The 72,089-nt window shown below is 35.6% G+C and overlaps 2 protein-coding genes across 2 annotated transcripts; one reads left to right on the top strand and one right to left on the bottom strand.

Annotated features, from left to right (window-relative positions):
• The first annotated feature begins 37,261 nt into the window (after positions 1-37,261).
• On the top strand, positions 37,262-38,234 carry LOC115725263 (ferredoxin). The gene has a single exon (XM_030654718.2). It carries the CDS (start codon positions 37,393-37,395, stop codon positions 37,951-37,953), a length of 561 nt encoding a protein of 186 aa, XP_030510578.2. The 5' UTR covers positions 37,262-37,392; the 3' UTR covers positions 37,954-38,234.
• A 264-nt stretch (positions 38,235-38,498) lies between these two features.
• LOC115725262 (MLO-like protein 4) lies at positions 38,499-45,501 on the bottom strand. The gene is made up of 15 exons (XM_030654716.2): positions 45,017-45,501; positions 44,151-44,208; positions 43,839-44,065; positions 43,639-43,755; positions 43,513-43,555; positions 43,121-43,212; positions 42,528-42,602; positions 41,988-42,073; positions 41,379-41,428; positions 41,242-41,282; positions 40,962-41,135; positions 40,830-40,865; positions 39,936-40,003; positions 39,194-39,254; positions 38,499-39,053 (listed from the first exon to the last, which is right to left on the bottom strand). The coding sequence occupies exons 1-15, from the start codon at positions 45,140-45,142 to the stop codon at positions 38,601-38,603; spliced, it is 1,707 nt and encodes a 568-aa protein (XP_030510576.1). The 5' UTR covers positions 45,143-45,501; the 3' UTR covers positions 38,499-38,600.
• Between the last annotated feature and the right edge of the window lie 26,588 nt (positions 45,502-72,089).

Here is a 72,089-nt window from a genome sequence, read left to right as displayed (position 1 = left end):
CTCAAATTAGACTATGTCTATTTGTGAATTTTTCACTAAGTAAGGGCGAAATTGTAAAGAAAGAGTTTATAGGGGCATATTTGTTAATTATGATACTTTGTATGGTTCAATTAATAAATATGATAAATGACAATATTATTTAATAATTATTTATAGTTATTAAATAGTTAGAATTGGCATTTAAATGGTTGAATTAGAAAATTGGTGTTTTTGAGAAAATCAGATGCAGAAAAGGTAAAACTGCAAAATTGCAAAAAGTGAGGCCCAAATCCACTAGTATAGGGCCTGCCACTTTTGTAGGAAATTTAAACTGATATTTTCATTATTTTAATGCCAAATAATTCAAACCTAACCCTAGTGGAATGCTATAAATAGATAGTGAAGGCTTCAGGAAAATTACACTTAAATTTTCTATTTTTCCTTCAGAGAAAAAACTGAGCCTTCTCTCTCCCTATCTTTAGCTGCCACTTCTTCTTTCTCTTCCCTCTTGAATTTCGAAATCCTTAGTGTGAGAGTAGTGCCCACACACAGCAAGTGATACCTCAATCATAGTGAGGAAGATCGTGAAGAAAGACTTCAGCAAAAGGAGTTTCAGCATCAAAGATTCAGAGAAAGAGATCCAGGTTCAGATATTGATAATGCTCTGCTACAGAAAGGAATCAAGGGCTAGATATCTGAACGGAAGGAGTCATATTATTCCGCTGCACCCAATGTAAGGTTTCTTAAACTTTATATGTGTTTATTTCATCGTTTTAGAAAGTTCATATTTAGGGTGTTAATAAACATACTTGTGAGTAGATCTAAGATCCTGGTAAAATAATTTCCAACACTTAGTGGTGCCGGGATGCAGAGAATAAGGGGTAGAATGAGCCTCCTCAAAGATCTCATTTCTGAGTTCCACACTACTCGGAACACAAACCCTAGCTTTATACAGAAGCATCCCGTTGTCTGACACTGAGAAATCCTTGGCTTGACCAGCCAAAACCTCATCTCTGATTTTCACTAACTCTGGATCAGTCATCTGAGCGACTTTAATTCTTTCCAACAGATCAGATTGTAGCGTCAAGTTGTGAAGCTGACCTACCACAACCTCGATGCTGGATCTAATCATGTCTTCAACTAATTGAGATGAGATCTAAATCATGCTAGCTACCTGCCCGGGACCCTTCCTGCTCAGAGCATCGACCACTACATTGGCCTTTCCAGGGTGATAGAGATTCTCACGGTCGTAATCTTTCACTAATTCCAACCAACGCCTCTGTCTCATATTCAAATCTTTCTGAGTAAAGAAATACTTGAGACTTTTATGGTCGATATTAATTTCACACCTTTCTCCATAAAGGTAATGCCACCAGATCTTCAATGCAAAAATCACCGCAGACAACTCTACATCATGAGTCGGGTATCGCTGTTCATAATCCTTTAACTGACGGGAGGCATAAGCGATAACCCGATCGGCTTGCATCAGCACACACCCCAGACCCTGTCTGGATGCATCGCAATAAACTACAAATTTCTCTTTGTCTGAAGGCAAAGCTAGCACTGGAGCGGTAATCAATCTCAGTTTCAGCTCCTGGAAACTAGCTTCGCACTTATCTGACCAGACAAACCGCTGATTCTTCTTTGTAAGTTCGCTTAAGGGTGTTGAAATCTTAGAAAGCCCTTCCACGAACCTACAATAATACACGGCTAAACCCAAGAAGCTTCTAATTTCTGTCACTGTCTTTGGTCTCGGCCAATCCCTAACGGATTCTATTTTCCCGGGATCCACCTTGATCCCATCTTTGCTGACAATGTGCCCTAAGAAGGACACCTGAGATAGCTAGAATTCACATTTCTTGAATTTGGCGTAAAGCTTATGTTCCCGAAGCCGCTGCAAAACCATCTGAAGATGTAACTCATGCTCCTCTTCTGACTGAGAGTACACAAGGATGTCGTCGATAAACACAATCACACAGATATCGAGGAAATCCTTGAATACTCTATTCATCAAATCCATAAACGCTGTAGGAGCATTGGTTAGTCCAAATGACATAGCCAGGAATTCATAATGTCCATACTTAGTACGGAAAGCCGTCTTCGGAATGTCCTCCTCTCGGATTTTCAACTGATGATAACCCGATCGGAGATCAATCTTGGAAAAGACTGTCTTCCCCTGAAGTTGATCGAACAGATCATCGATCCTAGGTAGTGGATATTTGTTCTTCACTGTTAGCTTGTTTAATTCTCGATAATCGATACACATCCTCATAGTTCCATCCTTCTTTTTAACGAATAAAACTGGAGCTCCCCAGGGTGACACACTAGGCCGAATAAACCCTATGTCAAGCAACCCCTGAAGCTGAATCTTTAATTCCTTAAGTTCAACTGGAGCCATTCTATACGGAGCCTTGGAAACCGGTTCCACTCCTGGTGCCAGATTTATAACGAAATCAATCTCTCGTTGAGGTCGTAACCCTGGAAGTTCTTCGGGAAAAACATCTAGAAATTTCCGAACCACCTTGGTGTCCTCTGGCCGAATGGTATCTGGCCGAGTGGTGTCCATCACCACGGCCAGAAACCCTAAACATCCGCCATGTAATAACTCCTTAGCTGACATGGCCGAAATCACCGGGATCCGAGATCCCCGAACTGAACCAACAAACACAAATGGTTCTTCACTTTCCGGTTGGAAGATCACCATCTTCCTCTTGCAATCAATACTAGCTGAGTATTTAGATAGGAAATCCATTCCTAAAATAATATCGAAATCTACTAGGCTCATCTCTATCAAGTCAGCGCTTAACTCTCTACCATCTATTCTGATCGACATAGACCTAATCCCTCTTATAGTGTCCGAGCATGCCACACTGAAAGCATCCCTGACCTATGCACTCACCCTGATGGTGCCTCTTGCAACTGGGGCACTTAGGATAAGAAAACCGGGTTTCAGCACCACCCTGACGGCTACCTCTACTCTGGTTCCCTCGGAACCTCTTGTTCTGACTCGAGCCACCGGATGCAATGGATGTTCTCCTCTTTTGATCCATGGCCGAACCACTACCTCCCCTGCTAAAGCCTGATGCAGGAGGGGTAGGAGCCCCGCCACTCACTGGAGTACTAACTGACTCCAACATATATCCAACTGTGCCCTCAGCTCGCAGTGCTTTCTCCACGATCTCAGCATAGGTGGTCTTGACGTCGGTGGTGATCATAAGGTCATACTTGATCTTCACATTAAATCCATTAAGATATTTTTCTTTCTTACTGAAATCGGTGGGCATGATTCCCGAGGCCAACCTCGTCAACCGATCAAACTGAGTTGTGCACTCGGTCACACTCATAAAATTCAATATCCCCGTAATAACTGTTAGCCACTGCTCGGCTTCCATGACGTCCGGACCTCCCAGAAAAACTGGAGGTGTCTGCTCGTGGAACCTTTCATACTGGGGTTCTATTCTGTTTGCCGCTATTACTATCTCGGCCTGAGCAGCAGGGGCCGGTGCCACAGGAACTTCTAACACAGACACTGTAGGAGCACCCTGCTGTCTCAATCTCAGAATCTCATTATCTTGCTCCTCTATTCTGGCTTGCATTTCAGCAAACCTAACTTTCCAATTCTGAACTTCCTAATTGGCTTGGGCAGCCTGTGGCGGGTTAACATCACCCCGACCACGAGCCCTGCCCCTGGGACCTCTACCTCGGCCCATAACACTTGGGGAAAACTGAGCTCCTTGACCCTGATTTGACCCGACTGAGTTGCCCTGACTCCTGGTATTTCGTCTGGTGTCCATCTAGTCTGAACAGCCTCGAAACCCCGAGTTGGCACATCAGGTCATGATCAACGAGAGCTTACTAATGCCGCTTAATTTGGAAATTAGAAACATGCGCCTATTCTACTATCAGGCTACTAACATGCTTTCTATCAGGCTTTTCTTATTTCATAATAATTAAATAAGCTACTAAAGCAATAAAAGCTTACTGAACCGTGGAACGAGCTAACTGCCGATGATGATTGTACATGTCGTGACGATCTTCAGAAGACAACCTGGCGGTTCTGATACCAAATTGTAACACCCTAACTAGCATAGGCGTATTACATGATTTTTAAACATACTGTGCAGCTCGTTGCTAATCAACGAGGTTTATGGAAATCGTGATTAATTAAAATTTTTGCTTTTTAATTAAACTTATAAAATATTTATACAAAAATACTCGGGATCCCGATTACAAAACACTTTACAAAAGTTTACTGACTAATCAAAATACTTGTCGCCTAGCGACTAATTACAAAAATAGCCTTGCTGTCCCGAGGATCGTACGCTCCAGGCCTAACCGCCCCGACATGTACAATCTTCACTGGCTCGCTCCCACGGTCCTTTAGCCTTAGCCTTGCCCTTACCTACACATAAACATAGCACTGTGAGTCGACAGACTCAGTAAGAAAAGCATAATCAAATATCATACATAAATCCCGAGTTATGATCAGACGCCCATACCCGTGACCATAACCCTAACTGTCGTATCCCACACGATACTGAGTTATGAACGTTCATAAGACGGTACTATTGACAAGTAACAGCCTATACTCGGTACACTGGTCATACTCCAGCTGCTAGTCATACTCTAGCCTATACCGATGTGTTACAATATCAGCCTATACTCAGTACACTGGTCATACTCCAACTGCGAGTCATACTCTATCATGTACTGATGTGATACGTCAAATAGTACAGAACCACCAACCCTAGTATCAGCCTATACTCGGTACACTGGTCATACTCCAGCTGCTAGTCATACTCTAGCCTGTACCGATGTGACATAGTCGGATGGTTCGAAGCCAACATACATATCTAATGTAATCTAACAGGCTTCCTACATGCATGCTAAACATGTAATATATATGCATACTGTTATACTAATCTTACTTGGCTTCCGAATTCAAGTGTGCCGGTCAACCTGACTGGAACGAACTGCACGGCGGTTTACAGGCTCCTAAACCATAACAATCACAACACTAATAAGCGATACGCTAAATCACTTCCCGGGGACTTAAACTAGAAACTAAAAGTTTCCCTATCGATAAAAAGCATGGCAATACCTCAAATAACATAAAAACGAGCAAATCTAGGGTTTCTGAAAATCACCCAACTGGCAGACCGGTTGCCCAACCAGAATTCCGGTTCTGGGAATTTCAGAACCCCATCCGGGATTCCGGATGCACAACCAGGATTCCGGTTCTTCGCAGACAAAACTCAAAAATTCATAACTTCATCAATTCGAACCCAAAGCATATCAAACCTTCCAGACCAGTTCTAAATACCCCTAAGAACAAATCCAAAGCATTAAAACCGAGCTTCAACCACAGAAACTCAATTCACCATTGGAGGTTCAAGATTGATTTCAAAAACTCAAAACTTGACTAATCTTCCAAACAGCCACAAAATCATGCATAACTCAACATATTTCAACATCATTTAACACCAGAAAACACTACTCAACCCTAGCAGCAACCACTGCAACGAAAATCAAGAATTTGCTTTGAAAACCATAGCTTTTGTACTAAAAATTCACAAACTTAAACAAGGATAACAGGAATGCATTGCAACCCCTCTAATCCATTCAATTCAAGCATAAAAATCACAGAAACAACCTAGAACTACAACAGCAACAACAACTTCAAAATTAAACATGCAACCAATTCTTTTTCCTTAAAACCAAGAAAACTAAAGAGCAAGGGACTTACCAAGAGTTGAGATCACAAAACTTTGATAAATTTAGCTTGAAACACACAAAGAATCCCCCCCCCCCCAAACCCAGCTGCTCAAAACCGAAAGAGAGAGGAAGAAAGAGGGAAAGAGAGGTTTGATAAAATTTTGGTTTTTCCTTGATTTTTCCCTAACTTAGAAAATAAAAGATAAATGAACATACCAACACTATATTCAGCAAAAAATAAATCAAATATCATTTAATCTCTAATTTCTAAGTCCACTAAAGGACAAAACATAAATGGGGCAAAAAGACCATTTTTCCCCTTCCCACCAAAATAGCATAAAGAGCACTAAAGGGGTATTTTGGGAAATTCTAAATTCCCGGCCAATCCCAACATTCCCAATGTCTACTAAATCGTTCCATAATACTAACATACTAAGTTGTGATTTTACTCAGCCAAACACCGAGTTCCATGTTACCGGGCACCGGAAATGCAAAATTATGAAAATCACTAAATGACATAAAATGCATTTCAGAATTCAACAATAACAGTATAAATAATTATTTAAATAGCTATAAATAATTTTCCATAATTAAACATGATTAACTGCTAATTTCTAAATTAAACTAAGTGGTCTTTACATGTTGGAAATTATTTTACCAGGATCTAGATTTACTAACAAGTATGTTGGATTAACAACCTAATATGAATTCTAAAACAATGAAAATAAACACATATAAAGTTAGAAAACCTTACAGTGGGTGCAGCGGAATAATATGACTCCTTCCGTTCAGATCTCTAGCCCTTGTTTCCTTTCTATAGCAGAGCATCACCAAGATCTGAACCTGGATCTTCTTTTCTCCTTCTTTGATGCAGAATTTCCATAGTCTTACATACTATGATTGAGATACCACTTGATGTGTGTGGGCACTACTCATCTCACAAGGATTTCGAAATTTTCTCTCTTTTTCTCTCTTCAATTTCGTGGGTTTAAGCTTACAAAGATGTGCAAGAGAAGAGAACAAAGGTTGCTTTATATAGGGAAAAGGGAGAGCACAACTTTCCAAATAAACAGTTTCCTCTTTTACTGTGTAATTGATTAACTGCCTTATTTAGTGTGATCCACCACTTTTCTATTATTGCTAGGCTTTGATTAGCAATTACATGGAAATTAAAATTGAAAATAATAATTGGGAAACACACAAAGAGGTGGCCGGCCATAGGGTGAAATGGGCCTCACTTGGATTTTGCAGTTTCCTCAATTTTATTTCTATTTCTCTAAAAAAATGTCATTTTTCCAATTCTAATCATTTAAATACCAAAACTAATTATTTAATAACTAAAATAGATTATTAAATAATATTGTCATTTAAAATAATTATTAATTAGACATACAAAGTCTCTTAATTAATAATTAAACCTAGAAACCCTTTTATTTACGATTTCATCCTTACTTAGTGAGAATTCATAAAGTAGACACAATCTAACTTTTAGAATTATAATTGACTAATTAAAATCAATTAACTAAGTCTTACAAGCAGTATGGTCTCAACTAGTATGGGGACCATGGGTCTATATAACCGAGCTTCCAATAAGTCGAACCGAATTTACCAAGTAAATTCCCTAACTTATTAATTCCTCATTGAATCCACACTTAGAACTTGGAATTGCACTCTCAGTCATATAGAACGCTCTATATGTTCCACGATATAGACACGTCATTAGTTATCCATTGTTATAACCCTAATGTGATCAATGATCCTCTATATAGATGATTTACACTGTAAAGGGATTAAATTACCGTAACACCCTACAATGTATTTTATCCTTAAAACACTTAACCCTGTATAAATGATATTTCAACTAAGTGAAATGAGATCTCCACAATTTATCTTCGTTTGGTTAAGCTCGAAGGAAATCATCCTTTACTTCTATTTGCCAAATAGAAGCTATAGATTCCATATTTATGTTAGCGCTCCCACTCAATTGCATTACCGTGTTCCCAAAATGTAAGTATCACCCTAACCCAAAAGTAGGCTTAACTTAACAAATCAAAGAACACGAATAACACTCTTGAGATTGAGCCTAACCATATCAGGATTGAGATCATTTGATCTAGGATCAACAGGTGATATTGAATTGAATAGATATTACGGTAAATTTTAACATATCTAATCAAAGTTCAATATCGGTCCCTTCCGATGTATACTCCATACATCCGATACTGGTAAACTTTGCCAATGTCCTGGAAAGGACATAACACTTTTTCAAGGTGTAAGAATACCTATCGCTGATTATACCATGTCAGTCTAAATCCAGTGTTCTGACAAATCAGGGAATAAACTTTTGAACATATAATAAAGATTATATTCCACTGTGCTGACAACACTATAATCTTTAACAAACTCATATGTTCTGGACTTAAAAAGAATTCATACATTATATACACATAATCATGAAATAAATCATGTGAACCATGCAACATAAAATGTTATTTCTGATCTTTATTAATAAGTAAATCTGATTATATGAAATGAGTTTTATTTAGGGCATAAAACCCAACATTACATAACTACTCATATTTCCTGTTATTATGGTTCATCCTATTTAAATGATAAAGTTCACAGGTGGAAACTTTTAGAAAGGCTCTATGATTCTGCCCCTCTTTTGCCTTGGTTCATTTTTGGAGACTTTAATGATTATCTTTCTATTAGTGATTGTAGTAGTAAATATTTTCCCCCCAATCATGCCATGATTAATTTTCAAAACTTTGTTAATAAATTTTCTTTATTCCTTATTCAATATGTTGGGAAAAAAGTACACTTAGAAACATGGATCTATTTGTGAGCGTTTAGATTGGGGTATAGTCAATAAAGTTTGGCTAGATTCTTACCCTCAAGCAATCCTTCATCATCTTAGTTTTTATGGTTCGGACCATAGAGTGTTAAAACTTCTTTTGAAGGATGATAATATGAATAAGATTACGAATGAAAGATTTCTGTTTGAAAATCACTGGCTAACAGAAAACTTCTTTTTTCATACTGTTCGTGACTCTTAGTATAATAACATTTCTATTTGTAATGATCAGTCTATAAATAGTTTTATTCTTAAGCAAAGTAATTATGTTAAAGCTATTCAAAATTGGAATAAATCTTTCAACAGTATTGCTACTAGGATTTATAAAACTGATAAAGAACTAAATAATATTTTCTCTTCTCTCACTGTCTCAAAAGAGGCTTTAAATGAGGCCTCAAAACTCTAATCTCACTTGGATAGTGTCCTGTATAAGTAGGAAATTTTCTGGAAACAAAGATCCAAAGTGCATTGGTTAAGAGCTAGGGACAAAAATATTAAGTACTTTCATAATAAGACCTCCTCTAGGAAAAGAACCAACTTCATTAGATGTCTCCACCTTGATAATGGTAGAGTTGTCTCTAATGTGGATGATATTGAGAAGGTTGTCTGCCAATATTTCTCTACTTTTTTTAGATATCAAGGTTTTAATAAGGAGGCTACTGACTTCACTCTTTCTGTTGCCAACACCAACCTGAATGATCTGCAGTATAATTTTTTGAATGCCCCTTTCACTGATGAAGAGGTTCGGGATGCTCTGTTTCAGCTTTTTGGGGATAAATCCACTGGTTTGGATGGGTTTAATGCCTATTTTTACCAAAAGAATTGGGACACCCTTAGGGATGATCTTCGAAAAGCTATTCTAGATATTCTTAATAATAATGCTAGTATGTCTTCTATTAATAACACTCTTATTGCCCTTATTCCTAAAAAAGCTAATGATTCCTCTCTCAAAGATTTTAGGCCTATTAGTTTATCCACTACTCTGTATAAGATTGTTGCCAATGCTATTGCTAATAGGCTTAAGGTTGTTTTGGGAGATATTATCTCCCCTACCCAAAGTGCTTTCTTGTTTGTCCGACTTATCTTTGATAACATTTACATTGCCCAAGAAATGGTTCATGCCATTACTCATAGGAAACATGACAAGCTTGGTTGGGTTGGTCTTAAGCTGGACATGGAGAATACTTTTCCGTGTTGAATGGAATTTCATTTTGGCTATTCTTAATAAGCTTAATTTTCTTGATAGAATCATTAACCTTATAAGTAAGTGTTTGTCCTCGGTCTCAATTAATGGTCATGTTTCTAATGAAAATTTTCCCCTCCAGAGGTATAAGGCAGGGGGATCCCTTATCTCCTTAATTATTCATCCTTTTTTCTAAAGGGCTCTCTTCTGCCCTTTAGATCCAAGAAAGGCTTGGTAATCTCAAAGGCATTTCCATTGTTCATTCTGCCCCTGATATTTCTCATTTACTTTTTTGCTGATGATACTCTTTTATTTACTGATGCTTCTTATGCCTGATGTGATGCTCTCAAGGATACTCTTCAGCTTTATAACTTAGCTACTGGGCAACAAGTTAACTATGGGGAATCCTCTATCTTATTCTCCTCCAATACACCCTCTCTTATTTCAGAGTACTTTTGCATCACTCTAGGACTAGATAATAAACCTTTTATGTGTAAATATCTAGGTGTCCCTCAGTGTTTTGGTCGATCAAAGAAGACCAGTTTTAACTTTATCCTTGAGAAGGTTAGTTCACATTTGAATGTGTGGAACAATAGGCTTTTCTCTAAAGCGGGTAAGGAAGTACTTTTGAAAGTTGTAATCCAGGATATTCCCTCTTATGTAATGTCTTGTTTTAAACTTCTTGTGTCCATTTATCATAAAATTGAAAAGCTCATGGCTCAGTTTTGGTGGAGTTCTTTGGGGAAGGCTACAAAAATCCATTGGAAAGCCTGGTTGTAATGACCGCTTTAGTAATTTGGATTAGTAAAGGCAATTAGCACTAATTTATGTTATTTTTATAATTATTTATGAATTTAATTATTTGTGGACCCCAATATTTAGAAATGAGTATTAGAGTTATAATTTCTCAATTTCGGAGATTTTATTAAACTCTAGGGGTATTATTTGATGTATATGTGAAATATGTTATTTTTGTAATTTGCTCGGCGACAACGAAAAATGCGATGGATGGCTAGTTTGATCACATGGGTAAGTTTAGAACCTTATTTCTTAGTGGGAAATATTTTAGAGAAAATAAATTATCGGGATTAAGCGGGGTTATGGAATTTGACCATTTTACCCCTAGCTTTAGAAATATTTAAGTTTTAACCTAAAGGGTAATTTAGTCTTTTGCTAAGTGTAGGTTGAGGTGGCTGCCTAGCTTAGTGACATTTGGCAATTAGTGAAGTTAAGGATTAATTAGAAATCCTTTTCTTTTTGGAAATTAGAGGAATTGAAAGAAAAAAAACAAAAATAGAGAATTTCCTTTCTCCTTCTCTCTTTCAGCTGAAGCAAACCAGAAGGAAACATCCTTCATCTTTGTGTTTTTCTGAGATTCAACTAAGGAATCAAGCACTCTTGAAGCTAAGGTAACCCTAGACCCTCTTTAGCTAAGTTTTTTCAAGGTTTTAATTAGTTTCATGTTGTGATTTTAAGAATTGGTGGCTGTTAGGGTTTGAGGTGTTTAGGATTCGAATTTTAGGGTTCTTTTGAGTTGGTTTCAAGTTCTTACAGCTAGTTTTAGTGTGTTGTGTTGGATTTATGCAAGTTGGAGCTTTGAGTTCAAAGCTTTGATCTCTAATGGCATAATTTGTTTCATTGAGTTTTTATGTGAATTACTGGCTAGATTATGTTGTATATGCATTGTTTAGGTACTCTGGAAAGTTTGGTGGCATTTGGTGAAAAATTGAGCAAGAGGTGAAAGGTTTGGGGAGAACTAGTGCAAACCGGCTAGCCGGTTTTGCTAGACCTGGCAGGATCCCCCAAACACTTCATTTCCTCAATTTTTGTCCATTTCAGTGCCGTGGTTGGGTGTTTCCCTAATTCCAAAGTTTGAGTAACCTCTAGGGAGTATAACAGAACCTAGGGTTGTGGGTTTTGGTTTCTCGGGATTAGGGTTTTGATCATATAACTTACCCGGTTTCATAATGTGATTAGGGCATCCATCTAGCACGAGACTTTCCGTTTAGGTCGGCCAGCACACTTGAATTTGGAAACAAGGTAAGAACTGTGTATAATGTGTAATATGAATATTTGAATGTGTGTATATGTTTAGTGTATATGCATGCTTATATGTTTTGATTCATACATTATCAACACTTGTACGGTTGTGGTACAGAGTGCATTGATAAAGTGTATGATGTCTGAAAGTACATCGTGGTGTTACTAGCACTTGTACGGGGAGGTACAAGGTGTTTGTGGTACAACACTTAACAGTACTCAAGGTGCGGTCCATACCCTACCTACACTAGTACGAAGGTATACAGAGTGCATGTGGTACATGGTACATGGTCGTATCCTTAGTAGAACGTTCTTACTCATCTAGTAAGCCTTGTAAATAGGTGTATGGGTGTTGGAAATATTTTACGAGGATCTAGATTTACTAACAAGTATGTTTCATTAACATCCTAATATGAATTCTAAAACAATGAAATAAACACATATAAAGTTTAGGAAACCTTACATTGGGTGCAGCGGAATATGATGACTCCTTCCGTTCAGATCTCTAGCCCTTGATTCCTTTCTGTAGCAGAATATAATCAAGATCTGAACCTGGATCTCTTTCTCTCCTTCCTTTGATGTTGAATTTCCTTCTTGTTGGTTGGATTCTTCACAATATTCCATACTATGATTGAGATACCACTTGATGTGTGTGGGCACTACCCTATTCACTCAAAGGTTCGAAATTGAAGAGAAGAAGAAGAAGAGAAGGTGGCGGCTTGGTTCAGGTTTTTCTCTGAGAGAAAATAAAATGTAAGTCAAAGTTTCCTGAAGCCATCACTTTCTATTTATAGAAAGCCATCTAGGTTTAGGTTAGAATTGTATGGCATTAAAATAATGAAAAATATAAATGGTAAACCCTATACAAAGTGGCCGGCCATATTAGTGGATAATGGGCCTCACTTTGTAATTTTGCCATTTTGTCATTTCTCAACCCCATTTTCTCAAAAATGCAAATTTTCCAGTTCAACCATTTAAATACCAATTCTAATTATTTAATAACTAAAAATTAATTATTAAATAATATTATCATTTAATATATTTATTAATTTAGACAAATAAAGTCTCTTAATTAATAAATAAACCTAGAATCTCTTTTCTTTACAATTTCGCTCTTGCTTAGTGAAAATTCATAAACTAGATATAGTCTAACTTTAGAATTATAATTGATTAATCAAAATCAATTAACTGATTCTTACAAGCAGTATGGGGACCATGGGCCTATATAACCGAGCTTTCAATAAGTCGAACTGAATTTACCAAGTAAATTCCCTAACTTATGAATTCCTTATTGAATCCACACTTAGAACTTGGAATTGCACTCTCAGTCATATAGAACGCTCTATATGTTCCACGATATAGATACGCTATTAGTTATCAATTGTTATAATCCTAATTTGATCAATGACCCTCTAATAGATGATCTACATTGAATAGGGACTAAATTATCGTTACACATTCAATGTATTTTATCCTTAAAACACTTAGCTCCGTATAAATGATATTTCAGCAAAGTGAAATGAGATCTCAATTATTTATCTCTGTTTAGCCAAGCTCAAAGGATATCATCGTTTCACTTCTAAATTCCTATAGAAGTTATAGACTCCAAATTTATGTTAGCGCTCCCACTCAATTATACTATCATGTTCCCAAAATGTACGTATCATCCTGACCCAAAAGTAGGCTTAACTAACAAATCAAAGAACATGTATAATACTCTTGAGATCGAACCTAACCATATCAGGATTAAGATCATTTGATCTAGGATCAATAGGTGATATTGAATTGAATAGATATTACGGTAAATTTTAACAAATCTAATCAAAGTTCAATATCGGTCCCTTCCGATATATACTCCATACATCCGATACTGGTAAACTTTACCAATGCCCTGGAAAGGACATAAAACTTATCCAAGGTGTAAGAATACCTATCGCTGAGTATATCATGTCAGTCTAAATCCAGTGAACTGACAAATCAGGGAATAAACTTTCGAATATATAATTAAGATTATATTCCACTGTGCTGACAACACTATAATCATTAACAAATTCATATGTTCTGGACTTAAATAGAATTCATACATTATATGTATATAATCATGAAATAAATCATGTGAACCATGCAACATAAAATATTATTTTCGATCTTTATTAATAAGTAAATCTGATTATATTGAAATGGGTTTAATTTAGGGCACAAAACCCAACAATGGGCATCTAAATACAAGTCAGAAATTATATAATATGTTATATGCTTTTCTTACTGAGTCTGTCGACTCACGGTTCTGCTTCCATGTTTAGGTAAAGGAAAGGTGAAAGCTGAACTGGAGTGAACATGAGCTAGGATGAGGTTGTACATGTCGAAGCAGCGCGACCTGGAGTGTTCGGTCTCGGGACATCTGGGGTTTTATTTTGTAGTCGCTGTGCGACCTAAATAATATGTATTTTGGAATATTATGTTTTAAAAGTTTGAAAATGGGATCCCGGCTCTTGTAAATATTTTGATATAACATAAAGTTTAGTATTTAATATAAAGTTTTAATTTGACACGTTTTTCAAGAAAATTCTTTGATTAGCAAAGATTGCACTGTAATTGAAAAAGCACTGTAGTGTGCCTTAGCATTAGGGCGTTACACTGGTCCTACCTTTATAACTCTAAATGTTTTGGAGGACTAGGTTTTTGATCTTTGGTATACCATAATTAAGCCTTGCTGGGTAAGCAAGCATAGAGAATTTTCTCAAATCCTAATTCTCTTTTATCTAAGATTCTTAAAGCTAAATATTCCAAATACAATTCCTTCTTAGAAGCCAAAAAAGGTCATTCTCCCTCCTTTACTTGGACTAGTTTACTTTGGGGTAGAGATCTTCTTAAGGATGGACTTACATGGAAAGTTGGTGATGGTAGTTCCATTCGTACATTAGAGGACTATTGGATTCCTAATGTCAAATATCTTAAATATAAAGGTGACCATATACCTCCTTCTGAAAGAGTCAACTTCTTTATTAATCAAAATGGTCATTGGGACTTGAGTAGGCTCACACAATATTTTGATAGTGATATTGTTTCTAATATTATCTATGTTCCTATTGGGGGTTTTGGCAAAAGTGACAATTTGATTTGGAACGGGGATCCCTCAGGTATGTTTACTGTAAAATTTGCTTACCACCTAGTCAACACAGTCTTTTTTCCTCCTTCCACCTTTGATATCAGTTCTACTAATTACTGGTGGAAGAAGTTTTGGAATTTATGTCTCCCTCCTAAGCTTAAGATCTTTGGTTGGAGAGCATTTTATCACATTCTTCTAACTGCATCTAACTTTTTTTTCTAAAAAAGTCCTTCCTACTCCCTCATGTTTTTCATGTAATTGTCTAACCGAAATAGTAACTCATGCTCTCCTAGATTGTTCCAAAGCGAGAGAAATTTGGAAAACTTCTTCCCTTAATCACTTTTATTTTTAGCATAAGCATAAAGATATTCGTGATTTTATTTTGTCTGGATTTTCTACTTTAAATAAAGATGACTTCATGCTGTTGTTGTGTATATTGTGGGCTATTTGGGAAAACAAAAATAAAAAACTCTTTAGGAAGTCTCACATGTCTGCTATTGATGTAGTGAACTAGATCAATGCTTATATTGTGGAATATAGGAATGCTCAATCCAAGAGGGTGGACTGTAATCAAAAGATTAATTTCCAGGGTTTGGAGCAAGATAAGCAGGTAAATGAGGGGTTTTATCAGTTGTTCAATGATGCTGCTATCAACTCAAATAGTGGAAAACTTTGGCTTGGGGCGGTAATCAAGGATTGGAAAGGGATCATGGTTGTTGGTCTTTCGATACCTATGGCAGCGAGGATAAATTCTAAAATGGTAGAGGCTTTGGCTCTTAGATTAGGGTTACTTTGGTGCCACAATGTTTGGCTGCCTCTTGCAAAGGTTGTAACTGACTCTAAGCTGCTGGTGAACAAAGTGAAGGAAAAAAGAAGGATTTCTCAGTACTTTCAGACATAGTTGATGATATTAATAGCTCCTTGTCTCTCTTCCCTAATGTTGCTTTAAAATTTCAGCCTAGAACTTTTAATGTTCATGCACATTATATGGCTAAAAAAGTATTAGGGCTTGATAGGGAGTTAATCTGGAGAGGTAATTTTCAAGATTTAGAAATTGTAACTTCTGCTGAATGATTACTCATGTAGTTAATTTCGTCAAAAAAAAGAAAAGAAAAGGAGAATTAATTTGATTCATTTTCATTTTAAAATTTATTAATTAATTCAACGCCAAATCGAGTCTAATAATTTAATAGAAAAGGAAGACGAGCCCCTCAAGGACTATATCTAATGGTTCTTAAAGGCAGCCGCTAAGACTAAAAGACTTAGCGAGAATGCAAGGGTAATAACACTTGTAACTGGACTCAAGGAGATGAGTCATCTGTCGCTCGACCTTCGTCTCAAGGAAATATACACCATGAATGACTTCTTCGATAGAACAAATGACTTTATCAAGGTAGAAGAAGCTGTAACCCGAGCCAAGGTGTAACACCCTAACCCTTAGGGACGCCACGTGTGTGTTTATAAACTAGTTTATGATAATAAACAAGTATTTTAGATAAAATGTGATTTAATAAAATTTTACTAAGTAATCTAAATAATAAAACCATGGCATAGTCCCTTTTCTACGATTGGGGATCCCCTATTTAAAATATTACAATACATGTCATTGCAGTTTATCATAAATATACGTTTAAAAGTTCAAAACACTTGAAACACAATTCCTGACAACTCAGCACCACTTGTCGGATAAGCTGATATGTACACTTGCTGGAGAAGATTCCTGACTCATGATTGTTTAAACATTTCTACCTATTACATGCACCACATAGCACTTGTGAGTCACAAGGACTTAGCAAGAAAAGTAATAACAATAATCATATAATTCACCACACAATAACAGCAAGTAAACTCACATCATCAAAATCAAATAATCATACATTACTCATATATTTAAATTTGGGTCAGTATAGATATTCAAGCATGATGAATGTCAATATAACTTTGTGTGTGTTTCTAGTTTCTACTACTTGGAATTTGTTATTTGAGGTTATTATAGGTGTTCTGGAAGATTTGGTAAGGTTTGGGCACGTTTTGAGCAAAATTTGAATTGTTTGGGGAAACTTGGTGCAAATCCATTAACCGATTTAACAGGTAATGTAAAACCGATTAACCGGAACAGGGGCAGGTTTCCCAAATCGTTTGATTCGTCAATTTGTGTTAGTTTCAGAGCCTTGGTTGAGTGATTCCTTGATACTTAGGGTACTGTTGTATTAGTTATTAATAGCAGAACCTTTAGTTGGAGGGTTGAGTTTTCCAGATTAGTGTTTTGGCGTGTTGTTTACCCATTTATGTAATATGATTAGGGCATCCATGCAGCACGAGATTTTTCGTTCAGGTCGGCCAACTCACTTGAATTTGGAAACGAGGTAAGAATGGCATAGAACATATGATATATATATATATATGCGAATGTATGCATGTGTGATATATATGCATGCTTGTTGTGATTCGAACACTACCAACACTAGTATGGTAGTGGTATAGAGTGCATTGGTATATTGTACAATGTTTAAGGAGTACGTTACGGTGTTACCAGTGCCAATACGGAAAGGTACGGGGTGTGTGTCGTACAACACCTAATGGTACTCGGGGTACGAAACAAACCCTACCAACACTCGTGCAGTAGTGGTATGTAGTGTATGTGATACAGTGGTTGTACCCTAGTAAAGAACGTTCTTACTCATTTGTTGTCTTGTAAATAGGTGTATGGGCGCCTAGATACAAGTCGATATTATATGATTTGTTATATGCTTTTCTTACTGAGTCTGTCGACTCACAGTTGCTACTTTCATGTGTAAGTAAAGGAAAGGCGAAAGTTGAACAGGAGTGAACTCTGAGCTAGGATGGTGTTTGTAAGTACATGTCATGGCGACGCGACCTGGAGTGTTCGGTCTCAGGACATCTGAGATTTTATTTTGTAGACGCTGTGCGACCAGATTAAAAATATATTTTGATAATGTTGTAAAAGTTTAAATATGGGATCCTGGCTTTTGTAAATAAATGTATAAAAGTTTATAAAGTTTAGTAATTAAATCTAAAGTTTTAATTTGACATGATTTTCAAGGAAAACCCTTTGAATAGCAAAGGTTGCACTGCAATTGAAAAATCACTATAGTGCACCTAAGTATCAGGGCGTTACACATATAGACCTCCTCATTGAGGTCACAATTTAGGAATATCGTCTTGACATCTATTTGATGAAAAAATAAGTTGTGTATTAAAGACAAAGCAAACAACACTCTTATGGTAGTTGTTCTAGCAACATGAGCATATGTATAGAAATAATCAATACTTTCCATTTGCCTAAACCTTTAGCTACTAGCCTAGCTTTAAAGGTTTGTATAGTGCCATCAGTGTGGTATTTCTTTCTAAATACGCATTTACACCCAATTGCTTTGGATCCTTGTGGAAGATCCACCAAGTCATAGGTGTATTAGAGAGAATTAAGTCCATCTCATCATCGACTGCTTCTCTCCAAAATGCACTATCTCTAGATTGTATGGCTTCTAGAAAAGTCTTAGGATCATCCTCAATAAGAAGTATTAAAGGAATTTTCTTTATTACTTCTTCTCTACTTCTACCATGTGGATAAAAATTCTTTAGAATCTATGTCATCATTATTTAGACTTTTCTCTAATCTAACCCTCTGACCTTTCCTAGGTTTAATGGGTTGTTCTACAACTTTAGGAGTATTCTACTCTTGAGATCTCCTTTTAGAAGTAAAGGCTTGAAATTATTTTCATAGAAAATATTCTTACATAGAGGTGTAGAGCTTTGAGAGTTGTCCTCATACAACTTATTCTCAAAACATTCCACTTCTCTAGATTCATTGACAACATTGGATTCCACATCCAATAGCATATATGCCTTACTATTATTGGCGTAACTAACAAATGAATATTTTGTGGCCCTTGAACCCAACTTGGTTCTATTTGGTTTGGTCTTCTTACATTAAGCAAGACACTCCCACACTTTGAAGTAATCAATGTTTGGTTTCATTCCTCTTCGTAACTCATATGGAGAAATCTCATTCTTCTTCATGGGTATTCTATTAAGAATATGACACATGATTAAGAGTGCCTCCCCCACAAGTTGGAATTTAACTTTGAGTACAAATCATATAATTGACCATTTCAAGAAATACTATATTCTTTCTTTCAACTACAACATTTTATTGTGGTGTATGTGGTGCCTAATGTAACGTGCGTGCTAAGATGGCACGTTACAAGCTAAGTGATGCCCACAAGTTGGCCAAGTGGCGGTCAAGCGGTGGCGCATGTTGTGGTGCATACTGGTGGCATGGTGATGCTTAGTTTGTATGCAGTGACATTTTCGTAAATATCTTCAATATTGTCCGAAACGGGACGTGACTTGGTATTCACCATTTATTTGGGTCTACATATACAATAGTGCAATCGAATTGGCAAAACTATGTGATTTGGTATGCGGTTTGGCCGTATGTCTACAGAGCCAAAATCATGTATGTTCATAGTAGAAGGCTAAAAGCTCAGAATGCTCTTTAAGGGGGTACCCTGGTGTCAGCTCTCCACCACCCTCTGGCACCTTGGTGCTAAGTGAGCTACTACTAGTCAGCGGGACTGGTAGGACGGGCATATGAGGACCACGAGGGGACTTATATGTCTCCATGAGTTGGAGTAATCGTGGACATTATCGGGCTAACCCGGTAGTGCGTTTAAGAAGCTTCAAGAGGTTAATAGGTACGTTTCCCTTGGCTTATCAGTATGCCGCTTGCACGGGATGTGGCCCAAACCTTCTAGAGACACTGTGGTGCGCCTTGGCCACGAGTCTCAACACGAGATGACACAGGTAGTCATTCGTGGGCTAGTTTTCATACGTGCATGGGACAGATGCATCATGCTGGAATGGGACAGAGGTCTAATGTATGCAACTAGTTTGGTGGCTTGTCTCGACGGCGTGCCAACATGCGTGGAGGCATGGCCCCTTAAGGATTGGTCCATGGACGTATGGGAGTCCTTGGCCAATGAGGGAGATTGTTCAGACAGTATCGAATATGGCATGATAAAAGCATTGGCACGTTAACTTGGTGTTGGCATCTTGCCACACTTGCTACCTTGGTCACAAGTGACAAGGTGAGTGTCGGTGTTGGGATTTGCCTTATCATAGTGAGAACCTATGGATAGTGCGAGTATATTGGCTAGAGAGCCTCGATGCATGGATGCACTCATGAATTCTTGCGAGCATGACTCGGTGGGAGTTATTCGAGAGACAGAAGTGTGCACGAGGCACACGGTCGCGCGAAAAATGAGCCCATTGTTACTCGGATGGTTGGAAGGCTGACCTTGGACTAGAGAAGTCAAGGTGCCGCACGGGTACTCCGCTGCCTGAAAAGGTGAGCCCGTGACAGTTGGTATCAGAGCCAAGCTTATCACAGTGGGAGGTGAACCTGGTTGGCCTATCGTAGAGAGGATGTAGGCGTGTGGAAGGATGCTAGAAAAGATAACTACCACATGTGATTGTAGAGAGGCGCAACAGGATGTTTGAAACTCGTTGGCATGGTACAATATTGATTGGGCAGTCAGACTGTATGCTTGATACACTAGGCCGAGTTTGCTCGAGTGACATGTAAGCCGCAGGAGGCGCTTTTGTTAAAAAGGAAGCTCGTTGGTGTGGGAGTGGAAGTATTGCAGGGACTGTCAGATTCTTGTTAGTCACGACAGAGGTCAAGAGTTGATGACCGAGATGGTTCATATTGGAATAGACATGGAATGCTTCAGTTGCTACATTGTGTGTCAAGAGGGACGCACATGGAGACCAAGGGGGCAGAGGCCGCAATGGTCAGAGTATGGTTGTACTTGGAGGTGTTCGCATGTGACTTTTATTTGATCAGTATGGAAGTGCCGAGACAGTTGAGTGGGATGTGTTGGCTTGTTTAAACGTTAGAGGGCGTAAGTCACACAAAGGCATCAATGGAGATGCGGAGTTGTGGAATGAATGCATCAAAGAAGCTAGCGGGGCTGAGAAGACCGAGCGCAAGCGTTGAGATGGCGCTAGAGTTTGTGTCAAAGCCAGAGGGTTGTACCAGCGAGACTTAGTTAGTCATATTTGCATGCGAAGGTCAAGAAGGGTGCTAGAGTTTGCATGAAGGCTAGAGGGTTGCATCATTGGAACTTAGTGCATCGTGGAAGCCAGAAGGGCGTGATGCAAGTATGAATTAGTTGGATGGTTGAGCGGCAATTGCATGCTTATGGAAATCGATAGGGGTGCTATATAAGATAGTTGACTCGAGAGTCACATCCTGCGGGATGCAGTTTTAGATGGCATGGTGTGCATGAAGAGTTGGGGCAGTCAGGCATTCACGTGTGGGCATGTTGTCGAGGACGCCAACAGATGAAGTGGGGGAGAGACCTCACGATTCACTCAACGGACTAGTTATTCATTACAAGCATCGAGATGAGTATCATGGAGATTGATTGTTGTTCAGGATGTAAAGTCAAGAAGACTCGAGACACAGGCAGTGTCAGTTATCTAGGGTGAAAGTCTGCAGGACTTAAGTACTAAGATAACACCATGGCGATGTTGGCCTAAGGTGAAAGTCAGCAGGACTAAGGTACTAAGGCAATATTGAAATGTCGAGGGGCGAAGAATCATAATGATCGAGGCATTAGTTCAACATCTTCATCAAAGTGACATGTGGAATGGAGGGACTGTATGCGAGTATGCGGTTAGCTTGCGAGCTATATCTTGAGGGGTTTTTCTCTAAGAGAGAAGTTTTTCCCAAGTTGAAGTGGGGGAGCCCACTAATTCATATGTTTGAAGAATCAGGGTACTTGTTCAATTTTGATGTGTGACTCCAGAGGGAAACACTACAACAACAGATGGGTTATTTAGTGCAAAGACTTGCATGATTGCTGTAAGCTGTAGATAGACAATGTGCAAGGGCGAAGGCTGAGATCAAGACTGAGCTACTTTGCGGCATGTATGGGCATGTTTTGTGTTTATGGGGACACTGTAAGCATATGGTTCAGAGAGCATATGCCAAAAGGAGATAGCGGATTGGGTTGACTTCAAGTCTTAAGAGTAAGACTTCGTGCAAGTTTGTCAAAAGTTAGCGAGTCATCAGAGGATGCAGGGTTGATTTTGGGAGATGGACTTATGACAGTTTTGAGAGCCGACACAAGCAGGAGCCAGAGGGCAAATTTGTGGTTTTGCGTGATTGTTAGATCATTAACCACGTGAAAGTAGCTCAGAGAATCATGTATGCAATGGGTCAGTGGGACCTTTTGCATGAAGTCGTGGGTGTGCGGTAGGGCCGGAGGGCCAATATTGTGAACGTCGCGAAGAGATTTTGTGCAAGAGTGCACTTGGTGCAGCATTGGGTGCAGTTGGCTTGCGAGCCTTGTCCAGGTGGGACGCACCGAACTTTAACCTACGATAGGAGTGTCTTGCTCGATTGCCATCAGGAGGATGGTGCGCCATGGAGTTGGCGTGTGAAGTTTCTAGAGGGACTTATCCAGAGGGACTTGGCTTCAGTGGAAGCGTGTTCTATAGGTGCCGTTGGGAACAGTTGGTTTGCGAACCTCACACTGAGGGGTGCACCGTAGTTAGTCCTTGTCAAAAGGAGTATGCATTGGACGATTGGCGAGTGAGCTACTATCAGAGGATGTGTTAGCTTCAAGGTTAGTGTTGGAAGGGCTACTTAGTTGACTCGAGGGACGTTGTGATGGACTCGGAGGAGTTCATGTTGGGGGAAGTATTCTAGTGCAGAGGCACTACTCCATGGGAGATTCTAAATAGCGACAATGGCAAAAGTTCTTTGATCAAGTCCAAGAGTGAGCGAGGGAGATCGTCACCAAGAGGGTGGTTCTACGGAGGTAAAGGGACAACTGCAGACTTAGGATTCGGATGAAGCTTGGAGTAATCTTAAGAGTCGAGATCAGGAAGATTTGCATGCGGTCCGTCGATGAGGGCATCGACATGTTGAAGTGGGGGAGAGTGTAAAGTGCATGCTAAGATGGCACGTTACAAGCTAAGTGATGCCCACAAGTTGGCCAAGTTGTGGTCAAGCGGTGGCGCATGTTGTGGTGCATGCTGGTGGCAAGCTGATGCTTAGTTTGTATACAGTGGCATTTTTCGTAAATATCTTCAATATTGTTCGGAACGGGACGGGACTAGGTATTCGCCATTTATTTGGGTCTACAAATACAATGGTGCAATCGGATTGGCAAAACTAATTTATACCATGGTATGCAGTTTGGCAGTATGTCTACAGAGCCAAAATCATGTATGTTCATGGTAGAAGGGTAAAAGCTCAGAATGCTCTTTAAGGGGGGTACCGTGGTGTCAGCTCTCCACCACCCCTTGGCACCTTGTGTAACACCCCCGCTTCAAGCCTCTATTGGGCCCTTACACCCACATGATGAATGGCTCTTATACACGAGTACGTCACTCTGGCTGCTTCATGGACTGATGACTGACCCTACAGACCCACACGAGTGTTTCCGGCGTGCTTTGTCCTCACTCGCACGCTTCTTGGGAAAACTTCCTAGGAGGTCACCCATCTTGAAATTGCCTCAGGTCAAGCACGCTTAACTGTGGAGTTATTTCGTGATGGGCTACCGAAAAATAAGATGCACCTTGTTGATATAGGTAGTACCAATCAATTCATTTAAGCTCTCTTCAACTATGTAGTCCCATACCTACACAGTCTCAGAATCATCCCACTTAACCTTCCCCAGGCGATGTGGGATTGCACAACTGACTCGGTATTTCCCCTTACGGATCACGGGACTACTGACTGTCACAATCATCCCCCCTTACGGGGTCCGACGTCCTCGTCGACCACCCTTCCGGCTGGGTCAAGGCTCTGATACCATTTGTAACGCCCCCGCTTCAAGCCTCCATTGGGCCCTTACACCCACAGAATGAATGGCTCTTATACACGAGTACGTCACTCTAGCTGCTTCATGGACTGACGACTGACCCTACAGACCAACACGAGTGTTTCCAGCGTGTTTTGTCCTCACTCGCACGCTTCCTGGGAAAACTTACCAGGAGGTCACCCATCCTGAAATTGCCCCAGGTCAAGCACGCTTAAATATAGAGTTCTTTCGTGATGGGCTACCGAAAAACAAGATGCACCTTGTTAATATAGGTAGTACAAATAATTCCATTTAAGCTCTCTTCAACTATGTAGTCCCATACCTACACAGTCTCAGAATGATCCCACTTAACCTTCCCTAGGAGATGTGGGATTACACAACTTACCCGGTATTTCCCCTTACGGATCACAAGACTACTGACTCTCACACCTTGGTGCTAAGTGAGCTACTACTAGTCAGCGGGGCTGGTAGGACGGGCATATGAGGACCACGAGGGGACTCACATGTCTCCATGAGTTGGAGTACTCATGGACATTATCGAGCCGACCAGGTAGTGTGTTTAAGAAGGTGCAAGAGGCTAACGAGTATGTTTCCCTTGGCTTTCCGGTATGCCGCTTCCACGGGACGTGGCCAAAACCTTCTAGAGACATTGTGGTGCGCCTTGGCCACGAGTCTCAACACGAGATGACACGGGTAGTCATTCCTAGGGTAGTTTGCATACGTGCATGGGACGGATGCACCATGCTGAAATGGGACAGAGGTCTGATGTATGCAACTAGTTTGGTGGCTTGTCTCGAGGGCCTGCCAACATGTGTGGAGGCATGGTGCCTTGAGGATTGGTCCATGGACGTATGGGAGTCCTTGGGCAACGAGGGAGACTATTCGGACAGTATTGAATGGGGCATGATAAAAGCATTGGTATGTTAACTTGGTGTTGGCATCTTGCCACACATGCTACCTTGGTCATGAGCGACAAGGTGAGCGTCAGTATTGGGATTTGCCTTATCATAGTGAGAACCTATGGAAAGTGAGAGTATCTTGGCTAGAGAGCCTCGATGCATGGATGCTTACGAGCATGACTTAGTGGGAGTTATTCGAGAGACGGAAGTGTGCATGAGCTACACAGTTGCGCGAAAAATGAGCCCATTGTTACTTAGATGGTTGGAAGGCTGACTTTGGCTTAGAGAAGTCAAGGTTCCGCATGGGTGTTCAGCTGCCTGAAAAGGTGAGCTCGTGACACCTAACACTCATGAATTATGCTTTTCAGATATTTTCATCCAAATTCAAAAAATGATAACTAATTCATACAAAATCCAAATTAAGTTCTGTAAATGCCTAAATTCATTAATTTTTCGTCTACTTTCTAGTAAAAATATTTCCAGAATTAAACAAAAAATATTTTACAACATACATTGCGATTTCCATAAAATCATCAAATAAGCACATAAACAACCATGAAACCATCCAAATCCACACGAACATCGTTTTAAATCCATATTTCATGAAAGTAAATCATTACCAAGGCTCTGAGGCCAGTTGTTGGAATATGTTTTACCAAGATCTAGATATACTATCATGTATGTTATTTAACATCCTAAATATGAATTTCTAACACAATGTAATTAAACACATATAAAGTTTGAGAAACCTTACATTGGGTGCAGCGGAATTAAATGTCTCCTTCTGCTCAGATCTCCAACCCTTGTACTCTTTCTGTAGCAGAGTATCACCAAGATCTGAGCTCGATTCTCCTTCTCTTGAACTGGATTCTTCACAGCCTTACACACTATGATTGAGTACCACTTGATGTGTAATGACCGCTTTAGTAATTTGGATTAGTAAAGGCAATTAGCACTAATTTCTGAGATTTTTATAATTATTTATAAGTTTAATTATTTGTGGGCCCCATTGTTTGAAATGGGCACTAGAGTTATAATTTCTCAATTCTGGAGATTTTATTAAACTCTAGGGGTATTTTACGAATTATATATGAAATATGCTATTTTTGTAATTTTTGCTCGGCGACAACGGAAAATGCGATGGATGACTAGTTTGATCACATGGGTAATTTAAGAACCTTATTTCTTAGTGAGAAATTTATTGGAGAAAATAAAATATTAAGGTTGAGCGGGGTTATAGAATTTGACCATTTTACCCCTAGTTTTGAAAGATACCTAAATTTTAACCTAAGGGGTATTTTAGTCATTCTTTAAAGAGTGGAGAGTGGTGGAAGCCCTAGGTGTTGACACATAGCAAGAGTATATTCAGCCAAGGTTTAATTAAATAAACCCTTATTTCATTTAGAAAGAAAATAAGAAAAAACAAGCTAAAATCAAAGGAAACCCTCTCCTTCCTTTCTCCCTCTTCGATCCAGCCAAGGCCAAGGGATTTCTTTGGATGATTTTGTGTTTTCAGCAGGGTTTGGAGGAGGAATCAATCAAGGTAAACCCTAGTTGCTCTCTAGTTATGTTTTTCTCAAGTTTTTAGTTGGTTTCAAGAGGTGATTTTGGGAATTGATGGCTGTTAGGGTTAGAAATGTTTAGAGATTTTGGGAATTGATGGCTGTTAGGGTTAGAATTTTAAGGTTCATTTGAGTTGGTTTAAGCTTCTTGCAACTGGTTTTAGTGTATGGGGTTGGATTTATGCAAATTTGAGTTTTGAAATCAAAGCTTTGGTCTTTAATGGAAAGTTGAGTTTCATTGGGTTTTTCTGTGATTTTCTGGTTGGAATATGTTGTGTATACATTTTTTAGGCACTCTGGAAAGTTTGGTGGCAGTTGGACAAGTTTTGAGCAAATTGGTGAGTTTTTGGGGAGACTGGTATAAAAACCGGTTTACCGGTTTTACTAGTACCTGTCAAACCGGTAAACCAGTTTTGGCAGGGTTCCCCGAAAAAATCAGTTTTCTCAATTCTCGCCCATTTCAGTGCCATAGTTGGGTATTTCCCTATTTCCTGAGTTAGAGTAATCCCAAGAAAGTATAACAGAACCTAGGGTTGTGGGTTCGGGTTTCCCGGATTAGGAATTCGACCATGTGATTTATTCAGTTTTATTATGTGATTAGGGCATCCATCTAGCGCGAGACTTTCCGTTCGAGTATGCCAGCACACTTGAATCTGGAAAGAAGGTAAGAACTGTATATAATGTGTGATATGGATATGCGAATGTATGTATATGTTTAGTGTGTATGCATGCTTATATGTTGTGATTCACACACTACCAACACTTGTACGGTTGCAGTACAGAGTGCATTGGTAAAGTGTATGATGTCTAAAAGTACATTGTGGTGTTACCAATACTTGTACGGGAAGGTACAAGGTGTCTATGGTACAACACTTAACAGTACTCAAGGTACGGTCCGTACCCTACCTACACTAGTACGAAGGTATACTGAGTGCATGTGGTACATGGTACATGGTCGTATCCTTAGTAGAACGTTCTTACTCATCTGTTAAGCCTTGTAAATAGGTGTATGGGCACCTAGATACAAGTCGGTATTATATGATACGTTATATGCTTTTCTTGGTGAGTCTGTTGACTCACAGTTCTGCTTCCTTGTGTAGGTAAAGGAAAGGCGAAAGCTCAACAGGAGTGAGCCTGGCTTAGATGGGATTGTACATGTCGTGGTAGCGTGACCTGGAGTGTTCGGTCTCGGGACATCTAAGGATTTTATTTTGTAGTCGCTGTGCGACCTGGATATTGTATTTTGGCATATTTTGTATAAAAGTTTAGAAACAGAATCTCGGTGTTTGTAAATTATTATGTAAATTATAAAGTTTAATATTTATTATAAAAGTCTTAATTTGACACGTTTTTCGAGAAAAATATTTGATTGGCAAAGATAGTATTGTAATTGAAGAAGCATTGTAGCGTGCCTTAGCATTAGGGTATTACAATTTTGGTATCAAAGTCGTCAGGTTATCTACCGAAGCTTGCCAAGACATGTACAATCTTCATCAGAGAAAGCTTGGTTCACGGTTCAGTAAGCTCGTACTTGTTTAGTATTATATGTGATTATTAAAGTATGATAGGAAGCATATTAGATTATAATTATTAATTTTAAGTGTATTGCCTTTAAGTCTATAAGAGCGGTATTAAGTTTTATGATCGCTGTCTTACTAGCCTGGCTTATGGGTTCGCAAGCTAAGTCCTATAAAATGGACGCCCAGCGGAATACAAGAAGTCAGGGTAATAAGGTTGAGACCGGAGGCAGTCAGGGAAATCAAATTCCCCAGAATCCCCGTGGTCACAGCCATGGCCGTGGCAGAGCTCAGGGTGGTCGTCCTGTAAATCCACCACAAGCTCCTCCAGATTGGGAGCAGAGGTTTGCAGAAATGCAAGATCGAATCCGCCAGCAAGATGAAGAAATTCAGAGATTAAGGCAGCAGGGTCTTCCTGTCGTGCCTCCTCAGCAAGCTCAAGCCATTGCAGTTCCAGCGGTACTAGCAAAACAACCTATTGCTGGCAACCGTATGAAGCCATTATATGAAAAGTTCCGGAAGCAAGCACCTCCAGTGTTTCTAGGAGGTCCAGATGTGACGAAGGCTGAGCAGTGGCTCACAGTGATTGAGCAAATTTTGAATTTTATGGGGGTGGTTGGAAATGATCGGGTGACCTGGGCCACATTTCAGTTCCAGGAGGATGCTCTCGTGTGGTGGGAGTTGATAACTCTCACTCGGGACGTCACTGTTATGACCTGGGAAGAGTTTCAAGAGCTATTTAACTCCATAAATTATAATGAAGTCGTCCGCAGTGCTAATCGGAAAGAGTTCACTGAGTTAGTACAAACCGAGGGGATGTCGGTTACTAAGTATACTACAAAGCTTGACCGTCTGGCCAAGCTCTCTGTGGGTATTGTGCCAACGGATTTTAGTAAGAAAGAAAAGTACTTGGCGGGTTTAAATGTGAAGATTAGACATGATTTGGTGATCACTACCAACGAAGCAACATCTTATGCAGAAATGGTTGAGGAAGCCCTTCGAGCCGAGGGTGCTGTAAAATTCCTTCAGCAGCCCCGAGTGACTCCGAGTGTTGGTGGGACCCCCACCTTTCCTACTCCTGTTTATGGTAGGGATGGTGGTGATTCCACCACTAATCAGAAAAGGAAAGTTACCCCGACATCTGGTGGCTCGGGGCAGAGTAAGTGGTTCCGTGGGAACCAAGGTAGAGGTGGGCGCCAGGGTTATTATTACCCTGAGTGCCCGCGTTGTGAGAAACATCATCCAGGAGAGTACAACTGGAAGACATATTTTCTGTGCAGCATGGTGGGGCATTTCAAGAAAGATTGCACTCTGGCAAAGAAAGAAGAGCCGAAAATAGAGGCAAAACCTATACCTGCTCGGGTGTTTGCTATCACCCAAGCTGATGCTACAGCCAGTCCTTCTGTGGTGACAGGTCAGCTTCTTGTCAAAAACTCCTCGTATACTGTATTATTTGATTCGGGAGCTACACGTTCATATGTGGCTACGAGAGTAATTGATCTTTTGGGTAGGCCTTGTGATATACTTGAAAGAGGGTTTGGAACCCTCATGCCTGGCGGAGAGGTTATTATCTCCAATAGGCGCATTAGGTCTATGCCGGTTAGGATCGAGGATAGGGAGTTGAGTGCTGACCTTATAGAACTGGAATTAACAGAGTTTGACATTATACTTGGGATGGATTTTCTGTCCAATTATTCGGCCAGGTTAGACTGTAAGCGAAAAAATGGTGACTTTTTAGCCAGAAGGTGAAGATCTATTTGTTTATGTTGGATCAGTTCAGGGGTCTCGAATCCCGGTTATTTCTGTACTAAGGGCTAGGGATCTACTACATAGTGGATGTGTAGGATTTTTAGCAGTGGTGATTGACTCCAACAGACCTGAAACATTTGGGCCTAAGGTAGTCAGAGTGGTTAAGGATTTTCTTGACCTATTTCCTGAGGAGTTGTCGGGATTGCTGCCGCAACGAGAAATAGATTTTGTGATTGATCTGGCACCTGGAGCCAAACCTGTTTCTAAAGCTCCATATAGGATGGCTCCGGCAGAACTCAAGGAGCTTAAGTTACAACTGCATGGGATGCTTGATATTGGGTTTACCTGACCCAGTGTATTGCCCTGGGGAGCTCCAGTTCTGTTTGTAAAAAAGAAATATGGTTCCCTCAGAATGTGTATTGATTATCGGGAACTAAACAAGTTGACGATCAAGAATAAATACCCATTACCCAGAATTGACGATTTGTTCGATCAACTTTAAGGAAATACAGTGTTTTCGAAGATCGACCTATGATGTGGTTATCATCAACTCAAAATCCGAGAAGAAGATATACCAAAGACTGCGTTCTGAACCAGATATGGGCACTATGAGTTTCTAGTAATGTCATTCGAATTGACTAATGCTCCTACGACCTTTATGGATCTCATGAATAGAGTATTCAAGGACTTCCTCAATAACTGCGTCATAGTGTTTATCGACGACATCCTTGTATACTCTCAATTGAAAGAGGAGCAGGAGCATCATCTTCAAATGGTATTGCAGCGACTTAGGGATCACAAGTTGTATGCAAAGTTTAGAAAGTGTGAATTCTGGTTGTCAGAGGTGTCTTTTCTAGGACATATTGTCGGGAAGAATGGAATTATGGTTGATCCAAGTAAGATTGAGTTGGTGAAGAATTGGCCGAGGCCGAAATTAGTAACAGAAATTCAAAGTTTTCTCGGTTTAGCAGGGTATTATCGACGTTTTGTCGAAGGATTTTCTAAAATCTCTATGCCACTGACCGAGTTAACTAAGAAAAATCAGCAATTCGTGTGGTCAGATAAATGTGAAGCAAGTTTTCAAGAGTTGAAGCAACGTTTAATAACAACTCTGGTGTTAGCGTTGCCATCAAATTAAGAAAAGTTCGTTGTTTACAGTGATGCATCCAGACATGGTCTGCTTTGTGTTCTGATGCAAGCTGACAAAGTTATAGCCTATGCCTCTCGTGAACTGAAGGATTATGAGCAGCGCTATCCAACCCATGACCTAGAGCTTGCTGCAGTAGTATTTTCTCTAAAGATATGGCGGCACTATCTTTTATGGTGAAAATGTGAGATTTATACTGATCATAAAAGTCTCAAGTACTTTTTCACCCAGAAAGATTTGAATATGAGGCAGAGGAGGTGGCTAGAGCTTGTTAAGGACTACGACTGTGAGATTTTGTATCACCCCGAGAAAGCCAATGTTGTGGCTGATGCACTGAGTAGAAGAGGTCCCAGGCAGGTTGCACCACAATTCTAATAGCCCCTCAACTAGCTTCTGAGATGGTTAGTGCAGGGATTGAGTTTGTAGTTGGAAAGTTTCACAACTTAACATTTCAGTCTGATCTGTTAGAAAGAATCAGAAAAGATCAACTAGAAGATCCTGAGCTAGTCAAGATTCGGGATGAGGTAATGGTTGGTCGGCCTGAAGACTTTTCAATCTCGAATAATGGAAGGTTGTTATATAAAGCTCGAGTTTGTGTTCCTAATGTGGATGAGCTTAAGAAAGAGATTCTTGATGAAGCTCACACCACACCTTATTCACTGCATCCGGGAACCACCAAGATGTATCAGGATTTAAAACCCTACTTTTGGTGGTATGGGATGAAAAGGGATGTGGTGGACTACGTGTCCAAATGCTTAACCTGCCAGCAAATCAAGGCTGAACATCAAAGGCCAGCAGGGTTATTGCAACCATTAGTTCTTCCTGAGTAGAAGTGGGAGGACATTGCAATGGATTTTGTAACTGGTTTGCCTAAAACCACAGGAATGTATGATTTGGTATGGGTCATAGTGGACAGATTCACAAAATTAGCTCACTTTTTACCAATGAAAGTTACATATTTAGTGGATCAATATGTTGAACTGTATGTAAAGGAGATAGTTCGTCTCCATGGAACTCCTAAATCCATTGTTTCAGACAGGGATCCAAAGTTTACATCAAAGTTTTGGGTGAGTCTTCAGAAGGCTATGGGTACCAAGTTAAAATTTAGCACAGCCTTTCACCCTCAGACTGATGGTCAATCAGAAAGAACAATTCAGATACTTAAAGATTTACTGCGAGCCTGTGTCATGGACTTTGAGGGTTCATGGAGTAAGTACTTGCCTTTAATTGAGTTCTCCTACAACAATAGCTACTAGAGTACAATAAGGGATGGCTCCCTATGAGATGCTATATGGTAAGAAATGTCGCTTCCCTATTCATTGGGACGAAACTGGAGAAAGAAAGTACTTGGGGTCCAGAATTAGTTCAGAGGACCAATGAAGCTATTGACAAGATCAAGGCTCGAATGCTTGCTTCCCAAAGCAGGCAGAAAAGTTATGCTGATTTGAAGCGCAGGGATGTCACATTTCAGGTAGAGGAACATGTTTTCCTGGGGGTATCACCAATGAAGGGTATTAGGCGCTTCGGGAAGAAGGATAAGTTGAGTCCTAGGTTCGTTGGGCCATTTCAGATACTTGAGAAGGTCGGGCATGTAGCGTATCGGCTAGCCTTACCAACAACATTGTCGGTTGTTCATGATGTATTTCATATTTCTATGTTGAGGAAATATGTTTCAGATCCGACTCATATCTTGAGTTATGAAGCCCTTGAACTGCAATCAGACTTATCCTATGAAGAGCAACCTGTTCAGATTCTGGATAGAAAGGAGAAAGTTCTTCGGAACAAGACCATTGATTTGGTCAAAGTACTCTGGAGAAATAGCAAGGCGGAGGAAGCCACCTGGGAATTGGAGTCTGACATGAGGACTCAACATCCAGAGTTATTCAGGTTAGATTTCGAGGACGAAATCCTTTTAACGAGGGGATAATTGTAATGACCGCTTTAGTAATTTGGATTAGTAAAGGCAATTAGCACTAATTTCTAACATTTTTATAATTATTTATAAGTTTAATTATTTGTGGGTCCCATTGTTTGAAATGGGCTCTAGAGTTATTATTTTTCAATTCCAGAGATTTTATTAAACTCTAGGGGTATTTTATGAATTATGTATGAAGTATGCTATTTTTGTAATTTTTGCTCGGCGACAACGGAAAATGCGATGGATGACTAGTTTGATCACATGGGTAAGTCTAGAACCTTATTTCTTAGCGAGAAATTTATTGGAGAAAATGAAATATTGAGGTTGAGCGGGATTATGGAATTTGACCATTTTACCCCTAGTTTTGAAAGATACCTAAATTTTAACCTAAGGGGTATTTTAGTCATTATTTAAATAGTGGAGAGTGGTGGCAGCCCTAGGTATTGACACATAGCAAGAGTATATTCAGCCAAGGTTTAATTAAATAAACCCTTATTTCATTTAGAAAGAAAATAAGAAAAAACAAGCTAAAATCAAAGGAAACCCTCTCCTTCCTTTCTCCCTGTTCGATCCAGCCAAGTCTAAGGGATTTCTTTGCTGGATTTTGTGTTTTCAGCAGGGGTTGGAGGAGGAATTAATCAAGGTAAACCCTAGTTGCTCTCTAGTTATGTTTTTCTCAAGTTATTAGTTGGTTTTAAGAGGTGATTTTGGGAATTGATGGCTGTTAGGGTTAGAATTTTAAGGTTCATTTGAGTTGGTTTAAGCTTCTTGCAACTGGTTTTAGTGTATGGGGTTGGATTTATGCAAAATTGAGTTTTGAACTCAAAGCTTTGGTCTTTCATGGCAAGTTGAGTTTCATTGGGTTTTTCTATGATTTTCTGGTTGGAATATGTTGTGTATACATTGTTTAGGCACTCTGGAAAGTTTGGTGGCAATTGGACAAGTTTTGAGCAAATTGGTGAGTTTTTGGGGAGACTGGTATAAAAACCGGTTTACCGGTTTTACCAGTACCTATCAAATCGGTAAACCAGTTTTGGCAGGCTTCCCCGAAAAAATCAGTTTTCTCAATTCTCGTCCATTTCAGTATCGTAGTTGGGTATTTCCCTATTTCCTGAGTTAGAGTAATCCCAAGAGAGAATAACAGAACCTAGGGTTGTGGGTTCGGGTTTCCCGAATTAGGGTTTCGACCATGTGATTTACCCAGTTTTATTATGTGATTAGGGCATCCATCTAGCGCGAGACTTTCCGTTCAAGTCGGCCGACACACTTGAATCTAGAAAGAAGGTAAGAACTGTATATAATGTGTTATATGGATATGCGAATGTATGTATATGTTTAGTGTATATGCATGCTTATATGTTGTGATTCATACACTACCAACACTTGTACGGTTGCGGTACAGAGTGCATTAGTAAAGTGTATGATGTCTAAAAGTACATCGTGGTGTTACCAGCACTTGTACGGGAAGGTACAAGGTGTCTGTGGTACAACACTTAACAGTACTCAGGTACGGTCCATACCCTACCTACACTAGTACGAAGGTATACTGAGTGCATGTGGTACATGTTACATGGTCGTATCCTTAGTAGAACATTCTTACTCATCTGTTAAGCCTTGTAAATAGGTGTATGGGCGCCTAGATACAAGTTGGTATTATATGATATGTTATATACTTTTCTTGCTGAGTCTGTCGACTCAAAGTTCTGCTTCCCTGTGTAGGTAAAGGAAAGGCGAAAGCTGAATGGGAGTGAGCCTGACTTGGATGGGATTGTACATGTCGTGGCAGCGTGACCTGGAGTGTTCGGTCTCGGGACATCTGGGGATTTTATTTTGTAGTCGTTGTGCGACCTGGATATTGTATTTTGGCATATTTTGTATAAAAGTTTAGAAACGGGATCCCGGTATTTGTAAATTATTATGTAAATTATAAAGTTTAATATTTATTATAAAAGTTTTAATTTGACACTTTTTCGAGAAAAATCTTTGATTAGCAGAGATAGTACTGTAATTGAAAAAGTATTGTAGCATGCCTTAGCATTAGGGCATTACATGATGTGTGTGGGCACTTACTCTATCACTATAGGGTTCGAAAAATTTAAGAGAGAAAGAGAGAGAGGAAGGATTCGAATGGCATAGAGAAGATGGCTCAAATTTTTGACCGAAGGCAAGTGATTTCATCCTCTTTCAATTTTTAATGACCTTAAAAGTTCAAGTGGCATGATTTGGTACATGTCAAAGTTTAGGGGCCTAATGTCACCTTCATAGTCAACAACTCAGCCAATTCATACATGCTCCTACTACGGTTCACTGGGAAGCTTGCAAGAGGTTATTCAGATATTTAAAGGAGACAATCCATGAAGGGTTACATATCAGGCCAAGTTTGCTAATGTGTTTGCAAGCATATTCGGATGTTGACTGGGCAAGTTGCCTTGATGATCGAAAGTCTACTGGAGGTTATGTTGTGCTCTTTGGTGGGAACCTTATTTCATGGTCAACCAAGAAGCAACCGGTTGTTGCTAGAAGCAGTACAGAGAGTGAATTCAAGTCTTTAGCCAATACTGTTGTTGAAGTTCGATGGTTATGCTCACTGTTCTCTGAGCTAAATGTGTCTCTACCAGTACCACCAATTATTTGGGTTGACAACCAGGAAGCTGCCTCTCTTGCAGCCAATCCTATTTTTCATGCACATTCTAAACATATCGAAATAGACCTCCATTTTGTTCGGGACTAGATACTTGCTAAGGAAATTGAAGTGAGATATGTTCCCTCTATCGATCAAATCACTGACATTCTCACCAAACCGCTGAGCAAAGACAGATTTGCTTATCTCAAAAGCAAACTCAATGTATGTTCCACACTCTTTCGTTTAACGGGGATGATAAAGCTAGTCTTTTACCTACTGTTAGTTAGCTCATTCTTGTAACTACTTTTCTGTTATTAGTTAGTTACATTTCCCTTTTCTGTTGTTTCCTTCAATTGTTGTAAGACTCGTGCACTGTAAATAAGAGCTTTGTTTCTAAGTCTTCCATCTTTTGCAAGCTTAGCTTTCTTCTTTTTGTGCTTGTATTGATTAGATCTTTCACTTTAATATTACAACTCTATATTCATTACACTATCTGATATGTATCGTCTCTTATGTTACAAAAATATATACACTATATATATTATTCACTTAATAATATATATCTTACAGCAATTTTTAATCACAATATTATATTATTTATTTAATATATAAATAATATAACATAATTTTGGTCTAATATTATTTCTAGTTCGTCATTTCTTTTTTTTTTTTTTTGTTTTGTTTTTTGCTGTAAAAGGATGGGACATTGTCAATTTGTCATTAATCGAGTTGATAATAAGGTAGTTTTGTACAGATGAAACAAGTAAGAAAATGATTGTGAGCTTTAATAATTTTGTAATCCTACTTCAGATGGTGATTAAGAAATGGCTGTGGCTCCATCCAATTGCCTTATGTGGCTGAACTTGAAATTATGATGAATGATGATCACATGGATCAATCTAATTATGTGGTAATAATCAGGTCACGTCCCCACTTTTTTCTAAACCAAGAAAGTTTGATTGTGGGATCCATCTTTGGACAAGTACTCATAATTATACCACAACAAATTTTGTTGGAAAAAAAAAAATACTAACCAAAATGACAATATTTTGTGATATAACACTGTGCCCACCACACTCACAAAAAATTAATATGATAAATAAAAGGGAATATACTCTTGGTATTTTGTGTTTTGTTGAAAAATAAATTTATAACACTGTATTTTCAATGATATTCATATGGTATTTTATATTTTAAAATTATACAATTTTTTATACCCTAAACTCAAATTAGATATATAATTTTTATAAATTTAACATAATTGCCTTCACATATAATTATTGAGAAATTATATTAATCAAATTTAAATTCAAAGTATTAAATACACACCATTTCTGAAAAGGAAAATTTAATTTTCTATACTTAAAAAACTAAAATATTTTATTTTTAAACCAATACATTTTAAACTAACAAAAATATGACACTTTTCTCAAAACCCCAAAAATACCCTCAAACTCTCACAGCATCTCTCTTTCTCTCTCTATCTCGGCATCCCACACCCCAGGTCCGATGGGTCCGACCAATCGGACCCCATGGTCCGACCATCGGACCTGGGGCTTTTTTTTTCTTCATTCGATTTGAGAGAGACGAAGAGAGGGAGGGTCCGATGGTCGGACCGTGATCGGACCCCATCGGACCTGGGGCCTTTTTTTTTTGTTTTCGATTTGATGGACCGGCGGTGAAGAGGGGGCCTAGGATTCGTGGGCTTCGACCGTCGGTGATGAGGGAGCCTGGGATTCGTGGGACCGGCGGTGACCTGGGCTTCGACCGTCGTTCGGGTTGGGGTTGGGATTCGTGGGTGAGGGTGGTTCGGGTTGGGGTTTTCGTGGGTGAGGGTGGTTCGGGTTGGGGTTGATCGTGGGTGAGGGTGGTCGACGCCGTGGGTGAGGGTGGTTCGAGTTGGGGTTGGTCGTGGGTGAGGGTGGTTCGGGTTGGGGTTGATGGTGGGTGAGAGTCGGCTGAGCATTTACAAATGGGAGGGGTAGTTTTGGAAAATTGGTAAAATGGTCATACATTACAAATTTTAATAAATATGCATTTAAGAAAAAAAAATTATAAAGTTATGCAGTTATGGAAATTCAAATTTCCCTTTCAAAATATAAGCATATTACAAAATAAATATTTTAATAAAACACAAAGAAATGGGTGGAGATGCAAAAGAGTTTGGCCTTGTGTGGTGATAACAAAAGATAAAGCAAGTAGCCACAACATGCTGCCACGTGGCAGATAGGATTCCATGCCACACTATTTCCACAAGCCATACCATATACGATCCATCTTCATCCCAATATCAAACATTGCTTGTTATTCAGTTCAGTTCACTAAAAAAAAAACACTTAAAACAATGGCAGCTACATCCGCAGCTCTGTCTAGTGCCATGGTGAGCACCTCGTTTGTGAGGAGACAACCCACCACGACCTCATTGAGGGCACTTCCCAACGTTGGTCAGGCACTTTTCGGGCTCAAGGCCAGCACAGGAAGCCGAGGAGGGCGTGTGACTGCCATGGCAGCCTACAAGGTGAAGCTAATCACACCCGAGGGGGAGACTGAGTTCGAGTGCCCTGACGACGTGTACGTGCTCGACCAAGCCGAGGAAATGGGCCTGGACTTGCCTTACTCGTGCCGAGCAGGGTCTTGCTCGTCCTGCGTGGGAAAAGTTGTGAGTGGAGATGTAGACCAGTCTGACAACAGCTTCCTCGATGATGATCAGATTGGTGAAGGTTGGGTTCTCACATGTGTTGCTTACCCTCAGTCTGATGTTGTCATTGAGACTCACAAGGAGGAGGAACTTGCTTAATTAAGTAACTAAAAAAACAATTATTATCATGTTTTAATTTTTATTAATCTTGTTCATCATCATTTTATATATGTTTTTTGTGAAGAAAAGGAAAAAAAAATGAAGTTTCAATGCTTTGGTTGGTTGGACTGGCTCTCTTGGCTTTTTTTTTTCATAGGATAAGGTTTTCCCTTATCTATTGAATGAGTTATTACATGTTTTTTTGGACAAAAAAACTGCCATTTGTAGTAATGAAATAACTGATATTTTAGCTTGATAATGAATGATCCCTTTTTTCTTTACGTTGGTAATTACAATTATAATTTGCTAACTGTCAATGCTTTTAGTTGGTTGGTTGGGCTGGCTTGGCCTTTTGATTTTTTTAGAGGATAAGGGTTTTCCCTTATCCCATGAATGAGTTATTACATGTTCTTAAAACTACCATTTGTAGCATTTTGTTCTTTCTCTATCTTTGATTTAGTTCATTGGTGGTTAGACATATATAAATATATATATATATATATATTATATACTACTAAGAAAATGAAAATAGTGAATGTGCAATCTTTCTTCTAAAGGACTTAATTTGATGTGGTAATACAATTACAATGAGAAACTATGACAGACTTGATGACCTGTGGTTATAAAGAGAGTCGGTCAATACAAGTTTATGTGTTCTTAAACAGCTCAAAGAGAGTCATAACTTGGTCTTCATCTCCATGGCTTAAACTGGCTTCTTCACCATTAGTGGGGGTTTGTGTTTGTGATGAGCTAATGTTTACTGATTCAGATAAGTACTCTTCAAGCCTGAATGAGTATTCCTGATAGGGAATGTTGGGAATCTCAAGTACTGCCTCAGCCTTAGCCTCAGCCTCAGGCTGTGGATTTGATGTCACAGTTAACTGATTTTGAGACTCTAATGAAGTGCTCCGGGACAGAGTCCCTGATGCAATAGTTATTTCGTCCCCCTCATAGATGGTTGATTCTAATGAACACACCGATCTTGTGGTGTGTGAGTGCAAGGATTCGCGTTTAGATTTCTCTTTCACCCTCTTGCACCAGCTATGGAGCGACTCTCTTACACTCTCAGCAACGAGAGCTTTCTTGAACCGGGATCCCATCTGAACTCGGCATAGAAGAAAAAGAATGGTCAAGTTACTTCATTCATTCATTCCTTCTTACTAAATTCTGCAATTCATAACATTGTAAAATGTCTTGAACTATGTTAACTAGTAAAGAGTTGATTGAGCATGAAACAAACCTGGGTAACAATTATGTTCAGAGGTACTGTGCTGTAACTACACCAAAACTGAACAATAACACTGCAAAATGTGGATTAAAATACTGTTAAAAACCATATTATTTTTATAAATGAATTCAGTAAATACTCAAAAAGCAGCTCATTGACAGTATTTTCATATGGGGAATCCTAACCAAGAAAATACACTGAAAAATTGAATAAAAAAACATCTTTCTTTTGGAGCTAATCCATGAATGAATACAGTGATACGAGAGGTTCTCTCCTTCCAAAACAACCAAAAAAATGTCCCCACTTAATTGGAATGAAATTAGAATGATAATGGGAATAGTAATAGTAATAGTATATTGGAATAAAATAAAAATAGTAATAGGGATGATAGAAATAGAATGGAATAAAGATTGTATTTTATATCTCATATGGAATGTGGTTTCCAATGATATAAGAGTGGAAACTTGTTTCTATTGAATAATGGAAATATAATTTCCATTGGAATTGTCATTCCATTTTAAAATTTACAAACCAAACACTGGAATGGCCACTGTACTAGAATGATTGTTCCATTCCAAAGACCTGAGCTACATAACAACTCCCAACTCCCAACAACTATACCAACTATAACAGGTATTGAATTATTAAATTACAACAGCTGTATTATGCAACAAGAAACTCAGAGCTCCTTTTTTATGGCATGACTATACTTAATGTAAGAGGTATTTATACTTAAGAAAATACAGATACATACCCAGATGCCAACCGAGTGATTATCATTAAATTGTTTTCCATGAAACAAGATCTCCTCTCAAGTCCCCACTAAACATAAGAGATAATTAGATACATCAATACAGTTATTGTAATCATGAAAACAGTACAAAAAAAAATGAAGAACTTGTCTTCGAATAGTATGGAATGAAATTAGTCTGTGTATTGTTTAATGTTTACAAGCATCTCTGTAAGAACCCCTTAGTCTTAAAAACCATTCCACATTTCCTTTCACCAAAATTTAATGCAATTTCTAATGATATGTTACTTTTCTTGTTTAGAATTCACTTTTTCTCATCTTGAATTTCTACCCTTCAAAAAGTGAATAAATAAACAATATGTACTAGTGTTTTCTGTTCATTATTAATAGCTGGAAACAAGCTTATCTAAAACTTAAAAAAATTTAAGGAAATTACATTGTATACCCACTTTACTTTACAAGTTTTAATTTTTACCCTCATTTCTATATTTTTTTTAAAATTTACTCACTTTTATAGATGATGTCCCCATTATACCCTTAGATTAATGCAAATTGTGTGTTAAGACTTAAGTAGAGAGTGAAGGTGTATTGAGCAACCCACTCATAAAAGTGGGTATATTTTAATGAAATATAATTTGAGAGTATTTTTGATTAATGAATATAAAAGGTAAGACTTTGCATTTTTTATTTAGTTCCAATCTTTCTTCTCTTCAAAAAGCTTTAATTGCATTGAAGTATCAAACATTAGCATGATTTTCATTAACAATGAGATTGAGCCATGAACTGGCTTAAAAACAATTATGTAATGTTTATTCTAATGTGATGATATTGATCATAGGAGAAAATGCTTAAAACAAAAATGTAAAAACTCATTAAAGAGAGCCATTTTAAGCTTACCAAGGACCAGATAAATGTGGCCATCTCAAAGGCATTCTGCATAAGAAAAAAAAAATAACAGATACTAAGCACTAAAACTCTTGAGAAAAAATGTTGAATGTGAGTGTGACATGAGTGAAGAGGCCTAGATACCTGAAATATGATAAATTGTATTAACCTTAGTAATATCACAGGCTTTCCAAACCAAAACAGATCATCCCGAGGCTTTATCTGATTCGCTGCTATAGATGGTCCTGTCTGCTCAACAACTCCAAGCGCTAAACAAGAGACAACATGTCGAAGCTTTGTTCCAACTACCATGACAAGCTTTGGCATTTGAAACACATTGAACAATACAAATTTTATGTCATCTTTAAGAAGAACACTTTATTTTGATTGAATAGACACGAAAGAAAGTACGTCGTCTGCTTACAATGGCTGGGATGAAAGAAAGCCAGAAGTAAATATTGAGACCTGCAACAACAAAAAAAGGTATGACATTTCATGAAATAGATCTTTTAAGACAGATTGTTCTGCCTTTTTATATTGTGATTACATTAAGTAGCTTACCGTGGATGTTTACAAAGATGCATATTATGGCGTAACCCCATAGTGGCCAGCTACAAGATTAAAATCGAAATGTATATTGAATCAGTCTGCCATAATATGATTAATGAAACTATATTTGAAGTACTAAGCATCACATGAATAGACAATGTTATAGTGCTTTTAACAGCTGGTAGAAATCTTCAAGGGATATAATTGTGTTACCATTGTGTTACCATGAATGAGTACAATAGAAGTATGCAGAAAATAACCAAAAGCTAATATGAGCAAAAATAAAACAAAATCAAGATGAGTACATGTATTACTTTCTTAAGGAAGTATTTGTTAGGCCTTAGGGTATTATATAATAAGGGTATATGGGTAATTGTAATGGGAGTATTGAGATGGTATAAATAGGAGAGTAATAGAAGGGTTTTGGGGTGTGAATGATTTTAGTTAAATGAGCTTTTAGCTCTTGGGAGAGAGCTGGGTCTCTCGAATACCCAGCAACCTGTTATTCTCTTCTTCTATATCAATATACATCTCACTATTTTCCTATAATTGCTACTGTTATACTAAGTTGATAGGAAATTCCTATCAGTAATTCAGTATTATGGTAAGAGAAGTGCACACCTAATTCCAAGAATTCCATTGAATTCATCCTCCATACTTCGGACCATGTATTTGTGAAAATCGTATGTTTGTGGCAACTTGTGCTTCTGCATATCATGAAACAAAGTAAAACAATATATTTTTGAAGATAGAAATGTACAAATGATAACTTGCAGCATTAAACTATTCCAAGGAAACATGCAGCTTCATCTAGCATATGGAAATAATATGGCTGAAGCCTATGTGGGGCTAGTAAAGAAAGTAACTGAAAATATAATAGAATGTACTCCTAAGTCCTAAGACATACCTTTCAAGATTTAGGACAAACTAAAAGATAAACCATGGCCTAACATAGAGAAAACCCGAGAAACAACTTGATAAGTTTTAAGCATAGTAGCCTATGAAAACAGCTTTTTGCCTAATTACCTAGGCTTGATTGCTCCCTTATGACAAACTTAAGTAAAATTGTAAAAAATATGTTATTATGACACTGTCCTGTTCATATTCATATTTAAGCTAAAATGGATAATAGCAGAACATGAAAACAAAATAGATACGCACTGTAATGAAACCCAAACGAAGTGCCATGTAATCTGATTTCTGTATGGAACTCTTAAATTGTCGGAGGAAGCAGAGCTGCAAAGGCGAAAATAAATACAATTTGTCTCAGAGACAATTAAGAATTATCATAGTTATAGTTTAAGAAAACAAAACGAATGCACAATTAGCGGGGAAAAAAGACTAGAAATAGTGCTTGTGACGATGTATGAATTATGAGCACAACAAGTAGAAGCCTTACCTAATTAAGTAGGTTTGGCTTGACTGAAGTTACATCAAGCTAATATATTTGATATGTCAAAAAGTTGTAATCATGCAATTGAAAGTTGCAGAATCATTACAATGCATATTGAATCAGATAAAATGCATTTCAAAAATGTAGTTTCAAATATAATAATATGGGAAACTGAATGAAACTACACTCACATATTAACTAACTAATAGAAACAACCATTAGCCCAAAACAGCTAAATTAATCCTTATAATATTATCTTATAACTATATGTGAGTGGATTTCAAGAACAATTTCAAGAAGGGATGATGTTGTTCAGTAGTGTGTTTAAAAAGCTCGAAAGTGTCATATAATGAATAATTACCATCCAATTCAGAACCGGATTTCTACTCCATGGATGTGATGTGTGATGAAAAACAAAAGTTGATTGGCGTCTCATGACCTTGTTTATTTTTGCTGTTAAACAAATTAAAAATAATTACACACATAATATACAAAGTGTTCCACATAAAATTATTGGTTAAAGTGAAAAAAAAAATACAAAGGAACATAATAGGCAGTTGTCTTAGCTAAGAGATAGCAACATTATGAAAATCCACTAAAATAGGCTGTAATAAACTGCTTGATATGAACAAGAGATTAGAGTGGACAAATTGCATTTTCAATTAGCTTACCAACATATTAGGATTATGTATCAAAACTGATAACAGAAATTCAACTTAAATTTGAGAGAGAAGTACTAGATAAAATGTGTACCTTGCAAAGTAGCCTGATTTTCCCATTTCCTCCAACTATAAATCTACAAGAATATGATAAAATAAACCATCTATATTCTGAACTACACTCATTTCATGCTTAACTCAAACCATCAAGACTACAAACCTTGCTCATGGCGAGACCAACAGCCACACAACTATACAAAACATGAGTGATACCGAGAACAAAAAGGAAGCGGTGAAGCTGCTCAAGTCCCTCGTATGAAACAAATGGTTCGCGGCCCTGAGTGAAACCATTAGAAGTATTTAAGAGCTAGTTATACAAATAGACTAATGGAACTTTTGAAGGCTGAAGATAAAGTTTACCTCACCACATTGATGAGATGAATGTGAACTTATTGCATTTTGGTGAGTTGTTGTCTCGTTGTGAGAAGAGAAAGGAGATTCAAAATGAGTGTGTCCACTGATCTCATAATCTTTCTCGGAACAAATATAGAAACGACTAGTGAAAAGAGATGAATCTACACATATCTCAGAAATCCATCTTGCACATTGTGCTAAAAGTAATGATATAAGTCCAAGTAGCATCAACTCTACAAAAATACAAAAAAGACTCAAAAGAAGAAAAGACTCAGCAGCAGTTCACATACATTGATAACTCTTTATTTGACAACTCACCTTCCTTAATCTTCTCCAAAGAGGCAAAGAGTGCTTTTCTTCTAGTCTTCTTTAACCACTGTACAGAAGAAATATAATGATAACGTGTAACATTTATTTCTCAAGTAAAATACTATATTATAAGCTATTCACATTAAATGCCTTCAAAAAGCCTATTTACTCATAAACATATCAAATATATCCCAAGTATTTTTATTCTTTTTGTCTTTGACAAATAAAGGGCATACCTACCACATTTAAATCTCCTAATTTATGTGCTCATAAAAAGTACCAAAAAAATAAAGCATATTTTATCAAATATTTGCTCTCAAAATCCTCTCCATTTCAACTAAACCGAGTTTTTCACAAAAGGAACCTCTCAATATATATATTCAGCTCTAAATCCTCTACATTTTCTTGCATTTTCTCAATGGCCAAACACAGTTCGTGGCAATTGGCAACTAGTCTTTCTTACATGAACTTGTACAATCACAATGTACTGGCATGTTTTGCACTTTCTGTTTTTTCTCAACCAGTCAGAGTAATAGGATTGACTATTTTCCAATCTCTCATATAAGTTTATAAAGAGTGATTTTCATGTGGGTCCTAAACGTAAATCATTAGTTGATCAACAGAAGGAAAAGAAAGAAAGAAAGAAAGAAAATAAAAAGTTCCTTTAATTTTCTCTTTAGTCTTTTCCCGACCAGACTTACAATGCTGAAAGAAATTCAGGGTGGGACCCAAAAAAAGCTCTAAGATCACATTTTTTGAACTTGTATTACTGTTGAGTTTCTCAGCAGCAACCAAACAAAACTCATTGCAACATAAATCTTTGTCTTTTTTTTTAAACCAAAGAAAAAGTAACAATAAATACTCTTTGAGCTTACCCTTCCAAATCTGTATATTGACCTTTCTACCAACAAGCAAACAAAAACCATGACTGTAACCACTGAGGCCACTGAGTAAGTGGGAGTCTCAGCCAATGACCTTTGCTGCTGCATCAACTCCTCCATTGCTCAAATCAGCAGCAACCCATTAACTCTTACACCATAAACTCAAAAGGGTACACACTAGAAAGTCTTGGAACTTTCCCTAGAAAATGAGGAGATGAGAGAGAGAGAGAGAGACCCCTTGGGAGGAGAAAGTTAAGTGAAAGATCCAGGAAGAAGGGGAAGTGAGTGAGATACAGAGTTAGTAAAATATTATTTTCAAATTATTATTATTATATATTTAATGGTTTAAATGAAAAGTGGAAGTGAACATGGTTGTATCTGGATTGGATACATTATTAGGAAATGATAATACATGGCATTAAGGAAGGGGGATCTTATTAGTATTATTTTATTATGGTTAGTTTTTTGTCATTGTCTGCTATTTCTAAACAAGCCCACCATGCAAATTTTGAATGCATTGGAGTTGATGCATCTCTCTCTCTCTCTCTCTCTCTCTCTCTCTCTCTCTCTCTCTCTCTCTCTCTCTCTCTCTCTCTCTCTCTCTCTCTCTCTCTCTGGGGACAAATCAAAGGACAATCTCATGTGTTAATGCAAGTCCAACCTACTCACATGGGGTCAGAGAGAGTCGGCAACTCGGCTCACCATGTCTCCTACAAGACTCTAACAACTCTCTCTATATCTAGCTCTGACTTACTCTTACGAATTATTCCTGGTTTTATTAAATATTTATGCATAGAAAATTTAGAATTGGAAAAGTAAGTGAGTGGTAAGTTCTAAGTAAGGGGCAATGATATATTATTATTATGTTCGGTCGTGCACAAAATTACCAAATGTTTTATTAATTGAGAAATGCGTACCATTTGCTCAAAGTGGTGAGAAGCTAAAATATAATATATCACATTTAACAAAGAGTATCCTCTAATCTTTAATGGTGTACCAAAAAGTGATGTAAATTTGATACATAGTAAATTTTGTGTCAAATTTGGTACAATATTTACTATATAAAATTTACACCACAATAAATACACTATTTTTTCTTGTACATTTATGTTATTTCTATTATTTTATTAGTATATTTAACTATCACATTAAATTATAAAATATTTATATTATTCTTTTATTATCTTACATATTAAAATTATAATAAAATTAATTATAAAATTATTAGATTTTATTTTTTAATATAAAACATTAATTAGATATTAAATTTTACATCTAAATTTTGTAATTGTGCATTGGAGCACAAGCTAAAATTTGGTGTAAATTTACCACAAATTTACTTTTTTGCTAAATATAGAGTTTGAAAACCAGAGTAAACAGAGAAAGGAAATAATGCAGAAAAATGAGAAAACTCAGCCTGAAACTTTTAGGCTGGTGTGCTACCTTTTATATATTCAATGATTGGTTTGTACAGGAAAATTCTAGAATCAATTGTACAATATACACACGTTTTAAATAAAAGAGAATATTCTAACAGAAAGTTGTTAGCCTAGGGAATGGTACAGAATCAGATAGTACACCTCAGAGAATTACACCAGAGAATTTACAGCAGTAAAAAATCATTTCTTAACACCCCATCTCAAGCTAGGTGGTGTTTCAACAACACCTAGTTTGTCCACCAAGAAATGAAACCTGTGATTTGTGAGACTCTTTGTTAGGCAGTCGGCAATTTGATCACTTGATGGCACATATCTAACTTCAAGTAATTTGTTTAGAACTTTGTCACGCACAAAGTGAACATCCAACTCTATGTGCTTAGTACGAGCATGGTAGACCGGGTTCGCAGCTAAGGCACTTGCCCCCATATTATCACACCATGTGATAGGTGTGTAGTGTAGAGGAAAATCAAATTCTTTGAGCAAGGCTTGAATCCAGGCAATTTCAGCAGAGACTTGAGCAAGAGCGCGATATTCGGATTCCGTACTCGATCTTGATACCACAGCTTGTTTCTTGGATGACCAAGAGACTAAGGTATCCCCAAGATACACACAATAGCCAGCAACACTTCTTCGATCATCAGGACAACATGCCCAATCGGCATCCGAATATCCAGTAATAGCAAGCCTATCTGAAACTTTGATGTGTAGTCCATGGTACATAGTACCCTTAAGATACCTTAAGACTCTCTTGGCCGCTGCCCAATGTGTTGAAGTGGGGGCCTGTAGAAACTGGCTTAACTTGTTGACGGCGAAGGAGAGGTCAGGCCTTGTGTGTGAGAGATATTGAAGGCCTCCAATAAGGCTCCTGTATTCAGTTGGATTTGAGAGTGCTTCCCCATCTGACTTTGACAGTGGTTTGCCTACTGTCATTGGTGTAGAACTCGGTTTCAAGTGCAGCATTTCAGTTCTGGTTAGAAGTTCTTTAACATATTTACCTTGATTGAGATAGAGACCCGTGTCATCTCTATGAACTTCAATCCCGAGGAAGTAGTGCAACGGCCCCAAATCTTTCAAAGCAAACTCGGCATGAAGTTTGTCAATAAACTGATTGAGTTTAGTAGAGTTGTTCCCAGTCACAATTATGTCGTCCACATAGATTAGAACCATGATAACTAGACCTGGGATTTTGTAGAAAAATAAGGACGAATCTGCCTTGGAGTTTCTGAATTTCCAAGTGACAAGAGTGGCCTTTAGTCTGTCATACCATGCCCTTGGGGCTTGTTTTAGTCCATAAAGGGACTTGACAAGCTTACAGACATGATTTGGTTTAGATACATCCACAAAACCTTGAGGTTGCTCCATATACACATCTTCTTGTAGCTCCCCATTAAGAAAGGCATTATTTATATCAAGTTGCCTAATATCCCAAGATTTAGCAACAGCAATAGTTAAGACGATTCGAACAGTTGAAGCCTTCACAACAGGACTGTATGTTTCACCAAAGTCAATTCCCGGTCTTTGATTGAAGCCTTTTGCTACCAACCTCGCTTTGTATCTCTGAAAAGTGCTATCTGCATTTAGTTTCACTTTGTAGACCCACTTGTTGCCTATAATATTCATGCCTTCAGTCCTTGGAACGAGAATCCATGTTCCATTTCTTTTGAGAGCAATCATTTCTGTCGACATGGCCCCATTCCAGCCCTTGTGTCTAAGAGCTTCTTCGACACTAGTAGGTTCTTCATTGTCACAGTTCCACTGAGATTGGCCTACATAAACTTTAGGCTTGAATATCCCTGCTTTAGCTCGAGTAATCATAGGATGTGAGGGAGCTAAAGGCACTGGTTCTTGCGAGGAGTTTTCTGGTTTATCAGTAGCAGTACTGCTGTCAAGATTACTTGATGAAGCAGTAGGACTATTCTGCACACCAGCAATTAAATTTTCGAAGAAACCAGATGCAACATCAGATGTGTCAAGTTGATTTACCTGGTGTTGGTCATTAGAATCTGGTGTGTCTTCTCCAGGGACCTGGGATGCGACTGTTGGTGTGACAGAAACCTCAGGCTGTTTGTGAGACTGAAATAGACTCGACCAAATGGGCACACTAACACACACAGGCTGTTCTGGTTTGTAATTATTGAGAAAACCAGATCTGAAGGGAAAATCTTCTTCGTTAAATATGACATTTCTAGAGATGTACATTCTCCCCGTGGAGCTAAGGCATTTGTAGCCTTTATGAGCATCACTATACCCTAAGTTAACACACTTAGTGGAATGAAATTGGAATTTATGTGTTTGATAGGGTCAAATACACGGATAACAAGCAACTCCAAAGACTTTGAGAAACTTGTAATCCGGTTTCTTACCATGAACAACCTCAAAGGGGGACTGATTTTTCAAAACCGGTGTTGGTAATCTATTGATTAGATACACAGCCGTTTGAAATGAGTCCCACCAAAACTTCAAGGGCATATGAGCTTGGGCAAGTAATGTCAATCCCATTTCGACGATGTGTCGATGCTTTCTCTCGGCTCGACCATTTTGAGCCGAGGTATGAGGACAAGAGTGTTGAAACTCTATTCCATTTTGCACAACACACTCAGAAAAAGATTGGAATTCACCACCCCAATCAGTTTTGAGAGCTTTGATCTTTCTCTCAAACTGATTTTCAACCAAAGTTTTGAACTGAATGAAGGCTGAAAGAGCCTCATTTTTGGTTTTAAGTGGGTATATCCAAGTATATCGAGTATGGTCATCAACAAAGTGAATGTAGAATTTGTAATTTGTGTTGGACATGATTGGTGCAGGACCCCAAAGGTCGGTATGTATCAGTTCTAAGGGACTTTTAGCACGACTAGGATTAGTATTAAAAGGTAAGGCGTGTGACTTGCCATATTGACATGCTTCACAGAAGTTTTCTTTTTCATTGATAACTGGTTTAACATTGAGTATTTTCAGTACAGAACCCAATACACGACTGGAAGGGTGGCCCAATCTCTTGTGCCACTTATCCTTTAGAATGACAGACTTAGATGCAGCAACACGCTGATCTTTTGATTTAAAAACAACACCAGTAAATGGCTTAACAGACTCGAAATTTAAAGACTCAAGAGAATTTGTGTCAGGATTTCCTTGTTGACCGACAAGTTGGTACAGCCCATCCCTAAGTGTCCCTTGAAGAAGAACCTTCTTTGTGTCCAGATCCTTCACAAAACATTGTTTGGCAAAAAATTCAACAAGCACATTATTTTCAGATGTTAGTTGAGATATACTTAACAAATTTTTAGTGATATTAGGCACATGTAAAACATTCTTCAGCACTAAACATTTGTTATCAATAGAGATTAAAGAGCTAGTACCAACATGAGCAATCTTTAAATGATTACCATTGCCTACTGTAAGAGTTTCCTCACCATTGTAGTCACTCTTTTGATTCATGTTGTTTGTGTCTGCAGTGATATGGCTACTTGCACCCGAGTCTACATACCAAGCAGCATCCTCCACCATTTCCGGTGTAGCCACAAATGCTGAAGCTCCACTATTATTTCCATTTTCAGAACCTTTACCACTGAGACTCGAACTGCCAGCAGAGGGATCTGAACCCATATAATTTTCATCATACCGATTATAACAGTACGCAGCAGAGTGCCCATAACGGCCACACACTTGGCAAGTCGGCTTGGAATTGTTGCTTCTGCCACCTCCTCTGCCTCGAAACCTGCCTGGACCTCTTCCTCCTCTTTGATTATTAGAGCTTCCACGATTTCCAAGACTAGCATGACCGGAGTGACCACCTCTATTTCCAGGGAAACCAGATGACTTAGTTGCAGCAAGATTGGCTGAAGGTGAGGATAGATTCAAGTTTTTAGTAGCTCCTGACAGTGTAGTAAGTCTATCGAGTTTGCTATCAAAACTCAACAAAGTATCTTGTAGCTCTTGCCATGTTGTGGAGACCCTTGCTTCAACTTGAAGCACAATAGGAAGATACTCAATATCGAGTCCTGAGAGTATATTAGACACCAGCTGCTTCTCAGGATAGGGATCTCCTGCCAATGCTAACACATCGGCCCACTGACGCTTCTGTCGAAGGTAATCGGCCATAGACATGGCTCCTTTTCTGGCTGTTTGGATTTTGGTCTGATACTCATCCATCTTCACACGAGAATGAGCTCCAAATAACGTCTCTAGGGCTTGCCACAAGCTTGACGATGATTCACAGCCCATGACTTCAGTGGCGATACTTTCCGTCATCGATCCGTAAAGCCACCCAAGTAAAAGCTGGTCATTCACGATCCAGATCTCAAATTCTGGATTAACAACAGCATTTTCTTCACATGTTGAAGTATCAGTAGGTAGAAACTCAACCGGTCTAACTTTTGTGCCTTTCAAATACCCATCTAACCTGTGACCACGAACAATCGCAGACACCATCGTCTTCCACAGCGTGTAGTTATTCCTGTCAAGCTTTAAGGCAAAAGGTTGGTTGAGGGTGGTGACGATTTGAGAACTTGCAGCACCTGCTGCAAGAACGGATGACTGGGCCATGACACTTGAAATACTCTGTTCACCTGAACAGGCTGGAGTTTGTTCTGCCATGAAGCTGAGACAACGGAGGGCACCACCGGTGCGATCAACGGCTCTGATACCAAGTTTAAAAACCAGAGTAAACAGAGAAAGGAAATAATGCAGAAAAATGAGAAAACTCAGCCTGAAACTTTTAGGCTGGTGTGCTACCTTTTATATATTCAATGATTGGTTTGTACAGGAAAATTCTAGAATCAATTGTACAATATACACACGTTTTAAATAAAAGAGAATATTCTAACAGAAAGTTGTTAGCCTAGGGAATGGTACAGATTCAGATAGTACACCTCAGAGAATTACACCAGAGAATTTACAGCAGTAAAAAATCATTTCTTAACATATAGCACAATTTTTACATCTCTCATTGGAGAGATATCAGCCGATAGCGTATCACTCTAAAATCTCTATAATTAGCTTTAATTATTTTCTCTTTAATTCTCTCATTTTATTTTAATTTTTTATTAGCTTCATAAATATTAAATGATATAATATATATATATATTTTTATTTATTTTTTCCATAATTCTCTTTTTTTTTAAAAAAAAATAATAATAACTCTTTTTTTATTTTTATTCATCACATTTTTATAAATTAAGAAATTAAAAAATTATATTTTGAAAAAAATTACAATTCACCTTATTTTCAATTTATATAATCATAAATTTATATATATAGGCAACCGATTTATGCCCATCTTGTAAAATTATGGATTGTATTCCGTTGTGCTGTATAATGAGTCTTACGTACTTTATTATTTTTTAATATTTTTTGTAACCGGTTGTTCTAAGTTTATAAGACCAGCTAATAAATAAATTTCTTTTTTATTTATTTTATTATATTTTTGTAATAATAATTTATTTATTTAAGGTACAATTCTTTGGTAAAGTTGACAGGAGCAAGGATAGAATTACAATAGTTGATGGTCCTCTTTTGTCAGTTCAAAGGGTAAAATTGTCTTCTTAAACGTTATTTTTGGCAGACGTTGTAAAATAATTTCATAGTACAAAATCTAGGATACGTAGAACGTGGTTTAGTGTAGTATATCAGATAGATGTTTTAGTACATTAAAAATTTTATTGACCTATCAAAAATGCTTAAGACATGCAAATATAAATATTTTTGCTGCATTTATTTTAAGTTGTATTCTTATGATATAAAAACCTATTTTTGGATATCTAATATTATTTTTTCTTTATTAATTTATTTATGTTACTTATTAATTTATTTTTCATCAATATAGTAGTACTTGTTATTAAAATTAATCTTACGTTTTCTGAAGTCACCCTAATATTTTAAATTAGTAATAAGTAAAGTTGTATATAAAATAAAGTATAATTATAACATAAATTAAAATATAGAATTTAAAATTAAGTAAAATCAATAAGTATTAGAAATATTTGAGATGGATACTTTATTTACAATAATTTAATTAATTATTATAAAAATATATAGTTAAAAATATAGTTTGAATTATTATTTACTTTTTACATAACAAATAATTTTACGCTATAATGCTTTTTTTTTTATTATTATAAGTTTTTTATTATTAACTTTAGTATTTTAACATTTATAAAAAATCTATTGAAGAATTTAATGAATAAGAGTTGAAATTAAGATTTAAAGTATTTTTTTTTAAAAAAAAAAAGTACAATATAATTTGACATGTTATTAAAAAGTATAGTATATTATCACACATCAATCATGTCATGTTACTTTTTTAGTTTTTTTAGATTTAGAAGTACCAAACAATTAATATTTTATTAATATCACATAACCGGTTGTCAATTTAATAAATACGAATACCCCTATTAAAGTCTACTAACTTTATAAATTAATAACAACCATTTGATTAATGACTAGACTCAATCTAACGACTACAGTACAATCACGGATTGTATACTCAAAAGTACAATAATGGGACAAAATCCTATCCCTATATATAATGGACATGTCTATGGTAAGTACCTTACTTTTGTCCCTATGGTAGGCACACATTTATAGCCATAGATATTTAATCTAAAAGACATAAATTGATGAGTGCATATAAATAGGTAATACTTACAATGTATTGGATTATTCCTAAAATTATTTTTTTAATAATACTTTTAAATTAAATAATTAATTTTTTTAACCTCCTCCAATTAGTTAATCTTTTTTTTTTCTCTCTCTCTCTCTTTCATTAAAAATCTCCTCCAATTATTCATTGATCATCATCACCATCCACCAAAAGCTTCCCTTCTCAATATCTCTTCGTCTCCATCTTGCGACCGAAGAATGATGGAGGTAGTTTTGAATTTAAATCTTTCTTTCTTCTCAATGCGTTGAGTGGTGATCTTTTAATGGTTTCAAAAGACATGCTTATGGACCGATCAATGAGAGAAGAGGTTGATATATTGTTAAACTTATCTTCATACCATTTGTATTGAGATTACACAACACTCATTATTGTTATGCTTGTTTGTTAATACAATCCTCAATAATAGACTTAGTTTTGGTTCGACCCTTGGTAGCTTTGGGAGTTTGGACAAGTCAAGTTCGATCTTAAGCTTGGCCATTAAACTCAAAGCTCCAGCCCAGAACATAGTGATTACTAATAACAGAGCCTATTGATGAAGAAAAACCAATATAAATGGTATCCTTATAAATGGCGAAAGATCTTCCGTCAAAGCAAAAGAGGTTTTGGGGTTTAAGAGCTTGAGACGGAGCTAAAGTCACGTTCATCTGCTTCTTAACAGCGCCATAGTCTACCCATACTCTCAGCGTCAAAGACAAGCAAGTTACGGTACCTGAGAATGCACTCCCATTCTCTGATATTGATGGTGGGCAACTTACGGGCCAGCTGTACGGTCTGATTCCAGCGAAATTAGGCAACTGTTACAGTTTCCAAATATTCATAGCCGCGAACAATGACATCAAAGGATCGCATCCTCTTCTTTAGTTATCTTGAACTCTAAGTAAGAATTTTGCATGTTTTGTGTGATTAGTTACCGTAGTTGTTGTTGGTGTATGATTTGTATTTCTAAAGTTAGATTATGGTTAGATATGTTGAATTGAGCTAGTATTGGTGGTTGTTAGTAGGTTTGAGCAAGCTTTGAGTTTTAGAACTCAAGCTTGGCTCTTTAATGATGGTTTTTGATTCTAAGCTTGGTTAGTTTGTTTTGTTCCTTGGAATATGTCTATTAGGGTATAATATGTAGGTCTGGAAGGTTTGGTAAGAATTAGAATCGATTTGGTTATGTTTTGGATTTTTGGGGGTTTTTTGGTGTAAACTGGTTAACCGGTTTTACAAGACCTGTAAAACCGGTTAACTGGATTTGCTGCTGGGTTCCCCCGAAGATTCGTGTTGGTTTCAGAGCTTTGGTTGGTTAATTCCCTGTCAGTTTAGGGTATTACCATGTCAACTTATAGTAGGTAGGTTTTTGGTTTAAAACCTAAGTCCTCGGTTGTGATTTAGTGTGTCACTTAACCATCTTATGATCGATGTGATTTAGGGGCCTGTAATTCGCCGAGCAGTTGTTCCACTCAGGTTGGTCGGCACACCTGAATTCGAAATTAAGGTAAGACTAGTATAATGTTATGCATATGTAATTACATGTTTAGCATACATGTTGTTTATGCATGTTAGAGTACATTGATAACAGTAATAGTATGCATAGAGTTGTATTGATTACTAATAAACGTATGTTGACTGAAATACTGATTGATGTTGTCACATCAATATGGCTAGAGTATGACTGGCATATTGAGTATAGGGTGATATTATGGTCGATAGTATTGTCGTATGAACGTTCTAGACTCAGTACCGTGTGGGACACGGGGATAGGATTATGGTTGGGTGTATGGGCGCCTGATTATAACCCAGGATATTATTATGTTATATGTTGTGCTTTTCTTACTAAGGTTGTCGACTCACAGTGCTATTTCCATGTGTAGGTAACGACAAGGCTAAGGCTGAGCAGCCGTGAGAGCGAGCAAATGAAGATTGTACATGTCGAGGCGGTTAGGCCTGGAGCCTACAATCTTTGGGACATCAAGGCTTTTGTTGTATAGTCGCTAGGCGACAAACTTTTGTATATGTACAGTTAAAATTTTGTAAATGTTTTTTTGTAAACGGGATCCCAGAATTTTATAAGTATGTTACTTTATGCTTTTAATTAAATAAGTAAAATTTTAATTAATCACGATTTTCGATAACCTCGTTGATTAGCAATGAGTTGCACAGTATGACGCTGACATGCCTAATATAGTTAGGGTGTTACAATTTGGTATCAGAGCCGCTAGGTTGTCTTTCGAAGATCGTCATGACATGTACAATCTGTTGGAAATTATTTTACCAGGATCTTAGATCTACTCACAAGTATGTTAATTAACACCCTAAATATGAACTTTCTAAAACGATGAAATAAACACATATAAAGTTTAGGAAACCTTACATTAGGTGCAGCGGAATATAATGACTCCTTCCGTTAAGATATCTAGCCCTTGATTCCTTTCTGTAGCAGAGCATTATCAATATCTGAACCTGGAACTCTTTCTCTGAATCTTTGATGCTGAAACCTCCTTCTTGCTGAAAGTCTTTCTTCACGATCTTCCTCACTATGATTGAGGTATCACTTGCTGTGTGTGGGCACTACTCATACACTAAGGATTTCGAAATTCAAGAGGAAAAGAGAGAGAGTGGGTTCGGACAAAGATAGGGAGAGAGAAGGCTCAGGTTTTTCTGATTCAGAAAGTGTCAGAAGAAGTGTAATTTTCCTGAAGCCTTCACTATCTATTTATAGCATTCCACTAGGGTTAGGTTTGAATTATTTGGCATTAAAATAATGAAAATATCAGAGGGAAAAACCCTAAAAAAGTGGCAGGCCCTATACTAGTGGATTTGGGCCTCACTTTTTGCAATTTTGCAGTTTTACCTTTTCTGCATCTGATTTTCTCAAAAACGCCAATTTTCTAATTCAACCATTTAAATGCCAATTCTAACTATTTAATAACTATAAATACTTATTAAATAATATTGTCATTTATCATATTTATTAATTGAACCATACAAAGTATCATAATTAACAAATATGCCCCTAAAACTCTTTCTTTACAATTTCGCCCTTACTTAGTGAAAAATTCACAAATAGACATAGTCTAATTTGAGAATTATAATTGATTAATCAAAACCAATCACATGAGTCTTACAATTAATATTATCTCAACTAGTGCGGGGACCATGGGTCTATATAACCGAGCTTCCAATAAGTAGATCAAGAATTTATTACTAAAATTCACTAACTTATTAATTATTCGTTGAATCCACGCATAGAACTTAGAATTGCACTCTCAGTATATAGAATGCTCTATATGTTCCACCATATAGACACATCATTAGTTATCCATTGTTATAATCCTAATTTGATCAATGATCCTCTATATGAATGATCTACACTGTAAAGGGATTAAATTACCGTTACACCCTACAATGTATTTATTCCTTAAAACACTTGACCCCGTATAAATGATATTTCAGCTTATGTGAAATGAGTACTCCACCATTTATGTTCGTTTGGTCAAGCTCGAAGGAGATCATCCTTTGCTTACTATTCGCCAGATAGAAGCTATAGATTCCATGTTTATGCTAGCGCTCCCACTCAATTGCACTACCGTGTTCCCAAAATGTACGTATCACCCTGACCTAAAAGTAGGCTTAACTAACAAATCAAAGAACACGAATAGCCTTTCAAGATTGAGCCTAATCATAACAGGATTAAGATCATTTGATCTAGGATCAACTAGGCGATATTGACTTGAATAGATATTATGGTAAGTTTAATAAATCTAAGTCAAAGTTCAATATCGGTCCCTTCCGATGCATACTCCATGCATCCAACCTGAGCTTTACTTTAACCAATGCTCTGGAAAGAACATAGCATTTCTCCAAATGCAAGTAAACTCTTGTTGTAGATTATCATATCAGTAAGACCCTGTGTCTGATAAATCTAGGAAACTTTATTCACATAGTCATGTTTACTTTCCAATGTGTTGACAGCACAATAAACAGGATCAAGTATGTGAAAAGGGTTTCAGACGAATTCATACATTATGTACATATAATCATGAAATAAATCATGTGAACCATGCAACATTAAATGTTATTTCTGATCTATATTAATAAGTAAATCTGATTATATTGAAATGAGTTTTATTTAGGGCATAAAACCCAACAAACTCCCACTTGCACTAATATAAAACAAAAAGTGCGTTTTAAATAATCTCAACACCTTGATATGCAAATCAAGTGTAGTAGTAGTAAACTCCTCGTAATAGGATCTGAAAGGTTGAATTAACCACAACCTTTCCTCCACTATTACTCTTCCTTAATCACAAAATCATTGATAATGTGAAATTCCTCTCTATATGTCTACTCTCTTGGGATACTGGATTCTTATACCTTTGGCAACTACTTTGGTTAATCAGGAAATTAACACTAGTAGTTTAGGCAATTTGGAATGGTGCCAAAAATGTATAGAACTTTCCTTAGAGTGAATAAGTACCTTTCCTGTAACTTTAACATTCAGTCCCTTCCTGGTAGACCTAGAGACTTCAGATAGGTTTTTACACTTCTCCAAAATCACTATTCCACCCCAGAGTAACCACCATCTTATCAGAAAGTTTTTCTAGCACAAAGGCAAATTTTGAAATATGATGTGGTGTAGTCTAAGAGTTTTAAACACACTCTTATAGACTAACATATATTTCCTCTTCTTAATCTTAGGATTTACTTGATTATCTTCCAATGTTCTTCTCCTGGATTAATCTGATACCTACTCATTACTCCCACTCAACAGCAGGTGTCTGGTCTAAGGCATACAAAAGCATATCTAAGACCTCTCACTGTTGATATAAGAAATTCTTTCATGACTTTATCTTTTCTGGAATAGTTGAGACTTTTCCTTAGATAAATAAAATCTATGCCTAAGAAGTTGTGAAGCTTCTATAGATTTCCATTAGAAAGAAAATGCTTCAGCATCTTACTAAAGTAAGTTGCTTGCATTAGAGTAAGTAATTACTAGGTATATCACAAGCCATAGGTTTAGATAAACTCAAACCTATAATACTAGGAACAGGAAGTTTTGTTAAGTCCATTGAATAAACTTATAAACGTAAATTTCCTTTTATGTCCTTGTAATAGAAAACTTAAGGTTACTCCATATGAATGGATTAAACCATAGTTCTATTGGCTTTCTTCTTAGTTTCTTATCTTGACAATCCATTACTTGTTTAAACTCACAATGGATTTTAATCACTAGTGTCTCCCAAGTCATAAGAAGGTGAGTTCCTAGAAACTCTCCCACTACGACAAGGTACTGTGAAAAATGTCGAAGAAAACTAAATGGTATTGATCTCTTCGGTTGTGACAAGACAACAGAGGCAGTGGGATCATCATATGTTATATAAGATGATAGAAAACTTTTGGAATCAAGAAAAATATCTCCTTTATTTGCTACTTGTTTTCAGACTTAGTCATTATCTTAGAAAAGTAGTATTTGTTTGAACAAACACTTTCTTATCTATTGACAATGGGATGGTCCACCCCTAATCACTTAGAATAGCTAACAAACCATGGTTTACAGTTCTAGCTTCTCTTAAGATTTTGATTAGGTCATCCATGAATCTAGTAATGATTTACATTAAGTATACAACCATTACATCATTCTGAAATTGTATTACCATAGAAGGAATTAGGCAACGACTAGTAACTAATCATCAACATGCAACTCGAAATTTCTGGGGAGGTAAGTTTGGATATAATTCAAAAATCAATTTAATGATCTTTGAACTGCATATCAACTAACTATTTCTCCACCCCTATCAGTTCGCAAGATCTTTAACCACTTACCTTAATGGTTTTAACCATTGCTAGAAATTAATGAAATTGTTCAAACATTTCAAATTTCTTTGCATAAGGTATAATCTAGAGTGATCGTTTTAAGAATACAACGAAAAACTCATATCCACCCCTGAATGTACATCCATCTGCGAATGAGATGAACTACTTTCAGTGGATATAGGCATATTAACTCTTTGTAGAGATTGATCTTGTCAAATCCACTATGAACAAGATACAAATGCCATAGATTAAAAAAAATGTGGTAGTGTCTTTTGATGACATAGGTTTAGTTACATCAAAGAGTTCTTAGAATACTGCAAGTGGATCCTGGTCACAGAATACCTAACTCATAGTCCATACAGTTTTAATCCATTAATAGAAGATGGATATTAAACACTTGAGAAAGTGTAATTGTATTGTATTCTGGAATTAGAAATATAAGAAAATTTATATTTGGAATCTAAAATTAAAGTCAAAGACTTAAATTTATACCAAATATTATGAGTAATTCTATCTTGGACCAGCACTACTAATACAAACTCTAAGTCAGATTTGCCCATACAAGTAGGAGATTTCTAAGATTGAGGATTTATATCAATTGGGAATAGAATTTCGGGATTATAATCATATGCGTCATTTAATATAGAATGACATGAAATGATTTATAGACCATTCATCCAATGATATGTTATTGAGCTAATTCGAAATGAATAAGCTAAGAGGAATTAGGATAATTTCGTTTAAAATAAGAATCCAACGATGCTTCGATTAGCGAAAGTCAAAGTAATCTTATTTATACAATCTTCTTGTTTCATATCGTAAAAATACTAGTCTAAGGTGTCATCAATTGATGAACAGCTAGATGTCGCATATACAATATTTATCTTTCGAGATCTAACACTATTATGTATGTCTAATGGTGAAAATCCACTAGGGATTTATCTCATTAGATAAACAAGCCAAGTTAGACCAACAATGAAGATTCGAAATTAAACTACAACTTAATAACAGAAAATAACATGGTTCAATATAAATTCATACACAATTCAGAAATTATAAGCATATAGCAAGTAGGAATAACAAGTGAAAATACTAAAACTTACAATCCTAAATAATTTCCAAGGTTTTTCAACAAACTGATACAGTGTCCCGTTTAGGCGAGAGTCAAAGCATCATCCATTGAATAGAGTTGTCAGCTCATCTAAAATGATAACCATTCTAGCAACCTTTTATTCGATCAAGATTGGAATTCAGCGTTGTCCTGTTTAGGCGAGAGTCAAAGCAAATCTATCTTATGAGCTTCCACCATTGTTTCATAATTTGCAAGTCAAGTATGGTCGCCACCATTAGGGTGATCCATACCATACAAAACACTTACAAACTACTTATCATGCGAGGTTAAACGGTGCGAAATTGCTAATGAAAGTTCCTCCATTAGGGAGGATTACTCACTAAAACAAACGCGGTGTAAAACCCACAATGGAGATCGAATGTCTCTTGATTAAAAGCTCATTATTTAAAAAGAGTTGCATTTTCTTTGATTCTCTTTATTTATTCTATTTATTTTAAATATATATATTTGTTTAATTAAAATTTCCAATTTAGAATGAAAAATTCTAAATATAAATTTTAATTTAATATTTATAAATCTTACTTAGATGGATATGAAAATAAATGAATTATTTCCATCTTAGTAATAATTTCCAATAAATATTTAATTTAAGTTGTTACAAAATTAATTAAAATTAATTTACAACTCAAATTTGATTTTCTATAAATATATATTGCATTTCGAAAAATTAAAGTATTTAAGAATACAATTTTCGAAAAAATGCATATTAAAATAAAAAAATAAATCCTGGAAAAATTATTCTAATTTAATGTTGGCCCAAAATTAATTAATAAAATTAATTTACAACAAAAAATATAATTTTCCTATTTAATTAAATATATATATAAGAAAATTTTCAAATATTTAAGTATGATGATAAAAAATCAACTTAAATATTAATTTTCTATTTAATTAAATACACTAGAAAAATACTTCAAGCAAAAATATCACCTATCTAGATTTTCCTTTGACTAATTAATTCAATTTCTAATAATATATTTTAATTCATTTATTTTTAAATTAATCAATTAATGAAAAAATCATTGATTTAAGTTGGTCCAAAATTAAAATAAATAATTTACAACTTTAATCTATTTTTCAAATAAAATTCGAAATTCCAGCATTTAAGAAATGTAATTTCGAAATTTGATTAATAAAATAAAGAAAAAAAAATATATTTTGAAAATTATTTAAATTTAGTTGAAAAAATAAATTTCAACTAAAAACAATTTTCTATTTAATTAAGTGTCATGAAAAAGAAATATTTAAGTATCGTGATGAAAATCAACTTAGATATTTAATTTTCAAATTAATTAAATGTATTAAATTCAAGAAATAAATAATTAAGTGTAGAGAAGGCTTAATTATTGATCTCTAGTTTAATACTAAGAAAAAATATACTTAAAATAAATTGTACCAAAATTAATTATTTAAATAATTAATTTCACAACGTATAATATTTTCCTATTTAATATTAGAAATAATAAGTAGTCTAGAAATAACTATCTAGAAAATATTTTATTGGACTAAGTATCTTTTCCACAAAATTTGAAAAAATATCTAATTTAAGTTGATTAGAAAAAATCTAGAACTTAAATATTTTCAAATTTAAATTTAATTAAATATCAAAAATTAAGTTATAACCACTTAATTTGAAAATATTCCATTTTAAGTTAATATTCGAAAAGATATTAACTTAAAAAATATCTAAAATATTCAATTTAAATTAATATTCGAAAAGATATTAACTTAAAAAAAATATCTAAAGAATCTTAATAACCAATGCCTAAAATTCCTCAACTTAATTTTGAAATTTTAAGTCCAAAAGATATTCAGATTTAAGTTGGTTAGTTGTAGATAACTAAATATCAACTTAAATAGGAATATTTAATGAAAAATTTAAATTAAGCTCCAGAAAGAGTCTAGATGGTTATAATTCTATATTTAATTAAATACAAGAAAATACATATAGTTTAGCTTAGAATAAAAATTCTTTAAACTATATTTTTCTTAAATTAATTTCAAAATAAATGAAATTAATTATGTTGCTAATCAATTTTATGAGGTTAAACTAGTTTAATTAACCTAGTACAGTTATCCAAATCAGGCAAATGGGCCTTCACAATTGGGGTGGTTCATGTTAGGGGGTGCTGGGTTCAGTATGTCGTACCCACTACTATGGCTCCCAACTCTCACACAAGGCCCAAAAGAGAGGAATTTAACCTTAAAATGAACAACTGTTATTAATTGAATAGGCCCAAAAACTAAATGGGCCTAAATAAAATCTATCAAGAACTATGATATTTTATTTAGCAACAACAACCTATATGCATCTATAATGAAATTAAACACATAGGCTCACACAGGCACACTTTGGATGGGTCCTATCATGTTGCTAGGTCATACACAGATGAAAGAAGATTGTAAATATACCTGTTACAAATTATTTACTTGACCAAGGGAGTCATCAGATCATTAGATCTGGCAAAAGGTAACCATGGCTATTTGCAATCAAGTAATAATAGGTTTTGAAAACTTACAAACAAGCTAAAACACATACTCCTGCAACAAGGTTAGCTGAATAGTTGGATGTAAGATTTATTTAATTTTAAATAAATAATTTCGAAAAATAATTAATTAAATAAATAAAAATTTATTTTCGTAAAAAAAAATTTTAAAAAAAATTTTAAAAAATTTTCGAAATTTAAAAAAATTTAAAATTAAACCTACAATTTTGAAAAATTAGGTTTCAACCAACCTAAATATCATTTCAAAATTTGCTAACTACTTTTAAAATTTAAATGTTATTTTATAAATAAAATTAAATAAAAAATTAAAAAAGATAAATGAATATCTTTTTCAGATTTTAAATGTAATTTAAATAAATAAAATAACAAAATTTAAAAGTTAGTAAAATATCTTACATCTATTTCAAATTACATGATTATAGTTATCTTATTTTAAATTTAAATAAGGTCAAATTATTTAAAAAAAACGATTTAATTTAAAAATTTAAAATTTGATCTTAAATTTAAAAATAAGATAAGATATAATCAAATTTAAAAATAAGATAGATAATTAAGCAAAAAAGATAGATATTTACTATTTTAAAATTCAAATTACACTAATATCTTGAATTAAATTTAAAAATATTAAATTAATTCATAATGATAATTAGAATTGAATTAGGAATAGTAAATCTATAAATACAAAACTACACAAAAAATCGGAAGTTAATTCCATGAAAAAGCATGAAAAATCGAACAAAAACGAAAAAATTGTGAGCTGTACGGACAGTTTTCGCGATCGCAGGAAAATTTCAGCACAACTCAAATTTTTTCGAATCTTCAAAAAATCATAACTAATTCAAAGTAAATCGAAATTGAGTTCTGTAAAAAGGTAACTTGCTTAATTTTTTCCATACTATCCAATAAACATAATTCCAAAAACAGATATTCAATTATTTTTAACGAAAATTCACAAACACCAATCAATCATCAAATAACACTCAATACAACATGATACCATCCAAAAACAAACAAACAATCGTTTTAAAGTCCAAATTTCTTGCAAGTAAATTAATTACCATGGCTCTGAAGCCAGTTGTTGGAAATTATTTTACCAGGATCTTAGATCTACTCACAAGTATGTTAATTAACACCCTAAATATGAACTTTCTAAAACGATGAAATAAACACATATAAAGTTTAGGAAACCTTACATTAGGTGCAGCGGAATATAATGACTCTTTCCGTTCAGATATCTAGCCCTTGATTCCTTTCTGTAGCAGAGCATTATCAATATCTGAACCTGGAACTCTTTCTCTGAATCTTTGATGCTGAAACCTCCTTTTTGCTGAAAGTCTTTCTTCACGATCTTCCTCACTATGATTGAGGTATCACTTGCTGTGTGTGGGCACTACTCATACACTAAGGATTTCGAAATTCAAGAGGAAAAGAGAGAGAGTGGGTTCGGCCAAAGATAGGGAGAGAGAAGGCTCAGGTTTTTCTGATTCAGAAAGTGTCAGAAGAAGTGTAATTTTCCTGAAGCCTTCACTATCTATTTATAGCATTCCACTAGGGTTAGGTTTGAATTATTTGGCATTAAAATAATGAAAATATCAGAGGGAAAAACCCTACAAAAGTGGTCGGCCCTATACTAGTGGATTTGGGCCTCACTTTTTGCAATTTTGCAGTTTTACCTTTTCTGCATCTGATTTTCTCAAAAACGCCAATTTTCTAATTCAACCATTTAAATGCCAATTCTAACTATTTAATAACTATAAATACTTATTAAATAATATTGTCATTTATCATATTTATTAATTGAACCATACAAAGTATCATAATTAACAAATATGCCCCTAAAACTCTTTCTTTACAATTTCGCCCTTACTTAGTGAAAAATTCACAAATAGACATAGTCTAATTTGAGAATTATAATTGATTAATCAAAACCAATCACATGAGTCTTACAAGCAATATTATCTCAACTAGTGCGGGGACCATGGGTCTATATAACCGAGCTTCCAATAAGTAGATCAAGAATTTATTACTAAAATTCACTAACTTATTAATTATTCGTTGAATCCACGCATAGAACTTAGAATTGCACTCTCAGTATATAGAATGTTCTATATGTTCCACCATATAGACACATCATTAGTTATCCATTGTTATAATCCTAATTTGATCAATGATCCTCTATATGAATGATCTACACTGTAAAGGGATTAAATTACCGTTACACCCTACAATGTATTTATTCCTTAAAACACTTGACCCCGTATAAATGATATTTCAGCTTATGTGAAATGAGTACTCCACCATTTATGTTCGTTTGGTCAAGCTCGAAGGAGATCATCCTTTGCTTACTATTCGCCAGATAGAAGCTATAGATTCCATGTTTATGCTAGCGCTCCCACTCAATTGCACTACCGTGTTCCCAAAATGTACGTATCACCCTGACCTAAAAGTAGGCTTAACTAACAAATCAAAGAACACGAATAGCCTTTCAAGATTGAGCATAATCATAACAGGATTAAGAACATTTGATCTAGGATCAACTAGGCAATATTGACTTGAATAGATATTACGGTAAGTTGAATAAATCTAAGTCAAAGTTCAATATCGGTTCCTTCCGATGCATACTCCATGCATCCAACCTGAGCTTTACTTTAACCAATGCTCTGAAAAGGACATAGCACTTCTCCAAATGCAAGTAAACTCTTGTTGTAGATTAACATATCAGTAAAACCCTGTGTCTGATAAATCTAGGAAACTTTATTCACATAGTCATGTTTACTTTCCAATGTGTTAACAGCACAATAAACAGGATCAAGTATGTGAAAAGGGTTTCAGACGAATTCATACATTATGTTCATATAATCATGAAATAAATCATGTGAACCATGCAACATTAAATGTTATTTCTGATCTATATTAATAAGTAAATCTGATTATATTGAAATGAGTTATAGTTAGGGCATAAAACCCAACAAACTCCCACTTGCACTAATATAAAACAAAAAGTGCGTTTCAAATAATCTCAACACCTCGATATGCAAATCAAGTGTAGTAGTAGTAAACTCCTCGTAATAGGATCTGAAAGGTTGAATTAACCACAACCTTTTCTCCACCATTACTCTTCCTTAATCACAAAATCATTGATAATGTGAAATTCCTCTCTATATGTCTACTCTCTTGGGATACTGGATTCTATACCTTTGGCAACTACTTTTGGTTAATCAGGAAATTAACACTAGTAGTTTAAGGAAATTGGGAATGGTGCCAAAGATGTATAGAACTTTCCTTAGACTGAATAAGTACCTTTCCTGCAACTTTAACATTCAGCCTCTCTCTGGTAGACCTAGAGACTTCAGATAGGTTTTTACACTTCTCCAAAATCACTATTCCACCCCAGAGTAATCACCATCTTATCAGACAGATTTACTAGCACAAGGGCAAATTTCGAAATCTGATATGGTGTAGTCTAAGAGTTTTAAACACACCCTTATAGATTAACATATAGTTCCTCTTCTTAATCTTAAGATTTACTTGATTGTCTTCCAATGTTCTTCTCCTGGATTAATCTGATACCTACTCATTACTCCCACTCAACAGCAGGTGTCTGGTCTAAGGCATGCAAAAAAACATATCTAAGACCTCTCACTGTTGATATAAGAAATTCTTTCATGGCTTTATCTTTTCTGGAATAGTTCAGACTTTTCCTTAGATAAATAAAATCTATACCTAAGAAGTTGTGAAGCTTCTATAGATTGCCATTAGAAAGAAAATGCTTCAGCATCTTACTAAAGTAAGTTGCTTGCATTAGAGTCAGTAATTACCTGGTATACCACAAGCCATAGGTTTAGATAAACTCAAACCTATAATACTAGGAACAGAAAGTTTGTTAAGTCCATAGAATAGACTTATTAACTAAAATTTCCTTTTATGTCCTTGTAATAGAAAACTTTAGGTTATTCCATGTGAATGGATTAAACCATAGTTCTATTGGCTTTTCTTCTTAGTTTCTTATCTTGACAATCCATTACTTGTTCAAACTCACAATGGATTTTAATCACTAGTGTCTCCCAAGTCATAAGAAGGTGAGTTCCTAGAAACTCTCCCACTACGACAAGGTACCTTGAATTATGTCGAAGAAAACTAAATGGTATTGATCTCTTCGGTTGTGACAAGAAAACAGAGGCAATGGGATCATCATATGTTATATAAGATGATAGAACACTTTTGGAATCAAGAAAAATATCTCCTTTATTTGCTACTTGTTTTCATTATCTTAGAAAAGTAGTATTTGTTTGAACAAACACTTTCTTATCTATTGACAATGGGATGGTCCACCCCTAATCACTTAGAACAGCTAACAAACCATGGTTAACAGTTCTAGCTTTTCTTAAGATTTTGATTAGGTCATCCATGAATCTAGTAATGTTTTACATTAAGTATACAACCATTACATCATTCTGAAATTGTATTACCATAGAAGGAATTAGGCAACGACTAGTAACTAATCATCAACATGCAACTCGAAATTTCTAGGGTGGTAAGTTTGGATATAATTCAAAAATCAATTTAATGATCTTTGAACTGCATATCTACTAACTATTTCTCCACCCCTATCAGTTCGCAAGATCTTTAACCACTTACCTTAATGGTTTTAACCATTGCTAGAAATTAATGAAATTTTTCAAACATTTCAAATTTCTTAGCATAAGGTATAATCTAGAGTGATCGTTTTAAGAATACAACGAAAAACTCATATCCACCCTTGAATGTACATCCATCTGCGAATGAGATGAACTACTTTCAGTGGATCTAGGCATATTAACTCTTTGCAGAGATTCGATCTTGTCAAATCCACTATGAACAAGATACAAATGCCATAGATTAAAAAAAATGTGGTAGTGTCTTTTGATGACTTAGGTTTATAAAAGAATTCGTAGAATAGTGCAAGTGGATCCTGGTCACGGAATACCTAACTCATATTCCATACAGTTTGAATCCATTAATATAAGATGGATATTAAACACTTGAGAAAGTGTAACTGTATTGTATCTGGAATTAGAAATATAAGAAAATTTCTATTTGGAATCTAAAATTAAAGTCAAAGACTTAAAATTTATACCAAATATAATGAGTAATTCTATCTTGGACCACCACTACTATTTAATTCTAAGTCTGATTTGCCCATACAAGCAGGAGATTTCTAAGATTGAGGATTTATATCAATTGGGAATAGAATTTCGGGATTATAATCATATGCGTCATTTAATTTCTTAAGAGAAAATATAGAATGACATGAAATGATTTATAGACCATTCATCCAATGATATGTTTTGAAGCTAATTCGAAATGAATAAGCTAAGAGGAATTAGGATAATTTCGTTTATAAATAAGAATCCAACGATGCTTCGATTAGCGAAAGACAAAGTAATCTTATTTATGTAATCTTCTTGTTTCATATTGTAAAAATACTAGTCTAAGGTATCATCAATTGATGAACAGCTAGATGTTGCATATACAATATTTATCTTTCGAGATCTAACACTATTATGTATGTCTAATGGTGAAAATCCACTAGGGATTTATCTCATTAGATAAACAAGCCAAGTTAGACCAGCAATGAAGATTCGAAATTAAACTACAACTTAATAACAGAAAATAACATGGTTCAATATAAATTCATACACAATTCAGAAATTATAAACATATGGCAAGTAGGAATGACAAGTGAAAATACTAAAACTTACAATCCTAAATAATTTCCAAGGTTTTCAACAAACTGATATCAGTGTCCCGTTTAGGCGAGAGTCAAAACTACCATTCATTGAATAGAGTTGTCAGCTCGTCTAAAATGTTAAACATTCTAGCAACCTTTTATTCGATCAAGATTGGAATTCAGCGTTGTCCCGTTTAGGCGAGAGTCAAAGCAATTCTATCTTATGAGCTTCCACCATTGTTTCATAATTTGCAAGTCAAGTATGGTCGCCACCATTAGGGTGATCCATACCATACAAAACACTTACAAACTACTTATCATTCGAGATTAAACGGTGCGAAATTGCTAATGAACGTTCCTCCATTAGGGAGGATTACTCACTAAAACAAACGCGGTGTAAAACCCACAATGGAGATCGAATATCTTAATAATAAAGCTCATTATTTAAAGAGAGTTGTATTTTCTTTGATTCTCTTTATTTAATCTATTTATTTTAAATATATATTTATTTAATTAAAATTTCCAATTTAGAATGAAAAATTCTAAATATAAATTTAATTTAATATTTATAAATTTTACTTAGATGGATATGAAAATAACATGAATTATTTTCATCTTAGTAATAATTTCCAATAAATATTTAGAAAAATATTCAATTTAAGTTGTTACAAAATTAATTTAAATTAATTGACAACTCAAATTTAATTTTCTATAAATATATATTGCATTTCGAAAAATTAAAGTATTCTACGACACAATTTTCGAAAATGCATGTTAAAATAAAAAATTAATCCTGGAAAAATTATTCTAATTTAATGTTGGCCCAAAATTAATAAAATTAATTTACAACAAAAAATATAATTTTCCTATTTAATTAAATATATAAGAAAAATTTCAAATATTTAAGTATGATGATGAAAATCAACTTAAATATTAATTTTCTATTTAATTAAATACACTAGAAAAATACTTCAAGCAAAAATATCACCTACCTAGATTTTCCTTTGAATAATTAATTCAATTTCTAATAATATACTTTAATTCAATTTATTTTAAATTAATCAATAAATGAAAAATCATTGATTTAAGTTGGTCCAAAATTAAAATAAATAATTTACAACTTTAATCTATTTTTCAAATAAAATTCGAAATTCCAGCATTTAAGAAATGTAATTTCGAAATTTGATTAATAAAATAAAGAAAAAATATATTTTGAAAATTATTTAAATTTAGTTGAAAAAATAAATTTCAACTAAAAATAATTTTCTATTTAATTAAGTGTCATGAAAAAGAAATATTTAAGTATCATGATGAAAATCAACTTAGATATTTAATTTTTAAATTAATTAAATGTATAAAATTCAAGAAATAAATAATTAAGTGTAGAGAACGCTTAATTATTAATCTCTAGTTTAATACTATGAAAAAATATACTTAAAATAAATTGTACCAAAATTAATTATTTAAATAATTAATTTCACAATGTATAATATTTTCCTATTTAATATTAGAAATAATAAGTAGTCTAGAAATAACTATCTAGAAAATATCTTATTTGACTAAGTATCTTTTCCAAAATTTGAAAAAATATCTAATTTAAGTTGTATTAGAAAAAATATAGAACTTAAATATTTTTCAAATTTAAATTTAATTAAATATCAGAAATTAAGTTGTAACCACTTAATTTAAAAATATTCCATTTTAAGTTAATATTCGAAAAGATGTTAACCTAAAAAATATCTAAAATATTCCATTTTAAGTTAATTTTCGAAAAGATATTAACTTAAAAAATATCTAAAGAATCTTAATAACTAATGCCTAAAATTCCTCAACTTAATTTTGAAATTTTAAATCCAAAAGATATTCAGATTTAAGTTGGTTAGTTGTAGATAACTAAATATCAACTTAAATAGGAATATTTAATGAAAAATTTAAACTAAGCTTCAGAAAGAATCTAGATGGTTATAATTCTATATTTAATTAAATACAAGAAAATACATATAGTTTAGCTTAGAATATAAAATTTCTTAAACTATATTTTTCTTAAATTAATTTCAAAATAAATGAAATTAATTATGTTGCTAATCAATTTTATTAGGTTAAACTAGTTTAATTAACCTAGTACAGTTATTCAAATCAGGCAAATGGGCCTTCACAATTGGGGTGGTTCATGTGAGGGGGTGCTGGGTTTAGTATGTCGTACCCACTACTATGGCTCCCAACTCTCACACAAGGCCCAAAAGAGAGGAATTTAACCTTAAAATGAACAACTGTTATTAATTGAATAAGCCCAAAACTAAATGGGCCTAAATAAAATCTATCAAGAACTATGATAATTTATTTAGCAACATTAACCTATATGCATCTATAATGAAATTAAACACATAGGCTCACACAGGCACACTTTGGATGGATCCTATCATGTTGCTAGGTCATACACAGATGAAAGAAGATTGTAAATATACCTGTTACAAATTATTATCTTGACCAAGGGAGCCATCAGATCATTAGACCTGGCAAAAAGTAACCATGGCTATTTGCAATCAAGTAATAATAGGTTTTGAAAACTTACACACAAGCTAAAACACATACTCCTACAACAATGTTAGTTGGATAGTTGGATGTACGATTTATTAATTTTAAATTAAATAATTAATTAAATTAAAAAAAATCGAAAATTTTAAATTTTTTTTTTGAATAATTCGAAATTTAAAAAAAAAAAAAAATTTAAAATTGAACCTACAATTTTGAAAAATTAGGTTTCAACCAACGTAATTATCATTTCAAAAATTTGCTAACTACTTTTAAAATTTAAATGTTATTTTATAAATAAAAATTAAATAAAAAATTAAAAAAGATAAATGAATATCTTTTTCAGATTTTAAATTTAATTTAAATAAATAAAATAACAAAATTTAAAAGTTAGCAAAATATCTTACATCTTTTTAAAATTACATGATTATAGTTATCTTATTTTAAATTTAAATAAGGTCAAATTATTTAAAAAAAAAAATTAATTTAAAAATTTAAAATCTGACCTTAAATTTAAAAATAAGATAAGATATAATCAAATTTAAAAATAAGATAGATTATTAAGCAAATAAGATAGATACTAACTATTTTAAATTCAAATTACTCTAATATCTTGAATTAAATTTTAAAAAAATATTAAATTAATTCGTAATGATAATTAGAATTGAATTAGGAATAGTAATAGTATAAAAATAGAACTACACAAAAAATCGGAAGTTAATTCCATGAAAAAGCATGAAAAATCGAAGAAAAACAAAAAAAATTGCGAGCTGTACGGACAGTTTTCGCGATCGCAGGAAAATTTCAGCACAACTCCGATTTTTTCGAATCTTCAAAAAATCATAACTAATTCAAATTAAATCGAAATTGAATTCTGTAAAAAAATAACTTGCTTAATTTTTTCCATACTATCCAATAAAAATAATTCCAGAAACAGGTATTCAATTATTTTTAACGAAAATTCACAAACACCAATCAATCATCAAATAACACTCAATACAACATGATACCATCCAAAAACAAACAAACAGTCGTTTTAAAGTCCAAATTTCTTGCAAGTAAATCAATTACCATGGCTCTGAGGCCAGTTGTTGGATATTATTTTACCAGGATCTTAGATCTACTTACAAGTATGTTGATTAACACCCTAAATATAAACTTTCTAAAACGATGAAATAAACATATATAAAGTTTAGGAAACCTTACATTGGGTGCAGCGAAATATAATGACTCCTTCCGTTCAGATATCTAGCCCTTGATTTCTTTCTGTAGCAGAGCATTATCAATATC

This window comes from Cannabis sativa, chromosome 6, assembly GCF_029168945.1.
Source record: "Cannabis sativa cultivar Pink pepper isolate KNU-18-1 chromosome 6, ASM2916894v1, whole genome shotgun sequence".
Classification (NCBI taxonomy): Eukaryota; Viridiplantae; Streptophyta; class Magnoliopsida; order Rosales; family Cannabaceae; genus Cannabis; species Cannabis sativa.
The sequence above is the reverse complement of the archived record's forward strand: the minus strand, read 5'-3'. Positions and strand labels throughout refer to the sequence as shown.

Coding starts and splice junctions, on each gene's coding strand:
- LOC115725263 (XM_030654718.2), top strand. CDS start 37,393: ATGCCACACTATTTCCACAAGCCATACCATATACGATCCATCTTCATC.
- LOC115725262 (XM_030654716.2), bottom strand. CDS start 45,142: ATGGAGGAGTTGATGCAGCAGCAAAGGTCATTGGCTGAGACTCCCACT. Junction 44,209..45,016: donor CAATATACAGATTTGGAAGG/GTAAGCTCAAAG, acceptor TCTTCTGTACAG/TGGTTAAAGAAGACTAGAAG. Junction 42,074..42,527: donor TTCGTTTGGGTTTCATTACA/GTGCGTATCTAT, acceptor CATGATATGCAG/AAGCACAAGTTGCCACAAAC.